General features: G+C 57.5%; 1 protein-coding gene and 2 pseudogenes across 1 annotated transcript; all 3 read left to right on the forward strand.

Moving 5' to 3' along the window:
* Window positions 1-12,483: 12,483 nt before the first annotated feature.
* LOC127485875 (serine/threonine-protein kinase MARK2) lies at window positions 12,484-18,270 on the forward strand. The gene is made up of 2 exons (XM_089321964.1): window positions 12,484-13,329; window positions 18,215-18,270. The coding sequence occupies exons 1-2, from the start codon at window positions 12,498-12,500 to the stop codon at window positions 18,268-18,270; spliced, it is 888 nt and encodes a 295-aa protein (XP_089178090.1). The 5' UTR covers window positions 12,484-12,497.
* Window positions 18,271-32,355: 14,085 nt separating this feature from the next.
* Window positions 32,356-38,128, forward strand: LOC149120347 (serine/threonine-protein kinase MARK2 pseudogene; annotated as a pseudogene).
* Window positions 38,129-52,213: 14,085 nt separating this feature from the next.
* LOC149120348 (MAP/microtubule affinity-regulating kinase 4 pseudogene) lies at window positions 52,214-57,985 on the forward strand (annotated as a pseudogene).
* The last annotated feature ends 10,903 nt before the right edge of the window (window positions 57,986-68,888 follow it).

Here is a 68,888-nt window from a genome sequence, read left to right on the forward strand (position 1 = left end):
ACAGGACAAAGGCTGCAGGGTAAAGGCCACAGGCTACAGGATATAGACCACAGGACAGTGGCCATAGATTACAGGACACAGGCTACACAACATAGGACAAATGTCACAGGATACAGGCTACAGGACCTAGGCCCCAGAGCTCAGAGAACAGGCTACAGGACACAGGACACAGACTACGGGACATTGTCCACAGGCTACAAGAAACGGGCTTCAGGACACAGGACACAGAGTACAGCAAAGAGGACACCACACTAGGACAAAAACTACAGGCCACAGGCTCAGGACACAGGCTAGGGGACATAGGACACCAGCTAGAGGACAGAGGCCACAAGATTCAGGTTGTGTACATAGGCCAAAGGGTACAAGACACAGGACACAGGCTACACAACACAGGACACAGGACAGAGGCTAAAGCACAGGACACAGCGACATCACACAGGATACAGGACATAAGCTATAGTAAAAAGGACAAAGGAAATAGACTATCAGACACAATACACTGGCTACAGGACCCCGAACACAGGACAGAAGACATAGGCTACAGGACTCAAGACACAGGACATAGACCACAGGACACAGGCTGCAGCACCGAGGCCACAGGCTACAGGACACAGGACATAGCCCAGATGATATGGGACACAGGATATAGGACACAGAATACCAAACACAGGACACAGGCTATGGGACACAGGTTACAGGCTACAGACAAGGACACAGGCTACAGGACACAGGGACAGGCTACAGGACTCAGGACACAGGCTATAAACATAGGACACAGGTCACAGGACAGAGGCTCCAGGACAGAGGCTATGGGACACAGGACAGAGCTACAGAACAAAGGATACAGGCCCTAAGCTACAGGACACTGACACAGGCTACACAACACAGGCTGAAGGAAAGAGGGAACAAGACACCGGACACTGGCTGTAGGATAGAGTGTCCTGTAGCCTGTGTCCTGTAGCCACTGTCCTGTGGCCTGTGTCCTAGATTGTGTAGCCTATGCTCTGTCTCCTGTAGCCTCTGTCCTGTGTCCTGTAGCTTGTGGGCTTTGTCCTGTGTCCTGCAATCTGTGTCCCGTAGGCTGTGTCCTCTAGGCTGTGTCCTGGGTTCCATATTCTGTGTCCTATATCCTGTGTCCTGTGTCGTCTGGGCTATGTCCTGTGTCCTGTAGCCTGTAGCCTGTGTCCTCTGTCCTGTAGCCTGTGGCCTCTGTCCTGTGACTTCTGTCACAGACTACCGGACACAATACACAGGCTACAGGTTCCAGAAACAAGACCTAAGACAGAGTTAATAGGACTTAAGACACAGGATATAGGCCACAGGACACAGGCTACAGCAGAAGGGCCACACGCTACAGGACACAGGACATAGCCCAGACGACACAGGACACAGGATATAGGACACAGAATACAGAACCAAAAACACAGGGTAGTACACAGGCTACGGGACGTAGGTTACACGCTACAGGCCACAGGATACAGAACACAGGATTCAAGACATAGGACACAGGACACAGGATGCAGGACAGAGGCTACAGGACACAGGACACAGGATACTCAATGCATACATAGGCCGCAGATTACAACACAGAGGATGCAGACTACATGACACAGGTTGCAGGACACAGGAAAGATGACACAGGACAGAGGCTATAGGACAGAGGCCACAGGACACAGGACACAGGACGCAGGACAGATGCTACAGGACACAAGACGTAGTACATAGGCGAAAGGACATAGTCTATAGGACAAAGGACAAAGGCCAGTGCGTGCTCTCCTCCTCACCCACCACTGGTTGAATTGACACTTTCTTGTTGAGAAAAATAAAGCAGAGGAAAAGAGATAATATTGCGGGGAACCGAACCTTTTATTCTGTAACAGGGTTAGTTTTAGAAAGGTCTCTGGACCGTGGACCTACAGGACACAAGACATAGGACATACGCGAAAGGACACAGTCTATAGGACAAAGGACAAAGGCCACTTCATGCTCACAGCCTCACTGTTGAGACCTCACCAAGCCATGAGAAATGTTTCCAAATCAAAGCAGAGATTGTCCAAGGTCCAGAGACCTTTCTGGATCTAACCCTGTTACAGAATAAAAGGTTCGGTTCCCTGCAATATTGTCTGTTTTCCTCTGCTTTATTTTCTCAACAAGAAAGTGTCAGGTCAACCCTGGAGTGTGAGGAGGAGAGCAGGCACTGGCGTTGGAGGGCAAGGAGGGGAATGGGGCCAAGGCCCTGGAGGGTGAGGAGGGGTGTGGGGTCCGGCCCTGGATGGCGTTGAGGGGAGTGGGGCTGGACCATGGATGGCAGTGTGGGGAGTGGAATCCAATCCCTGGAGGTCTAGGAGTGGAGCAGGATCCAGCCCTGGAGGGCCTTGAGGGCAGTGGGGTCCAGCCCCGGAAGGCCAGGAGGGGAAGCAGTGTCTAGCCCTGGAGGGCAGCGAGCAGAGCATGCCCAGGCCCTGGAGGGCAAGGAGGGGGGCAGTGTCTGGCCCTCGGGGGCCTTGAGGATAGTGGGGCCCAGCCCTGGAGAGCCATGTTGGGGGCAGGGCCCAGGCCCTGAATGGTCATGAGGGGAGCGGGGTCTGACCTTGGATTGCATTTCAGGAGCAGGACCGAGCCCTGGATAGAGAGAATTGGAGTGGGGCCCAGCCCTGGAGGGAGAGGATTGGAGTGGGGCCCATGTCCTGGAGGGTGAGGAGGGAGTGGGGCCTAGGCCCTGAAGAGTGAGTATTGGAGTGGGGCCCAGGCCCTGTAGGTCTAGGAGGGGAGCAGGGTCTGGCCCAATAGGGTGTTGAGGGCAGTAGGGCCCGAAAATGGGGGTTGCAATGGGAGGGGCCCCAGGACATGAAGGGTGAGGAGAGAGTGGGGCCCAGGCCCTGGAGGGTGAGGAGGGGAGCAGGGTTCATCCCTGGAGGGCTTTGGGAGTATTGGGCCCAGCCCTGGAGGGCAGTGTGGGGTGTGAGGTATGGCCCTGGTGTGCAGCGTGGGGAGTTGAGCCCAGGCCCTGGAGGACGAGGATTGGAGTCGGGTACAGGCCCTGGAGAGTGAGGATTGGAGTGGGGACCAGGCCCTGGAGGGGTGCAGGTTGAGCAGAGCCCAGTCCCTGGAGGTCTAGGAGGGGAGCAGGGTCTGGCCCTATAGGGTGCTGAGGGCAGTGGGGCCTGGCCCTGGAGGGCAGTGTGGGGTGTGAGGTATGGCCCTGGAGGGCAAGGAGGGAGTTGGGCCCAGGCCCTGGAGTGCTAGGAGGGAGTTGGGCCCAGGCCCTGGAGGACGAGGAGGGTGTGGGATACAGGCCCTGGAGAGTGAGGATTGGAGCAGAGCCCAGGTCCTGGAGGTCTAGGAGGGGAGCAGGGTCTGGCCCTATAGGGTGTTGAGGGCAGTGGGGCCCGGCCCTGGAGGGATATGATGGGAGGGGGCCCGGCCCTGGAGGGATGTGATGGGAGGGGGCCCAGGCCCTGGAGGGCGAGGAGGCCGTGGGGCTCAGACCCTGGAGGGTGAGGAGGAGATTGGCGTCCAGCTCTGGAGGGCTTTGAGAAGAGCAGGGCCTGGCCCTGGAGGGCAAAATGGGGAGCAGGGCTAGGCCCAGGAGGATGAGGAGTGGTACAGGGTCCGGCCCTATACAGATGGCACTGAGGGTAGTGGGGCCCAGCCCTGGAGGGCTGGGATGGGAGGGGGGCCCATGCCCTGGAAGGGGAGGAGGGGAGTGTGGCCTAGGCTCCCAGATGAGGGCCAGGATGCCCGGGTCCCGGTGAGCCCGCTGTGTCACAACCCCGTCCTGGTGAGAAGTGGCAGAGGCAGACGTGGTGGTGGGTGAGCCCATGAACGGGAACTGCAGACGCTACCCTGGGAAGAGTCGGGGTGGGGGAATGGCCAGGTTCCTGAGAGCGAGCCCAGCAGGTGCCACGTGGAACCCTGATGCCACACGGAGTGTCCTGTCTGTGTGTGATCGCAGGGGGTTGGTTTCGTTTTTTTAGCTTTCTTTTTATTTATTGGAAAGAGTGAAAGAGATAGCTCCGTTCACTGGCTCACTCCCGAACACCCACAACAGCTGGGAGCCGGGAGCTGCACCTGGTCTGGGGTGGGAGGCAGGGACATGAGGACTTGAGCCCCCGCCTCGGGCCCTGCTGTGACTCAGCAAACATCGCCTTCCACCCCGCTCTGAGCTGGCTGCCTGGGAGGTGCGTGTGGATCTGCCTTCGGTTGGTTGTCTGCCCAGGCCTTAAGGAAGGCCCCGTGGTCCCTGTCTGGGCTTCTCTTAGGGCTAGTCGGGTTCCCAGAGGTGTTCTACCCCCTGCCTGGGGGGCTGGTCCCTGGGAGCTCAGTGCAGAGCTGGCAGTGATCTCAGCGGCCGTGGTGAGCTGTCCCCTGCACTGCGCTCTGAGGACACCACGGACCCGAGCTCACCACTGCCCCCTGCACTGTGCTCCACCACAGCCCCCAGCTCACCACGGCCTCCAGGTCACCACCGCCTGCTGCTCTGTGCTCCACCATGTCCCACAGCTCACTACTGCCCCCGCACTGTGCTCCACCACGGCCCCCAGCTCACCACTGCCCCCGCACTGTGCTCCACCACGGCCCCCAGCTCACCACTGCCCCCACACTGTGCTCCTCACAGCCACCAGCTCACCACTGCCCACACACTGTGCTCCACACAGCCCCCAGCTCACCATGGCCCCCAGCACTGTGCTCCATTACAGCCTCCAGCTCATCACGGTCCTGCACTGTGCTCCACCACGGCCCCCTGCACTGTGCTCCACCACAGCCCCCTGCACTGTGCTCAACACAGCCCCTAGCTCACCACGGCCCCCAGCACTGTATTACACCATGTCCCCCAGCTCACCATGGCCCCAGCACTGTGCTCCACCACGGCCCCCAGCTCACCACGGTCCCCAGCGCTGTGCTCCACCATGGCCCCCAGCTCACCACGGCTCCAGCTCACCACGGCCCTCAGCACTGTGCTCTCACGACACCACGGCCCCCGAGCCCCAAGCTCACCACTGCCCCCTGCACTCGTCTGTTACGCCCTTTCTGCTGCCTGCAGGAAGTCTTCTGGCACTGGAGAGACGCCTGGTCTGTTTCCTTTTTCTTTTAAGATTTATCGTGGGCTGGCGCCGTGGCTCACTAGGCTAATCCTCCACCTGTGGCGCCGGCACCCTAGGTTCTAGTCCCTGTTGGGGTTCCGGATTCTGTCCTGGTTGTCCCTCTTCCAGGCCAGCTCTCTGCTGTGTGCCAGGAGTGCAGTGGAGGATGGCCCAGGTGCTTGGGCCCTGCACCCACATGGGAGACCAGGAGAGGCACCTGACTCCTGGCTTCGGATCGGCACAAGGAGCCTTTGGTAGCAGCCATTTGGGGGGTGAACCAATAGAAAAGGAAGACCTTTCTCTCTGTCTCTCTCTCTGTCTCTGCCTAACTCTGTCTGAAAAAAAAAAGATTTATTTTGTTATTTGGAAGCGTTTCAGAGAGGGAGAGACAAACAGAGAGAGCTTCCATCCACTGGTTCACTCCCCAGATGGCCCCAGCAGCTGGGGCTGGGCCAGGCCAAAGCCAGGAGTTTCATTCAGCTCTCCATGTGGGTGCAGGGGCCCCAGCTCTTGGGCAGCTTCCGGTGCTTTCCCGGGCCATCAGCAGGGAGCTGGAGCAGAGGTGGAGCATCCAGGACCTGAACCAGTATCCCACAGGATTAAGGACGCACAGGTGACAGCCTCACTGCTGCGCCCAACATGGCCCGTGGAGCTATTTATTTATCTATTTATTTATTTATTTTTAGTTGGAAGAGTTAAAGAGAGAGAGAGAGAAGTCTTCATCCGCTGGTTCACTCCCTGGTTGGCCACAATAGCTGGAGCTGGGCTGATCTGAGGCCAGGGGCCGGGGGCTTCCTCCAGGTCTCCCGTGTGGGTGCAGGGGCCCAAGGACTTGGGCCATCTTCCGCTGCTTTCCCGAGCTGTAGCCAGGAGCCGGATCATAGGTGGTGTGGCCGGGACTCAAGCTCGTGCCCAGAGGGGATGCTGGGACTGTAGGCGGCGGATTGGCCCACTATGCCACCTGGTGCTGGCCCCAGGAGCGGTTACTTAGACTTGAGACCTGTTGGGGCAACTCCTCTGCCTGGAGCTTCCACAGTGACCTCCATTGCCTTCCTGCCCCTCACAGCCTGACCTTGACCTGCCGTGGGTGGACACTGGGATGCTGTGTCCCCCAGCTCAGGTGTGGGTGGTGCCATGGGCTGGACACTGGGATGCTGTGTCCCTCAGCTCAGGTGTGGGTGGTGCCGTGGGTGGACACTGGGATGCTGTGTACCCCAGCTCAGGTGTGGGTGGTGCTGTGGGTGGACACTGGGATGCTGTGTCCCCCAGCCTGGATTTGGGTGATACTGTGGGTGTACACTGGGACGCTCTGTTCTCCAGCTCAGGTGTGGGCGGTGGTTTGGGTGGATGTTGGGATGTCCTCTGTCCAGCTCAGGTGTGGGTGGTGGTGTGGGTAGACACTGGGATGCTGTGTCCCCCAGCCTAGGTGTGGGTGATACTGTGGGTGGACGCTGGGATGCTGTGTCCCCCAGCTCAGGTGTGGGTGTTGGCGTGGGCTGGACACTGGGATGCTCTGTTCTCCAGCTCAGGTGTGGGTGGTGCTGTGGGGTGGACGCTGGCATGTTCTCTGTGTGTTGGAGACTCGTGCTGGGTGCTCTGTGAGGAAGTCACAGTTTGCACCAGAGGTCCTGGAGTTTGCAGAGGGGCCCGGCGCTGTGGTGCAGTGGGTGAAGCCGCCTGTGGCCCCGGCATCCCGCGTGGGTGCTGGATCGAGGACGGCTGCTCCACTTCTGATCCCGCTGCCTGCTGGTGGCCTGGGGGAAGCCCTGGAAGACGGCCCAGTGTGTTCTGTCCCTGCACCCATGTGGGGGGCCCAGAGGGAGCTCCTGGCTCCTGCTCCTGCCCAGCCCTTTGCAGCCATTTTGGGACTGAAGCAGCGGACACGAGCCGTCTCTCCGCCTCCCTCTAATCTGGCTTTCAAGTAAAGGAAATAAACATAAATCTTTTTGATAAAGAAGTAGTTCACATACCTGCTTATTTTTGCCAGGGGAAACTCAGGATGGTGGGAACTCATGGGATTGCTCACGTGGTGGTGTGGACAGGCAGGAGTGAAGTCATGGGGGGGAACCATGGCTCTGCCATGCCTTCCTGTGCTTCGCTTACCTGAGCCGGACTGGGGGCGTGTACAGGCTCGGCTGGCTCCGGCGTGAGCACCGGAACCGCATCCGAGGGCAGAGGGGATGGGCGGGAGGTTTTTCTAGAGTGAGCCGCCCGGTGTGCAGGGTTCACAGTCGCCACAGGGACGACTCAGCTGCTGGGTGCTTTCCGGCTCCTGGACCTCCACTCCCACCAGGAGGAGCCCTGAGCCCACTGGGACCCCAGCCCCTCAGTCCTGGCCGCACCGCTCTGCCTCCTGCCCCGGATGTTTCGTGGGAGAGGAGCCTGCTGCCTTCTGTGCCCGGCTTCCTTCACTGATCCTGTCGTGTCTGTCCATGTGGCCACGCGTGTCTGTCCATGGTGGGGTCGTGTAGCACTATGTGGAGGCACAGCCTGGGGGCCGTCGCTGCCTTTCAGTTCCTGTGGGTGGGGCTGTAGGAGGCAGGGCCTGGGCTGGGAGATGCAAGGTGGGGGGTTGGGGAGGGAGGGTTGGGGCTGGGGGAGGCAGGGTGGGGGCTGTAGGAGGCAGGGCTGGGGGGGTGGGAGATGCAGGGTGGGGGGCTGCGAGAGGCTGGGTGCGGAGCTGGAGAAGGCAGGGCCAGAGGCTGGGGGAGGCAGGGTAGGGGGCTGGGAGAGGCTGGGTGCAGGGCTGGGGGAGCCTGGGCCGGGGACTGCCACCCCACAAAGGAGCTCCCAGCTAGGACCCAAGGTCTTGAAGTGCAGAGCCTGGGTGGTGCAGCAGGGTCAGGGGCGCAGTGGATGAGTGACCCCAGGAGGCAGAGGCCGCAGTGATGTCCATGGGAGGATACCATTCCTGGGATGGGGGTAGGAGGGCCACCCGCAGGGCATGGCTCATCTGGCATAACTGACACAGTCAGGAGCTGTCGCACAGAGGCTGCCCTTGGCCAACACTGGAGAAAGTCCCGGGCCCTGGGGAGCTTGCCACTGAGCTGGCTTTGGGCCGTGCCCATCCACTGCGATGGAGCCTGGGGCTCTTGGGAACGGATCCTGCGTGCCTCAGCAAGCCCAGAAACAACACCCCTGGCGCAGTGGGTGTGCACGCGGGAGCAGGTGGCCCCCAGGCTGACTGTGGCTGGCTGGTAGGCAGGGCCTGGCCATGTGTGCCTGGCACTGGTCAACCATGGCCATCCCCCAGGAGGAAGGGCCCAGGCCATGTCAGGCAGCACAGACAGCAGCAGGTCCTCTGCCCTCTGGGGTTTTCCTTATGCAGCCGGGACCACCTGGCCACCCAATCCGGCCACCCACTCTGTAGAAGCCTTCGTACACCAGGACTGGGTCGGGGCCCTGCCCCATCCCTGCACCATCGACCCATTAGCTGCTAGTGTGACAGAGGGTTCGGAGGTCAGCACATGTGTGGGGAGGCCACCGCAGGTGGGCAGCAGTCCCAGCCACCCCGGTCTCTGGGCCGCCATGAGAGGCCCTGCTCCTTGTCCGGCCTCAGCCCGGTGGCCCTCCTTGCTCCCTCAGAGGCTCTGGGGTGTAGCTGTGAGTGCCAGTGCTGGCCCGTGTCGAGTTGGAACCCTGAGTCCTGGGGTAGGACAACTGGGCTGTCCCCGCACGAGAGAACTGGAGCCGGGTGTTCCCTGGGAGGCCAGCAGTTCCCTTTTTCCTGCCCAGGGCCTGTGCTCACTCCTGCCCGCACCACGCCGAAAGGGACAGTGTCTCAGAGGACATCCCAGTGACCCCGTGTTGACCTCACACTAGTCAGGATTGTTACGAGACTGACAGTGTGTGAGGTCTCTCCACCCCTGCCTGGAGTCAGCTACAGGAGGGAGGGTTCCAGGCATCCCATGGCCTGGGCCAAGCCACGCCCCCTGCTGCAGAGTGTGACATGCAATGGCAGGAGGCTCAGTGAGCGGTGGCTGGAGGTGCCGTGGTGGCCCATGAAGCTGCCACATGGGGGAGGTGTGAGCCACGGCTCTGCCACGTGGTGGGTGTGCTGTCCTCTGCTATCCTCTGGCCTGCAGGGGTGCAGTGTGTGAGCCACAGCTCTGCCACATGGTGGGTGTGCTGTCCTCTGCTATCCTCTGGCCTGCAGGGGTGCAGTGTGTGAGCCACAGCTCTGCCACATGGTGGGCGTGCTGTCCTCTGCTATCCTCTGGCCTGCAGGGGCGCAGTGTGAGCCACAGCTCTGCCACGTGGTGGGCGTGCTGTCCTCGCTATCCTCTGGCCTGCAAGGGTGCAGTGTGAGCCACAGCTCTGCCACGTGGTGGGCGTGCTGTCCTCGCTATCCTCTGGCCTGCAGGGGTGCAGTGTGTGAGCCACAGCTCTGCCACCTGGTGGGCGTGCTGTCCTCTACTATCCTCTGGCCTGCAGGGGCGCAGTGTGAGCCACAGCTCTGCCACGTGGTGGGCGTGCTGTCCTCGCTATCCTCTGGCCTGCAAGGGTGCAGCGTGTGAGCGGCGTCTCTGCCACGTGGTGGGTGTGCTGTCCTCTGCTATCCCCTGCCCTGTAAGGGTGCAGTGTGTGAGCCACAGCTCTTCCACATGGTGGGCGTGCTGTCCTCTGCTATCCTCTGGCCTGCAGGGGTGCAGCGTGTGTTGCGGCGGCTCTGTCCCAGGAGCTCCTCATCTAGAACGGGTTTCCCTTTTCTTCTCAGCTGCACCAGCAGGTCCTGCGAGTGGCTCGGATGTGAGTTCAGAGACTGCGGTGGCCTGGTCTACACCCTGGGGGGGGCACGGGTCTACAGGTCTAGACCTTGGGAGGCCTGGTCTGCACCCAGGAGGGCTAGTCTACAAGTCAACACCCGGGACACCTGGCCTACACCCGGGAGGCCTGGTCTACATCTGGGAGGGCTTCATCTGCACACTGGGAGGCCTGGTCTACAGGTCTACACCCTGGGAGGCTTGGTCTAGACTCCAGGAGGGCTGGTCTACATCCCAGAGGGCTTGGTCTACACCCGGGAGTCATGGTCTACATCCGGGAGGCCTGGTCTACATCTGGGAGGTCTGGTCTACATCCCAGAGGGCTTGTTCTACACCTGGGAGACCTGGTCTACACCTGGGAGTCCTGGTCTTCCCCGGGGAGGCCTGGACTACACCTGGGAGGCCTGGTCTACACCCAGGAGGGATGTTCTACATCCCAGAGGGCTTGGTCTACACCAGGGAGGCCTGGTCTGCAGGCTGTTTTTGATCCTATAGGGCAACTTGAGGAAGTCTCTGCTGCCCCTGAACCCTGTGTGGTGCTGGGCCCTCCACTGCTCTGGGGGGCTCCCTGTTGCCCTTCTTCGTGCTCCCCGCTCTGTTGGCCCCGTAGCACCTCCCTGCTCCACCAGCCCGCTGACACTGCAGCAAAGAAGGAGAGCAATTGACCTTCCATCCGCTGGTGCCCTCCCCGGATGTGTGCGGGGCTGGGCCAGGCAGGAGCCAGGGCCTTGTCTGAGTCTCCTGCATGACCATGCCAGGGAGCACCCCAGGTGCATTAGCAGGAAGCTGCCTCGGAGCCGAGCAGCCGGGACTCAGGCCGGGCACGTGGGTGAGGGCGTCCAAAAGCACCCATGGGGGGACCGGGAGGGAGCTCCTGGCTCCTGATCAGCGCGGCTCTGGCCATTGCAGCCATCTGGGGGGTGAACCAGTGGATGGAAGGCCTCTCTGTCTGTCTTTCCCTCTCACTGTCTGTAACGCTACCTCTCAAATAAATAAAATCTTTAAAAATAAATAAATAATTAAATATTAACAAAAGCTTAAAAAAGTAATTAATCTATTTGAAAGACATACTTTCCGCGGGGAGAAACGGAGGGAAGGGGTGAGAAGGGGATGGAGAGAGCAAGAGTGAGAACAACACCACTTTCATTGTGAAGATCTCATAAACACGTTTCACAGTCTGCATTGCAAGAACTCAGGAGCCTGGAGGAGCGACAATAGGTCCCTTACCTTCCCCAGGAATCCTCCCTCAGGAGGAAGACAGGGGCTGAGTGAGGCTGAGGCTGTAACCTGCTGTTCTATGGGGAAGGAAGCCTGGCTTGTTTGTGCAGCGTCTCCAGTAACATTGTTTCTATTCTCTCCGAGTGCTCTGAGTGTTTCACCTTCAGAAGACAAACAGAGCAGCAGGCTGATGGTGGGCAGCACCACCAGAACTCAGTTTGCAAATGCTCAATTCCTCTAAAGGGACACCTTTATGCCTCTGTTTTTGTTTTTGAACATACAAGTACATATGTGTGTGAGTGAACGTACACATGAGTGAGGGAGCCACCATCTGTTCAAGTCATGGCAAGCTTGGAAATCTTTTGGGACAGTGAGCTGAGCCTGCCTGGGTTAAGATGAGCAGGTGACTCCTCTTACTGGACGTCTTTAATGGACAGGAACCAAGAGGAAATGAAAAAGGGGGTGGGATTGGGGGTGGAAATAGAGACTGGGAGGATCAGTGCTTCTATACGTGTATGGAAACAACAGAAAAAGCCTGAAGAGGACTGTGCTAATTTATCAAATCCTAAATACCGATCTCCACCACCAACTTAAGCCAAAAGCTTTTGGGGTCCTTTCTCTTTAACCAAGTAGAAAGTTTCTTGAGAAAACCAGCCTGGTGTGTCCCCAGCTGTGATTGGTCTAGAGCCTCCTCTGCCCTCAGGGGGGCCATTGTGATGTCATTCCAACTGCCTTAGCAGTTCCCTGCTTGGGCTCGGTTCTGGTCTGTTGGCCCAGGAAGCTCTGTGGAGACTGCCTGAAGGATTGGACGACATCACTGGTTTCCCCTTGTCCTGTCATTTGTGTAGTTGTTTTGTCTCGTCTATTAGTTCTCCTTACCGTAGTGGTTCTTTTAGTTTTTCTTCTTCTTCTTCTTTTTTTTTTTTTGCTGTTTTTTCAATTTCTCTCCCCTTCCCATTTTTACATTGTGTGATTGTGTGTTTATTTTCTTTAAATATTTATTTATTTATTTATTGTTTTTTCTTTCACAGGCTAAATGTACTTGATGCTGTGTTCATTGTGATTCCTCGTTTTCTGACTGTTTTCTCATTTTTTGATTCTTTGATTTAGATAAGACTGTTATAAGACTTATTGATTAGCATTGTTACCATAGTTACCATAGTTGGTGTCGCTTTACATCACCATTTTTAGTATTCTCTGTGTTTTATAACTTTTAATTCTTAATTTTCATACAGTGTTAGTGATTAGTATACCATAGTTCATAGAGTTAGCATTATCTAGTAGAAATATTAGCATATTGAGTTGTTAATTTTGGTTTCCACTTTGCTTGTTTGATTTCTATTTGTTTCCCAGTTTTTGTTATTACTTTAGGTGACTAGTAAGTGTTCCCAGTGTCAGAGTGCAGGGTGGGGGGTGGGGTGGGGATCCCACCATGGAAGGCCTCACCGCCTTCAGCAGTGAGGAGGAGGTCCTGGATGGGTACCAGGTCCTCAGGGTCCTCGGCCAGGGCGGTTTTGGGCTGGTGATGCTGGCCTATCATTGGGAAAGCAGGACCCAGGTGGCTGTGAAGGTTGTGGAGAATGGTGGCCAGCACTCCTGCAGCTTCCAGCAGTTGTGCACAGAAGCAGAAATAATGAAGGGGCTGCATCACCCTCACATCATTCAACTACTGCAGGCCAGGCACACCACAGACAGGGGCTACCTTTTCATGGAATACGCAGTCAGGGGGGACCTTAGATGTTACATGGTAGAACGAGGGTACCTGCTGGATGGAGAGATTCGTCAGCTATTGAAACAAATTCTATCCGCTGTGCATTACTGCCATTCGCAGCACGTGGTGCACAGGGATTTAAAGTTAGAAAACCTGCTTCTCGACGCCCACCTAAACATTAAGTTGAGCGATTTTGGTCTCAGCTGCAAACTGGCTGGTGGAGAGCGCCTGAAGAGTCTGTGCGGGACCTTTGCCTACTGTGCGCCCGAGGAATTCTTAGGTGAGGAGTTCTGCGGGTACAAGGCTGATGCCTGGAGTGTGGGCGTGATCCTGTACGCCATGGTGGCAGGCTCACTGCCTTTTGTTGGAGAGGATTGTGTGGAGCTGCGGGCAGCCATCCTGTCTGGATACTACAGAATCCCCCACTATGGAAGCCCAGAGCTGTGTAACCTGGTGGACAGCTTACTGACCCGGGACCCTGAGGCCAGGCCCACAGTGGCAGACATCATGGGCCACCCCTGGCTCCATGCAGGACATGGAGCACCTGGAACCAGTGACGAGTTTCTGTTTCTTCCCCAGGAGCAGGAAGTCTGGGAATTCCCATGGGGCCTCTGCCCTCCACTGTGGCTTCATGAATGGGATGACTCCTTGCCCCCTTTGCCACGCTGGGGGATCTCCCAACAGCAGGGCTTCAGCATCCCAGAAATACATAGACAGAGCCAAGTGGAGCCTGCAGCACCTCCTCAGGGTCCTGAAGCCCTAAGCTCCCTGGAGGACCTGGGATTCCAGCTGGGCCATCAAGCAGGCTCCCTGCCACCCAGGCTCCCAGCCAGTGCCTTGTGCCCAGGACTTCAGTGGGATCACAGCAAAGGGAAGCCCACGCCTCAGGCCATCCCCGGTGCTCAGAGCTGTCCCGCTCTCCAGTGCCTCCAGGGACACTCAGGCTGCAACAGCAGAGCCCGTGAGTGTGTCGCTCTCAGCTCCCAACCACTGGTGCTTGCAGGAGACCAGTCGGGGCAGACTCCTTGCCGTGGGACTCCCAGTGTGAGCATCAGTGAGTCCTGCAGGACAGACAGTCCCCAACGGGCCGTGTGGACAAGGAGCCCCGCTGTCTGTGCAGTCCTCAGCCAGGATGCTCTGACCTCTCTCTCCACCACACTGAGCACCAACAGCAGTGGGGCTGATGGAGAAGTCAGGAGCTGCTGCCCGGGTGCCTCAGAGGAGCAGAGCATCCCAGGAATGCAGCAGCAGGAGGAGGAGCAGGAGGCAGGGACCACAGACAGGCAGGCCAGAAAGGGCAAGGGGCGCCTGGGGATTGGCAGGAGGATCATCCAATGCTTCAGCTGGATGTGTTGTGTCCTGCCAGCCCCAGAGGAAAGCCCTTGAGCGCAGAGAGGAAAGTGCCCTCTCAGTAGCCTCTTGGGAAATGCCCCCGAGGAGGGGCCCTTCCCTGAGGAGTGTAGCAATGAAGGGTAGTCAGGGACTCCTGTCTGGGAGGAGGGCAGGTGAGGAGGCAGTAAGAGAAACTGCAGGCAGAGAGGGAATATATAGTGTTACATTTTTCAGATGGCCATCAGGAAACATGTTTCCATGGTTAGGGGTCATGACCTTTTCCTAAGATAGAGGAACATGGTGTTGGATTTTGTTTAGAATTGATCCATGAATATCACTCCCTAGTTAAACTTCCTGTACCCAGACCTTATTGGGCCCCTCCCTTAGTCCCCCTTCTGGCTTGCAAGAGTATGATTTTCTCATGAAAACCTATTTTGCTTTTTCTCCCTCACCCTCATGATCCGTGTTGGGATTATGTGAGAGAAAGAATGGACTTGAACTTCCTGCAGCATCGTTGGTGCCGTGACGTGGAGGGACTCAGCTCCATGGGAAAGGTGAGTAAGGCAGACTGCTCCTCTGGTGTTTGGAAAACCCCTGATCTTCTACATGGTCATTTATCTTTTAGATTCCCCAGGTCTCCGAGCCAGTTCAAAGCGATTGGTGTGGGATGCTGGTTGTAAGATACAGGGCCCACGTTGGATGACACTCTTTGTCCTCCTCCCACTTTATTCTGTCTTTGATTATTGCCTGCACTCTGTGCTCAGGTGGCTCTCTGCCCTGGGATGTCTTCTCACCCTGATTTCCTTCTCCAAGCCCAAGTTCCCAGGTCCCTGGATGAGAAACTCCTGCGACAACTTAGAGCTCCTAGATCTGCACTGAGGAGCCTGCATTGCAGACCGAGGTGGCCTCTCCCATTGAGCTGCCTTCTTGTGTGCCCCAAAGAACTCAGGACCCACATGTCTGGGAAGAAGTCACCTGACACCTTAACTCGTGCCCATGCTTTCCGTTTTCCTGCCCAGGTTTTTCTTTGCCAAAGAACATGTTGGAAGTCATTCCTGCCCAGAGCCATGCTCTTAAAATGACTCCCAGGGAAAATTTCTATCCTCAGGCCACACCCACGTTCCCCCTCTGCACATTCAACAGTTCTGCACTTGCCCACCCTCAAACTTTGGCCACAAGAGAGTTAGTTGAGACCCCCTTTGTAGAGCCTCATTTCCAAGTTCAGACATGATGCAGGGACAGCAGGAGTGCCAGAGGACAGAGGCAATGACTGCTAGGGGCAGCGCGAACCTCAAAGACTCAGTGACTCCTGGGAGAATGGGGGGTCCTAAAACTCAGCTGCTGTGGGGGGGGGCGAGGAAGGAGGAGGCAGCTTCTGGGGTCCACGTGGTGACCTAGTGATTCAGTGGCAGTGGGAGTGCCCAGGGAAGGAGCTGGTGGGGCCTGGGGGCCGTGTGGTGGGGCCTGGGAGTTACAAGAGGGCCCAGATAACCACAGGGGAGCCCAAGAAGAAGTAGGAAGAATCCTCGGGCAATCATAGGGAGGCTGCTGGGGACCGTGCTGGGGGCCCCATGACGGGTGGCTCCTGGTGGCTGCACTGGGGCATAAAGATGTGGCCTCACTCGATGTGCCTGAGGAAGCAGAAGGAGGCAGCCAAGGCAGGCCATGAAGTGGCAGGTGCTGGGGAACCGTGCGGGCTGCCCAATGCTGCAGTGACAGCAGGGGCGCACAAAGATGGAGGCAGTGGCTGCTAGGGACCACCGAGTGACACCAGTGACTTATTGGCAGCAATGGGAGCCGGGCCCAGCCGCTTAAGGTAAGAAGTGAGCAGGGTAAGGCCCTGGAGGGTGAGGAGGGCAGCTGGGCCAGGTCGTGGAGGACAAGGAGGGGAGCAGGGTCTGGCCCTGATGGTGTGAGGTTAGTGGGGCCTGGCCCAAGAGAGCAGCGTGCTGAGAGGGGCCCAGCCCTGGAGGGGGAAGAGGAGAGCGGTGCCCAGCCCTGGAGGGCGAGGAGGAGAGTAGGGTCTGGCCCTGGAGGGTGAGGAGGGGAACAGGGTCCAGCCTTGGAGGGCAGTGAGTGGAGCTGGGCCCAGGCTCTGGTTTCAAGGTGGGGAGCAGGGTCCAGCCCTGGAAGGTGGCGAGCAGAGTGGGCCCAGGCCTTGGAGGGCGAGGAGGCAAGCAGGGCCCGGCCATGGAAGGTGTTGAGGGTAGTGTGGCCTGTCCCTGTAGGGAAGCCCTGAAGTGGGGCCCAGGCTCTGGAGTGTGAATGTTGGAGTGGGTGCCAGGTTCTGCAGGGCAAGGAGAGGTGTGTGACCCAGGCCCTGGAAGGCCAGGAGCGGAGCAGGGGCTGGCCCTGAAGGTGAGGAGGGGAGCAGGGTCTGGCTCTGGAGGGAGGACATGGATGGGCCTGTGGGGAGAAGGGCCTGGCTGTGGATGGGGAGGAGGGGAGCAGAGCCAGACCAAGAGTGCGAGGAGGAGATTGGTGCCTGTGGGGAGCAACTCGGACTATACTGTTACTGGAATTAATACTTATTCTATACATCTGCTCTCCACAATATGGTGCTGGGAGAGGAGCAAACAGCTTCTACCCAGCTGCCTCTCACCAACTTGATTGACTGAGCTGCAGGAGCTGATCTTGCTCCTGATTGGAGGAGAGCAGCGTACTCGGCATGTGGGTAGCAGAGTTGGGATTGGTGGAAGAGGACTATAAAGGAGGAGAGAGACAACATGCACCAGGAACATCTAAGGGGAACATCTATCTGAAGGAACACCTGTGCAGCCCCCGAGAGAGCCGGCCGGCGGTGTGCCGCTCCCCCGCGGAAGTGGGGAATGTGGCAGGGGGAACCGCCCTTCCACGGAGGTGGAAGGGACGGTAGCCACCCCGGGAAGAACCAGCAGCAAACCCAGGGAGGGCCGAGCAGACAAAAGAACAGCGCAGGGTCCTGTGTCGTTCCTCCATGAAGACGGGGAGCGACAGTGCCAGCCCTGGAGCATGAGGAGGGGAACACTGGCCCTGGAGGTGAGGAGGGGAGCAGAGTTTGGCCCTGGAGGGAGGCCAGGGCCGGGCCTGAGGGGAGAAGGGCCCGACCCTGCAGGCTGAGGAGGGGATTGGGGCCCAGCTCTGGAATGTGGTGAGGGGAGCAGGGCCTGGCCCTGAAGGACAGCAATGGGAGCTGGGCCCAGGCCCTGGTGGGCAACTAGGGGAGTGGGGCCCAGGCCCTGGAGGACAAGGAGAGTGGGGCAGCCCTGCTGGGTGTCTAGTGCCACAACTGAAGGGAGCAGGGCCTGGCTCTGTAGGGCATGGAGAGGAGAAGGAGCCCAGCCCCAGAGGGTTGCCAGGGCCCTGCCTGAGGGGATCATGGCCCTGGAGGGCAAGGAGGAGTGAGGGGCATGTCACTGGAACGTGGCCAGGGCCCTGCCTGTGCTCTGGAGCCTATGTCCTGTGGCCTGTGACCTGTGTCCTGAAGTCTGTGCTGTGTCCTGTAGCCTGAGTCCTTTCGCCTGTGTTCTATGTTGTATAGCCTGTATCTTGTAGCCTGTGTGTTGTGTTGTAGGCGTGTGTCCTGTGGCCTCTGCCCTGCGTCCTGTATCCTGTGTCCTATGTTCTGCAGCCTGTGTCCTGTGTCCTGTTTTGTGGCTGGTGTGTGTGTCCTGTGGCATCTGTCTTTTTTCTTATAGCCTGTGACCTATAGTTTGTCCTATAGAGTGTAGCCTGTATGCTGTAGCCTGTGTCCTCTATCCTGTGTCCTGTGTCCATTAGCCTTTTCATGTGGCCTGTGTCCTTGTCCTGTAGCCAGTGTCCCATTGCCTGTGTCCTATAGCATGTATCGTATAGCCTGTGTCCTTTGTCCTGTAGCCTGTGTCCTGTGTCCTCTGGCCTGTTTCTTTTTGCATGTGTCCTGTGGCCTATGTCCTGTGTCCAGTGTAGTGTTGCCTCTGTCCTATAGCTGGTGTCCTGTGTCTTGTTCCCTCTGTCCTTTAGCCTGTGTCCTGTAGCCTGTGTCTTGTGTCCTATACTTGTTTCCTGTGGCCTATGTCCTGTGTCTTGTGTCCTGTAGCCTGTGTCTTATGTCTGATAATCTGTTTCCTTTGTCCTTTGTCCTATAGGCTATGTCCTATCCTCTGTGTCCTATCTCTTATATCCTGTGTTCTGTGTCCTGTAGCTGTGTCATGTGTTCCATATTCTGCATCCTGTAGCCTCGGGCCTGTGTCCCGTGTCCTATGTTGTGTAGCCTGTGTCCAGTGTCTTGTAGCCTGTGGCCTATGTATGCAACCCATGTCCTGTGGTCTCTGTCCTCTAGCTGATGTCCTATGCCCCCTAGCCTGTGTCCTGTGTATTGAGCCTGTGTCCTGTGTCCTGAGCCTGTGCCGAGTGTCCTGTAGTCTGTGTCCTGTGTCCTGAGCCTGTGTCGTGTGTCCTATAGCCTGTGGCCTGTAGTCTTTGTCCTAGAGCTGGTGTCTCTTTGTAGTAGCCAGTGTCCTGTGTACTGAAGCCAGTTTCTTGTAGCCTGTGACAATGTCCTGTATTCTGTGTCCTGTAGCCTGTAGCCTGTGCCCTGTGCTCTGGATCCTAGCTCCTGTGGCCTGTGGCCTCTGTCTTGTGTTGTGTAGCCTGTGTCCTGTAGTCCGTGGCCTATGTCCTGCAGCTGTGGCCTTTGTCCTGTGTCCACTGTGCTGTATGCTGTTGTGCAGGATATTGGATGTAGGCTACAGAACACAGGTTACAGGACACAAGACAGAGGCCCAAAGCAAAGGCCACAGTCTACAGGATTCAGGGCATAGGGCAGTGGACACAGGACACAGGATAGAGGACACAGAATACAGAACCCATGACACAGGCTAGAACACAGGCTATGTGACATAGGTTGCACGCTACAGAACACAGGATCCAGGAGAAAGGACACAGGCTACAGAACACAGGCTACAGGACATAGGACACAGGCTACAGGGCACAGAAGAGAGGCTACAAGACACAGACTATGGGACACAGGACACAGGCTATGGGACACAGGACACAGGACATAAGATACAGGCTATGAGACACAAGACACAGGACAAGGCCACAGGACACAGAACACAGGACATAAGACACAGGCTATGGGACACAGGACACAGGCTACAGGACACAGAGCACAGGACATTAGACACAGGCTATGGGACACAGGACACAGGCTACAGGACACAGAACACAGGATATAAGATACAGGCTATGGGACACAAGACACAGGACATAGGCCACAGGCCACAGGACACAGGACATAGGACACAGGACACATACTACAGGACATTGTCCACAGGTACAAGACACCGGCTTCAGTATACAGTACACAGGCTACAGCAGAGAGGAAGTCAGCCCTAGGACAAAGAATACAGGCCACAGCTCAGGACACAGGACACTGGCTCAGGACACAGGACACCAGCTAGACGACAGAGGCCACAGAACACAGGTTGGATACATAGGCCTGAGGCTACAAGACATAGGACACAGGCTACACAACATAGAACACAGGATACAGGATACAGGATATAGACAAAAGGACATAGGCCACAGACTACAAGACAAAGATAAACGACACAGCACAGAGGCCACAGACTACACGACACAGGACACAGGCTAGACCACACAGTGTGAGGGAACCACTCAGGACACAGGCTAGAACACAGGCTACGGAACAAGGTTATAGCCTATAGATCACAGGATATAGAACACAGGATACAAGACATAGGACACAGGACACATACACAGGACAGAGGCTAAAGCACAGGACACAGCGACATCACACAGGATACAGGACATAGGCTATAGTAAAAAGGACAAAGGAAATAGACTATCAGACACAATACACTGGCTACAGGACCCCGAACACAGGACAGAAGACATAGGCTACAGGACTCAAGACACAGGACATAGACCACAGGACACAGGCTGCAGCACAGAGGCCACAGGCTACAGGACACAGGACATAGCCCAGATGATATGGGACACAGGATATAGGACACAGAATACCAAACACAGGACACAGGCTATGGGACACAGGTTACAGGCTACAGACAAGGACACAGGCTATGGGACACAGGGACAGGCTACAGGACTCAGGACACAGGCTATACAACATAGGACACAGGTCATAGGACAGAGGCTCCAGGACAGAGGCTATGGGACACAGGACAGAGCTACAGAACAAAGGATACAGGCCGTAAGCTACAGGACACTGACACATGCTACACAACACAGGCTGAAGGAAAGAGGGAACAAGACACCGGACACTGGCTGTAGGATAGAGTGTCCTGTGGCCTGTGGCCTAGATTGAGGAGCCTGTGTCCTGTGTCCTGTAGCCTCTGTCCTGTGTCCTGTAGCTTGTCGCCTATGTCCTGTGTCCTGCAATCTGTGTCCCGTAGGCTGTGTCCTCTAGGCTGTGTCCTGGGTTCCATATCCTGTGTCCTATATCCTGTGTCCTGTGTCGTCTGGGCTATGTCCTGTGTCCTGTAGCCTGTGTCCTCTGTCGTGTAGACTGTGGACTCTGTCCTGTAGCCTGTGTCCAGTATCCTCTGTCCTGTAGCCTGTGACCTGTGTCCTGTAGCCTGTGTTCTGTGACTTATCACAGACTACTGGACACAATACATAGGATACAGGACCCAGAACACAGGACATAAGACACAGGCTAAGGACTCAAGACACAGGACATAGGCCACAGGACACAGGCTACAGCACAGAGACCACAGGCTACAGGACACAGGACATAGCCCAGACAACACAGAATACAGGACATAGGACACAAAATATGGAACACAGGACACAGGCTACGGGACACAGGTTACAGGCTACAGGATATAGTCCAAGGCTACAGGATACAGGTTACAGGCTACAGGAGACAGGACAAAGGCTAAACAATATAGGACACAGGACACAGGATAAAAGACACAGGGACAGGCTACAGGACTCATGACACAGGACACAGGACACAGGCTACAGGACACATGATAAAGGCTAAATGACGAGGACACTGGCTACAGGACAAAGCACAGAGGCCAAAATGTACAGCACACTGGCCACAGGACAATGGCCACAGCTACAGGATATCAGACACAGACTACAGAACACAGGACACAGGGTTGAGGACATGAACACACCTGCAGCACACAGGCTACAGGACACAGGCTATACAAGATAGAACACAAGCTACAGCATTCAGGGCATAGGCCAGAGGATAGAGGACACAGGATACAGGACACAGAACACAGGACACAGGACACAGGCTAGAACACAGGCTACGGGACATAGGATACACGCTAGAGGCCACAGGATTTAGAACACAGGATACAAGACATAGGACACAGGATGCAGGACAGAGGCTACAGGACACAGGACACAGGATACTCAATGCATACATAGGCCGCAGGCTACAAGACAGAGGATGCAGGCTACATGACACAGGCTGCAGGACACAGGAAACAAGACACAGGACATAGACAGAGGCCACAGGCCACAGGACACAGGACAAAGGCTGCATGGCATAGTCCACAGGCTACAGGAGACAGGCTACGGGACACAGGATACACAACATAGGACACAGGCCACAGGTTACAGGACACTGGTTAAAGGATAGTGACTACAGGCTGCAGGACACAGGTTACAAGACACAGCATACTCAACACAGGACACAAGCTACACGACACAGGCTGAAGGAAAGAGGGAACAAGACACAGGACACCAGCTATAGGACAGAGGCCACAGGACAAAGGTTACAGCATAAAGGCCACAGGCTACAGGATATAGGCCACAGGACATAGGCCATAGATTACAGGACACAGGCTACACGACATAGGATCTAGGCCCCTGAGCTCTAGAACAGGCTACAGGACACAGGACACAGAACTACAGGACATTGTCCACAGGCTACAAGAAACGGGCTTCAGGACACAGGACACAGACTACAGCAAAGAGGACACCAGCACGAGGAGAAAAACTACAGGCCACAGGCTCAGGACACAGGACACAGGCTAGGTGACCCAGGACACCAGCTAGAGGACGGAAGCCACAGGACTCAGTATGTGTACATAGGCCACAGGGTACAAGACACAGGACACAGACTACACAACATAGGACAAAGGACACAGGACAAAGGACAGAGTCTCAGGACAGAGGCTATGGGACACAGGACAGAGCTACAGAACAAAGGATACAGGCCGCAGGCTACACGACACAGGACACAGGCTACACGACACAGGCTGAAGGAAAGAGGGAACAAGACACCGGACACTGGGTATAGGATAGAGTTTCCTGTAGCCTGTGTCCTGTAGCCACTGTCCTGTGGCCTGGGCCCTGTATCCTGTAGCCTCTGTCCTGTGTCCTGTAGCTTGTTGGCTTTGTCCTGTGTCCTACAACCTGTGTCCTGTAGCCTGTGTTCTCTAGGCTGTGTCCTGGGTTCCATATTCTGTGTCCTATATCCTGTGTCCTGTGTTGTCTGGGCTATGTCCTGTCTCCTGTAGCCTGTGTCCTGTCGCCTGTAGCCTGTGTCCTGTGTCCTGTGTCCTGTAGCCTCTGTCCTCTGACTTATGTCATAGACTACTGGACACAAAACACAGGCTACAGGACCCAGAACAGAAGACATAAGACACAGTCTATAGGACACAAGACATAGGCCACAGGACATAGGCTACAGGACACAGGACATAGCCCAGATGACACAGGACAGAGGAAACAGGACACAGAATATGGAACCCAAGACACAGGCTAGAACACAGGCTACGGGACATAGGTTACACGCTACAGGCCACAGGATATAGAACACAGGATTCAAGACATAGGACACAGGACACAGGATGCAGGACAGAGGCTACAGGACACAGGATACTCAATGCATACATAGGCCGCAGGCTACAACACAGAGGACGCAGACAACATGACACAGGCTGCAGGACACAGGAAAGATGACACAGGACACAGGCTATAGGACAGAGGCCACAGGACACAGGACACAGGACGCAGGACAGAGGCTACAGGACACAAGACATAGGACATAGGTGAAAGGACATAGTCTGTAGGATAAAGGATAAAGGCCAGTGCATGCTCTTCTCCTCACCCGCCACATGTTGAGCTGACACTTTCTTGTTGAGAAAAATAAAGCAGAGGAAAAGAGATAATATTGCGGGGAACCGAACCTTTTATTCTGTAACAGGGTTAGCTGCAGAAAGGTCTCTGGACCTTGGACCTACAGGACACAAGACATAGGACATACGCGAAAGGACACAGTCTGTAGGACAAAGGACAAAGGCCACTTCATGCTCACAGCCTCACTCTTGAGACCTCACCAAGCCATGAGAAATGTTTCCAAATAAAAGCAGAGCTTGTCCACGGTCCAGAGACCTTTCTGGATCTAACCCTGTTACAGAATAAAAGGTTCGGTTCCCTGCAATATTGTCTGTTTTCCTCTGCTTTATTTTTCTCAACAAGAAAGTGTCAGGTCAACCCTGGAGGGTGAGGAGGAGAGCAGGCACTGGCCTTGGAGGGCAAGGAGGGGAATGGGGCCAAGGCCCTGGAGGGTGAGGAGGGGTGTGGGGTCCGGCCCTGGAGGGCGTTGAGGGGAGTAGGGCTGGGCCATGGATGGCAGCGTGGGGAATGGAGTCCAATCCCTGGAGGTCTAGGAGTGGAGCAGGATCCAGCCCTGGAGGGGTTGAGGGCAGTGGTGTCAGGCCCTGGAAGGCAAGGAGGGGAAGCAGTGTCTAGCCCTGGAGGGCAGTGAGTATAGCGTGCCCAGGCCCTGGAGGGCGAGGAGGGGAGCAGTGTCTGGCCCTGGGGGACCTTGAGGGTAGTGGGGCCCGGCCTTGGAGAGCTGTTGGGGGTCAGGGCCCAGTCTCTGAAGGGAGAGAATTGGAGTGGGACCCATGTCCTGGAGGGTGAGGAGGGAGTGGGGCCCAGGCCCTGGAGGGTGAGGATTGGAGTGGAGCCCAGGCCCTGGAGGTCTAGGAGGGGAGTAGGGTCTTTCCCCATAAGGTGTTGAGGGCAGTGGAGCCCGGCCATGGGGGTTGTAATGGGAGTGGCCCCAGGTCCTGGTGGGTGAGGAGGGAGTTGGGCCCAGGGCCTGGAGGTCGAGGAGCGGAGCAGGGACCATCCTTAGAGGGCTTTGGGAGTATTGGGCCCAGCCCTGCAGGGCAGTGCGGGGTGTGAGGTATGGCCCTGGAGGGCAGCGTGTGGAGTGGGGCCCAGGCCCGGGAGGACGAGGATTGGAGTGGAGTACAGGCCCTGGAGAGTGAGGATTGGACAGAGCCCAGGTCCTGGAGGTCTAGGAGTGGAGCAGGGTCTGGCGCTATAGGGTGTTGAGGGCAGTGGGGCCCGGCCCTGGAGGGATGCCATGGGAGGGGGCCCGGCCTTGGAGGGATGCGATGGGAGGGGGCCCGGCCCTGGAAGGATGCGATGGGAGGGGGCCCAGGCCCTGGAGGGTTTGGAGGGAGTGGTGCCCAGGCCCTGGAGGGTGAGGAGGAGATCAGCGTCCAGCTCTGGAGGGCTTTGAGAAGAACAGGGCCCGGCCATGGAGGGCTGTGATGCGAGGGGGGCCCATGCCCTGGAAGGGGAGGAGGGCAGTGTGGCCCAGGCTCCTGGATGAGGGCCAGGATGCCCGGGTCCCAGTGAGCCCGCTGTGTCACAACCCCGTCCCGGTGAGAAGGGGCAGAGGCAGACGTGGTGGTGGGTGAGCCCAGGAACGGGGACTGCAGACGCCACCCTGGGAAGAGTTGGGAGCAGGTGCAGGGCTGCACCCCTGGTTCCCTGGGGAGGGGGGGACGGCCGGTTTCCTGAGAGCGACCCAGCAGATGCAACGTGGAACCCTGATGCCACACGGAGTGTCCTGTGTGTGTGTGATCGCAGGGGGTTGGTTTTGTTTTTTTAGCTTTCTTTTTATTTATTGGAAAGAGTGAAAGAGATAGCTCCGTTCACTGGCTCACTCCCGAACACCCACAACAGCTGGGAGCCGGGAGCTGCACCTGGTCTGTGGTGGGAGGCAGGGACATGAGGACTTGAGCCCCCACCTCGGGCCCTGCTGTGACTCAGCAAACATTGCCTTCCACCCCGCTCTGAGCTGGCTGCCTGGGAGGTGCATGTGGATCTGCCTTCGGTTGGTTGTCTGCCCAGGCCTTAAGGAAGGCCCCGTGGTCCCTGTCTGGGCTTCTCTTAGGGCTAGTCGGGTTCCCAGAGGTGTTCTACCCCCTGCCTGGGGGTCTGGCCCCCGGGAGCTCAGTGCAGGGGTGGCAGTGATCTCAGTGGCCGCGGTGAGCTGTCCCCTGCACTGCGCTCTGAGGACACCACAGCCCCGAGCTCACCACTGCCCCCGCACTGTGCTCCACCACAGCCCCCAGCTCACCATGGCCTCGAGGTCACCACCGCCCGCTGCTCTGTGCTCCACCATGTCCCCCAGCTCACCACTGCCCCCGCACTGTGCTCCACCATGTCCCCCAGCTCACCATTGCCCCCGCACTGTGCTCCACCACGGCCCCCAGCTCATCAGGGTCCTGCAGTGGGATCCACCACGGCCCCCTGCACTGCACTCCAACACGACCGCAGCACTGTGCTGCACTATAGCCCCCTGCTCACCACGGCCCCCTGCACTGTGCTCCACCACGGCCCCCTGCTCACCACGGCCCCCTGCACTGTGCTCCATCACGGCCCCAGCACTGTGCTGTGGGGTGCACACTGTCATGTTCTCTGTGTGTTGGAGACTCATGCTGGGTGCTCTGTGAGGAAGTCACAGTTTGCACCAGAGGTTCAGGAGTTTACAGAGGGGCCCGGCGCTGTGGTGCAGTGGGTGAAGCCGCCCTTGGGCCCAGCATCCCGCGTGGGTGCTGGATTGAGGACAGCTGCCCCACTTCTGATCCCGCTGCCTGCTGGTGGCCTGGGGGAAGCCCTGGAAGATGGCCCAGGGGGTTCATCCCTGCACCCACGTGGGGGGCCCAGAGGGAGCTCCTGGCTCCTGCTCCTGCCCAGCCCGTTGCGGCCATCTTGGGACTGAAGCAGCGGACACGAGCCGTCTCTCCGCCTCCCTCTAATCTGGCTTTCAAGTAAAGGAAATAAACATAAATCTTTTTGATATAGAAGCAGTTCATATACCTGCTTATTTTTGCCAGGGGAAACTCAGGATGGTGGGAACTCATGGGATTGCTCACGTGGTGGTGTGGACGGGCAGGAGTGAAGTCATGGGGGGAACCACGGCTCTGCCATGCCTTCCTGTGCTTCGCTTACCTGAGCCGGACTGGGCTCGTGTACAGGCTCTGCTGGTCCGGCGTGAGCACCGGAACCGCATCCGAGGGCAGAAGGGATGGTCGGGAGGTTTTTCTAGAGTGAGCCGCCCGGTGTGCGGGGTTCACAGTCGCCACAGGGACGACTCAGCTGCTGGGTGCCTTCCGGCTCCTGGACCTCTACTCCCACCAGGAGGAGCCCTGAGCCCACTGGGACCCCAGCCCCTCAGTCCTGGCCGCACCGCTCTGCCTCCTGCCGCGGACGTTTCGCGGGAGAGGAGCCTGCTGCCTTCTGTGCCAGGCTTCCTTCACTGATCCTGTCGTGTCTGTCCATGTGGCCACGCGTGTCTGTCCACGGTGGGGTCGTGTAGCACTGTGTGGAGGCACAGCCTGGGGGCCGTTGCTGCCTTTCAGTTCCTGTGGGTGGGGCTGTAGGAGGCAGGGCCGGGGGTGGGAGATGCAAGGTGGGGGCCTGGGGGAGGCAGGGTTGGGGCTTGGGGAGGCAGGGTGGTGGCTGGAGGAGGCAGGGTCGGGGGGCTGGGAGATGCAGGGCGGGGGGCTGGGAGAGGCTGGATGTGGAGCTGGAGAAGGCAGGGCCAGAGGCTGGGGGAGGTAGGGTAGGGGTCTCGGGGAGGCTGGGCTGCGGGCTGGGAGAGGCAGGGCCGGGGACTGTCACCCCACAAAGGAGCTCCCAGCTAGGACCCAAGGTCTTGGAAGCGCAGAGCCTGGGTGGTGCAGCAGGGTCAGGGGCGCAGTGGATGAGTGACCCCAGCAGGCAGAGGCCGCAGTGACGTCCATGGGAGGATACCGTTCCCGGGATGGGAGTGGGAGGGCCACCCGCAGGGCATGGCTCATCTGGCATAACCGACACAGTCAGGAGCTGTCGCACAGAGGCCGCCCTTGGCCAACACTGGAGAAAGTCCCGGGCCCTGGGGAGCTTGCCACTGAGCTGGCCTTGGGCTGCGCCCATCCACTGCGATGGAGCCTGGGGCTCTTGGGGACGGATCCTGCGTGCCTCAGCGAGCCCAGAAACAAGACCCCTGATGCAGCAGGTGTGCACACAGGAGCAGGTGGCCCCCAGGCTTACTGTGGCTGGCTGGTAGGCGGGGCCTGGCCATGTGTGCCTGGCACTGGTCAACCATGGCCATCCCCCAGGAGGAAGGGCCCAGGCCACGTCAGGCAGCACAGACAGCAGCAGGTCCTCTGCCCTCTGGGGTTTCCTGCAGCCGGGACTACCCAGCCACCCAATCCGGCCCCCAACTCTGTAGAAGCCTTCGTACACCAGGACTGGGTCGGGGCCCTGCCCCATCCCTGCACCACCAACCCATCAGTTGCCAGTGTGACAGAGGGTTCGGAGGTCAGCACACGTGTGGGGAGGCCATGGCAGGTGGGCAGCAGTTCCAGTCCCCCAGTTCTCTGTGCCGCCATGGGAGGTGCTGCTCCTGTGTCTGGCCTCAGCCCGGCAGCCCTCCTTGCTCCCTCAGAGGCTCTGTGGTGCAACTGTGAGTGCCAGTGCCGGCACGTGTCGAGTGGGAGCCCTGAGTCCTGGGGTAGGACAACTGGGCTGTCCCCGCACGAGAGAACTGGAGCTAGGTGCTCTTGGGAGGCCAGCAGTTCCCATGTCCTGCCCAGGGCCTGTGCTCACTCCTGCCCACACCACGCTGGAAGGGACAGTGTCTCAGAGGACATCCCAGTGACCCCGTGTTGAGCTCACACTAGTCAGGCCTGCTATGAGACTGACGGGGTGTGAGGTCTCCCCACCCCTGCCAGGAGTCAGCTACAGGAGGGAGGGTTCCAGGCATCCCATGGCCTGGGCCAAGCCACGCCCCCTGCTGCGGAGTGTGCCATGCAATGGCAGGAGGCTCAGTGAGCGGTGGCTGGAGGTGCCGTGGTGGCCCATGAAGCTGCCACATGGGGCAGGTGTGAGCCACAGCTCTGCCACGAGGCGGGCATTCTGTCCTCTGCAATCCTCTGGCCTGCAGGGGTGCAGTGTGTGAGCCACAGCTCTGCCACGTGCTGGGCATGCTGTCCTCAACTACCCCCTGGCCTGCAGGGGTGCAGTGTGTGAGCCACAGCTCTGCCACGTGGTGGGCGTGCTGTCCTCTGCTATCCTCTGGCCTGCAGGGGTGCAGTGTGTGAGCCACAGCTCTGCCACGTGGTGGGTGTGCTGTCCTCTGCTATCCTCTGGCCTGCAGGGGTGCAGTGTGTGAGCCACAGCTCTGCCACGTGCTGGGCATGCTGTCCTCTCCTAACCCCTGGCCTGCAGGGGCGCAGTGTGTGAGCCACAGCTCTGCCACGTGGTGGGCGTGCTGTCCTCTGCTATCCTCTGGCTTGCAGGGGTGCAGTGTGTGAGCCACAGCTCTGCCACGTGGTGGGCGTGCTGTCCTCTGCTATCCTCTGGCCTGCAGGGGTGCAGTGTGTGAGCCACAGCTCTGCCACGTGGTGGGCGTGCTGTCCTCTGCTATCCTCTGGCCTGCAGGGGTGCAGTGTGTGAGCCACAGCTCTACCGTATGGTGGGTGTGCTGTCCTCTGCTACCCCCCGGCCTGCAGTGGTGCAGTGTGTGAGTGGTGGCTCTGTCCCAGGAGCTTCTCATCTAGAACGGGTTTCCCTTTTCTTCTCAGCTGCACCAGCAGGTCCTGCGAGTGGCTCGGATGTGAGTTCAGAGACTGCAGTGGCCTGGTCTAGACCCTGGGGGGTGGGGGGTGATCTACAGGTCTAGTCCTTGGGAGGTTGGTCTACACCCAGGAGGGCTGGTCTACAAGTCAACACCCGGGATGCCTGGACTACACCCGGGAGGCCTGGTCTACATCTGGGAGGGCTTCATCTACAACCCGGGAGGCCTTGTCTACAGGTCTACACCCTGGGAGGCATGGTCTAGACCCCGGGAGGGCTGGTCTACATCCCGGAGGGCTGGTCTACACCCGGAGGCCTGGTCTACACCCGGAAGGCCTGGTCTACATCTGGCAGGCCTGGTCTACATTCGGGAGGGCTGGTCTCCACCTGGGAGGCCTGGACTACATCCGGGAGGGCTGGTCTACACGCGGGAGGCCTGGTATACATCCGGGAGGGCTGCTCTACACCTGGGAGTCCTTTTCTACATCCGGGAGGGCTTCATCTACACCCCGGGAGGCCTGGTCTACAGGTCTACCCCCTGGGATGCATGGGCTAGACCCCGGGAGGCCTGGTCTACACCCGGAAGGCCTGCTCTATATCTGGGAGGCCTGGTCTACATTCGGGAGGCCTGGTCTACATCCCAGAGGGCTTGGACTACACCCGTGAGGCCTGGTCTCCTTCCCGGAGGCCTGGTCTACATCCGGGAGGGCTGGTCTACATCCGGGAGGCCTCGTCTATACCCGGGAGGGCTGGCCTACATCCAGGAGGGCTTCATCTACACCCCGGGAGGCCTGGTCTACAGGTCTACAACCTGGGAGGCATGGGCTAGACTTCGGGATGGCAAGTCTACATCCCGGAGGGTTTGGTCTACACCCGGGAGGCCTGGTCTACAACCAGGAGGCCCGGTCTACACCCGGGAGGGCTGTTCTACATCCCAGAGGGCTTGGTCTACACCTGGCAGGCCTGGTCTGCAGGCTGTGTTTGATCCTACAGGCAGCCTTGAGGAAGTCTCTGCTGCCCCTGAACCCTGTGTGGTGCTGGGCCCTGCACTGCTCTGGGGGGCTCCCTGCACCCTGCCAGCTCCCCTCGGGCTCCCTGTGCCCTCCTCTTGCTCTGGGAGGCTCCCTGCCGGCCCCCCTCGGGCTCCCTGCAGCCTTCCCTGCTCTGAGGGTCTCCCTGCACCCTGCCGGCCTCCCCAGGCTCCCTGCACCCTGCACTGCTCTGGGGGGCTCCCTGTTACCCCTCTCGGGCTCTCAGCTCTGTTCGCCCTGTAGCACCTCCCTGCTCCACCAGCCCACTGATGACGCGGCACAGAAGCCCAGCAATGGGCCTTCTGTCCACTGGTGCCCTCCGCGGATGTGTGCGGGGCTGGACCAGGCAGGAGCCAGGGCCTCGTCTGAGACTCCTGCGTGACCATGCCTGGGAGCATCCCAGGTGCATTAGCTGGAAGCTGCCTCGGAGCCGAGCAGCCGGGACTCAGGCCAGGCATGTGGGTGAGGGCATCCGATTGGCAGCCTCACCTGCTGTGCCGTGGTGCCTGCCCGGTTCCCTTGTGGATGCCAGTTCGAGTTCTGGCTGCTCCACTTCCGATCCGGCTCTCTGCTGTGGCCTGGGAGGGCAGTGGAAGCAACCACGTGGGGCACCGGGAGGGAGCTCCTGGCTCCTGATAGCGCGGCTCTGGCCATTGCAGCCATCTGGGGGGTGAACCAGTGGATGGAAGGCCTCTCTGTCTGTCTTTCCTCTCACTATCTGTAACGCTACCTCTCAAATAAATAAAATCTTTAAAAATAAATAAACAAATATTAACAAAAGCTAAAAAATGTAATTAATCTATTTGAAAGACATACTTTCAGTGGGAGAAACGGAGGGAAGGGGAGAGAAGGGGATGGAGAGAGCAAGAGTGAGAACAACACCACTTTCATTGTGAAGATCTCATAAACACGTTTCACAGTCTGCATTGCAAGAACTCAGGAGCCTGGAGGAGCGACAATAGGTCCCTTACCTTCCCCAGGAATCCTCCCTCAGGAGGAAGACAGGGGCTGAGTGAGGCTGAGGCTGTAACCTGCTGTTCTATGGGGAAGGAAGCCTGGCTTGTTTGTGCAGCGTCTCCAGCAACATTGTTTCTATTCTCTCCGAGTGCTCTGAGTGTTTCACCTTCAGAAGACAGAGCAGCAGGCTGATGGTGGGCAGCACCACCAGAACTCAGTTTGCAAATGCTCAATTCCTCTAAAGGGACACCTTTATGCCTCTGTTTTTGTTTTTGAACATACAAGTACATATGTGTGTGAGTGGACGTATACATGAGTGAGGGAGCCACCATCTGTTCAAGCCATGGCAGAGCTTGGAAATCTTTTGGGACAATGAGCTGAGCCTGCCTGGGCTAAGATGAGCAGTTGACTCCTCTTACTGGACGTCTTTAATGGACAGGAACCAAGAGGAAATGAAAAAGGGGGTGGGAATAGAGACTGGAAGGATCAGTGCGTCTATACGTGTGTTGAAAGAATAGAAAAAGCCTGAAGAGGACTGTGCTAATTTATCAAATCCTAAATACCGATCTCCACCACCAACTTAAGCCAAAAGCTTTTGGGGTCCTTTCTCTTTAACCAAGTAGAAAGTTTCTTGAGAAAACCAGCCTGGTGTGTCCCCAGCTGTGATTGGTCTAGAGCCTCCTCTGCCCTCAAGGGGGGCCATTGTGATGTCATTCCAACTGCCTCAACAGTTCCCTGCTTGGGCTCGGTTCTGGTCAGTTGGCCCAGGAAGCTCTGTGGAGACTGCCTGAAGGATTGGACGACATCACTGGTTTTCCCTTGTCCTGTCATTTGTGGTGTTGTTTTGTCTCGTCTATTAGTTCTCTTTACCGTAGTGGTTCTTTTAGTTTTTCTTCTATTTTTTTTTTTTGCTATTTTTTCAATTTCTCTCCCCCTCCCATTTTTACATTGTGTGCTTGTGTATTTTCTGTAAATATTTATTTATTTTTTGTTTTTTCTTTCACAGGCTAAATGTACTTGATGCTGTGTTGATTTTGTCCTCCTGTGTTTCCTCCGCTTTCTGACTGTTTTCTCATTTTTTGATCCTTTGATTTAGATAAGACTGTTATAAGACTTATTGATTAGCATTGTTACCATAGTTACCATAGTTGGTGTCGCTTTACATCACCATTTTTAGTATTCTGTGTGTTTTAAAACTTTTAATTCTTAATTTTGATACAGTGTTAGTGATTAGTATACCATAGTTCATAGAGTTAGCATTATCTATTAGAAATATTAGCATATTGAGTTGTTAATTTTGGTTTCCATTTAGCTTGTTTGATTTCTATTTGTTTCCCAGTTTTTGTTGTTACTTTAGGGGACTAGTAAGTGTTCCCAGTGTCAGAGTGCAGGGTGGGGGGTGGGGTGGGGATCCCACCATGGAAGGCCTCACCGCCTTCAGCAGTGAGGAGGAGGTCCTGGATGGGTACCAGGTCCTCAGGGTCCTCGGCCAGGGCGGTTTTGGGCTGGTGGTCCTGGCCTATCATTGGGAAAGCAGGACCCAGGTGGCTGTGAAGGTTGTGGAGAATGGTGGCCAGCACTCCTGCAGCTTCCAGCAGTTGTGCACAGAAGCAGAAATAATGAAGGGGCTGCATCACCCTCACATCATTCAACTACTGCAGGCCAGGCACACCACAGAGAGGGGCTACCTTTTCATGGAATACGCAGTCAGGGGGGACCTTAGATGTTACATGGTAGAACGAGGGTACCTGCTGGATGGAGAGATTCGTCAGCTATTGAAACAAATTCTATCCGCTGTGCATTACTGCCATTCGCAGCACGTGGTGCACAGGGATTTAAAGTTAGAAAACCTGCTTCTCGACGCCCACCTAAACATTAAGTTGAGCGATTTTGGTCTCAGCTGCAAACTGGCTGGTGGAGAGCGCCTGAAGAGTCTGTGCGGGACCTTTGCCTACTGTGCGCCCGAGGAATTCTTAGGTGAGGAGTTCTGCGGGTACAAGGCTGACGCCTGGAGTGTGGGCGTGATCCTGTACGCCATGGTGGCAGGCTCACTGCCTTTCGTTGGAGAGGATTTTGTGGAGCTGCGGGCAGCCATCCTGTCTGGATACTACAGAATCCCCCACTATGGAAACCCAGAGCTGTGTAACCTGGTGGACAGCTTACTGACCCGGGACCCTGAGGCCAGGCCCACAGTGGCAGACATCATGGGCCACCCCTGGCTCCATGCAGGACATGGAGCACCTGGAACCAGTGACGAGTTTCTGTTTCTTCCACAGGAGCAGGAAGTCTGGGAAATCCCATGGGGCCTCTGCCCTCCACTGTGGCTTCATGAATGGGATGACCCCTGGCCCCCTGTGCCACGCTGGGGGATCTCCCAACAGCAGGGCTTCAGCATCCCAGAAATACATAGACAGAGCCAAGTGGAGCCTGCAGCACCTCCTCAGGGTCCTGAAGCCCTAAGCTCCCTGGAGGACCTGGGATTCCAGCTGGGCCATCAAGCAGGCTCCCTGCCACCCAGGCTCCCAGCCAGTGCCTTGTGCCCAGGACTTCAGTGGGATCACAGCAAAGGGAAGCCCACGCCTCAGGCCATCCCCGGTGCTCAGAGCTGTCCCGCTCTCCAGTGCCTCCAGGGACACTCAGGCTGCAACAGCAGAGCCCGTGAGTGTGTCGCTCTCAGCTCCCAACCACTGGTGCTTGCAGGAGACCAGTCGGGGCAGACTCCTTGCCGTGGGACTCCCAGTGTGAGCATCAGTGAGTCCTGCAGGACAGACAGTCCCCAACGGGCCGTGTGGACAAGGAGCCCCGCTGTCTGTGCAGTCCTCAGCCAGGATGCTCTGACCTCTCTCTCCACCACACTGAGCACCAACAGCAGTGGGGCTGATGGAGAAGTCAGGAGCTGCTGCCCGGGTGCCTCAGAGGAGCAGAGCATCCCAGGAATGCAGCAGCAGGAGGAGGAGCAGGAGGCAGGGACCACAGACAGGCAGGCCAGAAAGGGCAAGGGGCGCCTGGGGATTGGCAGGAGGATCATCCAATGCTTCAGCTGGATGTGTTGTGTCCTGCCAGCCCCAGAGGAAAGCCCTTGAGCGCAGAGAGGAAAGTGCCCTCTCAGTAGCCTCTTGGGAAATGCCCCCGAGGAGGGGCCCTTCCCTGAGGAGTGTAGCAATGAAGGGTAGTCAGGGACTCCTGTCTGGGAGGAGGGCAGGTGAGGAGGCAGTAAGAGAAACTGCAGGCAGAGAGGGAATATATAGTGTTACATTTTTCAGATGGCCATCAGGAAACATGTTTCCATGGTTAGGGGTCATGACCTTTTCCTAAGATAGAGGAACATGGTGTTGGATTTTGTTTAGAATTGATCCATGAATATCACTCCCTAGTTAAACTTCCTGTACCCAGACCTTATTGGGCCCCTCCCTTAGTCCCCCTTCTGGCTTGCAAGAGTATGATTTTCTCACGAAAACCTATTTTGCTTTTTCTCCCTCACCCTCATGATCCGTGTTGGGATTATGTGAGAGAAAGAATGGACTTGAACTTCCTGCAGCATCGTTGGTGCCGTGACGTGGAGGGACTCAGCTCCATGGGAAAGGTGAGTAAGGCAGACTGCTCCTCTGGTGTTTGGAAAACCCCTGATCTTCTACATGGTCATTTATCTTTTAGATTCCCCAGGTCTCCGAGCCAGTTCAAAGCGATTGGTGTGGGATGCTGGTTGTAAGATACAGGGCCCACGTTGGATGACACTCTTTGTCCTCCTCCCACTTTATTCTGTCTTTGATTATTGCCTGCACTCTGTGCTCAGGTGGCTCTCTGCCCTGGGATGTCTTCTCACCCTGATTTCCTTCTCCAAGCCCAAGTTCCCAGGTCCCTGGATGAGAAACTCCTGCGACAACTTAGAGCTCCTAGATCTGCACTGAGGAGCCTGCATTGCAGACCGAGGTGGCCTCTCCCATTGAGCTGCCTTCTTGTGTGCCCCAAAGAACTCAGGACCCACATGTCTGGGAAGAAGTCACCTGACACCTTAACTCGTGCCCATGCTTTCCGTTTTCCTGCCCAGGTTTTTCTTTGCCAAAGAACATGTTGGAAGTCATTCCTGCCCAGAGCCATGCTCTTAAAATGACTCCCAGGGAAAATTTCTATCCTCAGGCCACACCCACGTTCCCCCTCTGCACATTCAACAGTTCTGCACTTGCCCACCCTCAAACTTTGGCCACAAGAGAGTTAGTTGAGACCCCCTTTGTAGAGCCTCATTTCCAAGTTCAGACATGATGCAGGGACAGCAGGAGTGCCAGAGGACAGAGGCAATGACTGCTAGGGGCAGCGCGAACCTCAAAGACTCAGTGACTCCTGGGAGAATGGGGGGTCCTAAAACTCAGCTGCTGTGGGGGGGGGCGAGGAAGGAGGAGGCAGCTTCTGGGGTCCACGTGGTGACCTAGTGATTCAGTGGCAGTGGGAGTGCCCAGGGAAGGAGCTGGTGGGGCCTGGGGGCCGTGTGGTGGGGCCTGGGAGTTACAAGAGGGCCCAGATAACCACAGGGGAGCCCAAGAAGAAGTAGGAAGAATCCTCGGGCAATCATAGGGAGGCTGCTGGGGACCGTGCTGGGGGCCCCATGACGGGTGGCTCCTGGTGGCTGCACTGGGGCATAAAGATGTGGCCTCACTCGATGTGCCTGAGGAAGCAGAAGGAGGCAGCCAAGGCAGGCCATGAAGTGGCAGGTGCTGGGGAACCGTGCGGGCTGCCCAATGCTGCAGTGACAGCAGGGGCGCACAAAGATGGAGGCAGTGGCTGCTAGGGACCACCGAGTGACACCAGTGACTTATTGGCAGCAATGGGAGCCGGGCCCAGCCGCTTAAGGTAAGAAGTGAGCAGGGTAAGGCCCTGGAGGGTGAGGAGGGCAGCTGGGCCAGGTCGTGGAGGACAAGGAGGGGAGCAGGGTCTGGCCCTGATGGTGTGAGGTTAGTGGGGCCTGGCCCAAGAGAGCAGCGTGCTGAGAGGGGCCCAGCCCTGGAGGGGGAAGAGGAGAGCGGTGCCCAGCCCTGGAGGGCGAGGAGGAGAGTAGGGTCTGGCCCTGGAGGGTGAGGAGGGGAACAGGGTCCAGCCTTGGAGGGCAGTGAGTGGAGCTGGGCCCAGGCTCTGGTTTCAAGGTGGGGAGCAGGGTCCAGCCCTGGAAGGTGGCGAGCAGAGTGGGCCCAGGCCTTGGAGGGCGAGGAGGCAAGCAGGGCCCGGCCATGGAAGGTGTTGAGGGTAGTGTGGCCTGTCCCTGTAGGGAAGCCCTGAAGTGGGGCCCAGGCTCTGGAGTGTGAATGTTGGAGTGGGTGCCAGGTTCTGCAGGGCAAGGAGAGGTGTGTGACCCAGGCCCTGGAAGGCCAGGAGCGGAGCAGGGGCTGGCCCTGAATGTGAGGAGGGGAGCAGGGTCTGGCTCTGGAGGGAGGACATGGATGGGCCTGTGGGGAGAAGGGCCTGGCTGTGGATGGGGAGGAGGGGAGCAGAGCCAGACCAAGAGTGCGAGGAGGAGATTGGTGCCTGTGGGGAGCAACTCGGACTATACTGTTACTGGAATTAATACTTATTCTATACATCTGCTCTCCACAATATGGTGCTGGGAGAGGAGCAAACAGCTTCTACCCAGCTGCCTCTCACCAACTTGATTGACTGAGCTGCAGGAGCTGATCTTGCTCCTGATTGGAGGAGAGCAGCGTACTCGGCATGTGGGTAGCAGAGTTGGGATTGGTGGAAGAGGACTATAAAGGAGGAGAGAGACAACATGCACCAGGAACATCTAAGGGGAACATCTATCTGAAGGAACACCTGTGCAGCCCCCGAGAGAGCCGGCCGGCGGTGTGCCGCTCCCCCGCGGAAGTGGGGAATGTGGCAGGGGGAACCGCCCTTCCACGGAGGTGGAAGGGACGGTAGCCACCCCGGGAAGAACCAGCAGCAAACCCAGGGAGGGCCGAGCAGACAAAAGAACAGCGCAGGGTCCTGTGTCGTTCCTCCATGAAGACGGGGAGCGACAGTGCCAGCCCTGGAGCATGAGGAGGGGAACACTGGCCCTGGAGGTGAGGAGGGGAGCAGAGTTTGGCCCTGGAGGGAGGCCAGGGCCGGGCCTGAGGGGAGAAGGGCCCGACCCTGCAGGCTGAGGAGGGGATTGGGGCCCAGCTCTGGAATGTGGTGAGGGGAGCAGGGCCTGGCCCTGAAGGACAGCAATGGGAGCTGGGCCCAGGCCCTGGTGGGCAACTAGGGGAGTGGGGCCCAGGCCCTGGAGGACAAGGAGAGTGGGGCAGCCCTGCTGGGTGTCTAGTGCCACAACTGAAGGGAGCAGGGCCTGGCTCTGTAGGGCATGGAGAGGAGAAGGAGCCCAGCCCCAGAGGGTTGCCAGGGCCCTGCCTGAGGGGATCATGGCCCTGGAGGGCAAGGAGGAGTGAGGGGCATGTCACTGGAACGTGGCCAGGGCCCTGCCTGTGCTCTGGAGCCTATGTCCTGTGGCCTGTGACCTGTGTCCTGAAGTCTGTGCTGTGTCCTGTAGCCTGAGTCCTTTCGCCTGTGTTCTATGTTGTATAGCCTGTATCTTGTAGCCTGTGTGTTGTGTTGTAGGCGTGTGTCCTGTGGCCTCTGCCCTGCGTCCTGTATCCTGTGTCCTATGTTCTGCAGCCTGTGTCCTGTGTCCTGTTTTGTGGCTGGTGTGTGTGTCCTGTGGCATCTGTCTTTTTTCTTATAGCCTGTGACCTATAGTTTGTCCTATAGAGTGTAGCCTGTATGCTGTAGCCTGTGTCCTCTATCCTGTGTCCTGTGTCCATTAGCCTTTTCATGTGGCCTGTGTCCTTGTCCTGTAGCCAGTGTCCCATTGCCTGTGTCCTATAGCATGTATCGTATAGCCTGTGTCCTTTGTCCTGTAGCCTGTGTCCTGTGTCCTCTGGCCTGTTTCTTTTTGCATGTGTCCTGTGGCCTATGTCCTGTGTCCAGTGTAGTGTTGCCTCTGTCCTATAGCTGGTGTCCTGTGTCTTGTTCCCTCTGTCCTTTAGCCTGTGTCCTGTAGCCTGTGTCTTGTGTCCTATACTTGTTTCCTGTGGCCTATGTCCTGTGTCTTGTGTCCTGTAGCCTGTGTCTTATGTCTGATAATCTGTTTCCTTTGTCCTTTGTCCTATAGGCTATGTCCTATCCTCTGTGTCCTATCTCTTATATCCTGTGTTCTGTGTCCTGTAGCTGTGTCATGTGTTCCATATTCTGCATCCTGTAGCCTCGGGCCTGTGTCCCGTGTCCTATGTTGTGTAGCCTGTGTCCAGTGTCTTGTAGCCTGTGGCCTATGTATGCAACCCATGTCCTGTGGTCTCTGTCCTCTAGCTGATGTCCTATGCCCCCTAGCCTGTGTCCTGTGTATTGAGCCTGTGTCCTGTGTCCTGAGCCTGTGCCGAGTGTCCTGTAGTCTGTGTCCTGTGTCCTGAGCCTGTGTCGTGTGTCCTATAGCCTGTGGCCTGTAGTCTTTGTCCTAGAGCTGGTGTCTCTTTGTAGTAGCCAGTGTCCTGTGTACTGAAGCCAGTTTCTTGTAGCCTGTGACAATGTCCTGTATTCTGTGTCCTGTAGCCTGTAGCCTGTGCCCTGTGCTCTGGATCCTAGCTCCTGTGGCCTGTGGCCTCTGTCTTGTGTTGTGTAGCCTGTGTCCTGTAGTCCGTGGCCTATGTCCTGCAGCTGTGGCCTTTGTCCTGTGTCCACTGTGCTGTATGCTGTTGTGCAGGATATTGGATGTAGGCTACAGAACACAGGTTACAGGACACAAGACAGAGGCCCAAAGCAAAGGCCACAGTCTACAGGATTCAGGGCATAGGGCAGTGGACACAGGACACAGGATAGAGGACACAGAATACAGAACCCATGACACAGGCTAGAACACAGGCTATGTGACATAGGTTGCACGCTACAGAACACAGGATCCAGGAGAAAGGACACAGGCTACAGAACACAGGCTACAGGACATAGGACACAGGCTACAGGGCACAGAAGAGAGGCTACAAGACACAGACTATGGGACACAGGACACAGGCTATGGGACACAGGACACAGGACATAAGATACAGGCTATGAGACACAAGACACAGGACAAGGCCACAGGACACAGAACACAGGACATAAGACACAGGCTATGGGACACAGGACACAGGCTACAGGACACAGAGCACAGGACATTAGACACAGGCTATGGGACACAGGACACAGGCTACAGGACACAGAACACAGGATATAAGATACAGGCTATGGGACACAAGACACAGGACATAGGCCACAGGCCACAGGACACAGGACATAGGACACAGGACACATACTACAGGACATTGTCCACAGGTACAAGACACCGGCTTCAGTATACAGTACACAGGCTACAGCAGAGAGGAAGTCAGCCCTAGGACAAAGAATACAGGCCACAGCTCAGGACACAGGACACTGGCTCAGGACACAGGACACCAGCTAGACGACAGAGGCCACAGAACACAGGTTGGATACATAGGCCTGAGGCTACAAGACATAGGACACAGGCTACACAACATAGAACACAGGATACAGGATACAGGATATAGACAAAAGGACATAGGCCACAGACTACAAGACAAAGATAAACGACACAGCACAGAGGCCACAGACTACACGACACAGGACACAGGCTAGACCACACAGTGTGAGGGAACCACTCAGGACACAGGCTAGAACACAGGCTACGGAACAAGGTTATAGCCTATAGATCACAGGATATAGAACACAGGATACAAGACATAGGACACAGGACACATACACAGGACAGAGGCTAAAGCACAGGACACAGCGACATCACACAGGATACAGGACATAGGCTATAGTAAAAAGGACAAAGGAAATAGACTATCAGACACAATACACTGGCTACAGGACCCCGAACACAGGACAGAAGACATAGGCTACAGGACTCAAGACACAGGACATAGACCACAGGACACAGGCTGCAGCACAGAGGCCACAGGCTACAGGACACAGGACATAGCCCAGATGATATGGGACACAGGATATAGGACACAGAATACCAAACACAGGACACAGGCTATGGGACACAGGTTACAGGCTACAGACAAGGACACAGGCTATGGGACACAGGGACAGGCTACAGGACTCAGGACACAGGCTATACAACATAGGACACAGGTCATAGGACAGAGGCTCCAGGACAGAGGCTATGGGACACAGGACAGAGCTACAGAACAAAGGATACAGGCCGTAAGCTACAGGACACTGACACATGCTACACAACACAGGCTGAAGGAAAGAGGGAACAAGACACCGGACACTGGCTGTAGGATAGAGTGTCCTGTGGCCTGTGGCCTAGATTGAGGAGCCTGTGTCCTGTGTCCTGTAGCCTCTGTCCTGTGTCCTGTAGCTTGTCGCCTATGTCCTGTGTCCTGCAATCTGTGTCCCGTAGGCTGTGTCCTCTAGGCTGTGTCCTGGGTTCCATATCCTGTGTCCTATATCCTGTGTCCTGTGTCGTCTGGGCTATGTCCTGTGTCCTGTAGCCTGTGTCCTCTGTCGTGTAGACTGTGGACTCTGTCCTGTAGCCTGTGTCCAGTATCCTCTGTCCTGTAGCCTGTGACCTGTGTCCTGTAGCCTGTGTTCTGTGACTTATCACAGACTACTGGACACAATACATAGGATACAGGACCCAGAACACAGGACATAAGACACAGGCTAAGGACTCAAGACACAGGACATAGGCCACAGGACACAGGCTACAGCACAGAGACCACAGGCTACAGGACACAGGACATAGCCCAGACAACACAGAATACAGGACATAGGACACAAAATATGGAACACAGGACACAGGCTACGGGACACAGGTTACAGGCTACAGGATATAGTCCAAGGCTACAGGATACAGGTTACAGGCTACAGGAGACAGGACAAAGGCTAAACAATATAGGACACAGGACACAGGATAAAAGACACAGGGACAGGCTACAGGACTCATGACACAGGACACAGGACACAGGCTACAGGACACATGATAAAGGCTAAATGACGAGGACACTGGCTACAGGACAAAGCACAGAGGCCAAAATGTACAGCACACTGGCCACAGGACAATGGCCACAGCTACAGGATATCAGACACAGACTACAGAACACAGGACACAGGGTTGAGGACATGAACACACCTGCAGCACACAGGCTACAGGACACAGGCTATACAAGATAGAACACAAGCTACAGCATTCAGGGCATAGGCCAGAGGATAGAGGACACAGGATACAGGACACAGAACACAGGACACAGGACACAGGCTAGAACACAGGCTACGGGACATAGGATACACGCTAGAGGCCACAGGATTTAGAACACAGGATACAAGACATAGGACACAGGATGCAGGACAGAGGCTACAGGACACAGGACACAGGATACTCAATGCATACATAGGCCGCAGGCTACAAGACAGAGGATGCAGGCTACATGACACAGGCTGCAGGACACAGGAAACAAGACACAGGACATAGACAGAGGCCACAGGCCACAGGACACAGGACAAAGGCTGCATGGCATAGTCCACAGGCTACAGGAGACAGGCTACGGGACACAGGATACACAACATAGGACACAGGCCACAGGTTACAGGACACTGGTTAAAGGATAGTGACTACAGGCTGCAGGACACAGGTTACAAGACACAGCATACTCAACACAGGACACAAGCTACACGACACAGGCTGAAGGAAAGAGGGAACAAGACACAGGACACCAGCTATAGGACAGAGGCCACAGGACAAAGGTTACAGCATAAAGGCCACAGGCTACAGGATATAGGCCACAGGACATAGGCCATAGATTACAGGACACAGGCTACACGACATAGGATCTAGGCCCCTGAGCTCTAGAACAGGCTACAGGACACAGGACACAGAACTACAGGACATTGTCCACAGGCTACAAGAAACGGGCTTCAGGACACAGGACACAGACTACAGCAAAGAGGACACCAGCACGAGGAGAAAAACTACAGGCCACAGGCTCAGGACACAGGACACAGGCTAGGTGACCCAGGACACCAGCTAGAGGACGGAAGCCACAGGACTCAGTATGTGTACATAGGCCACAGGGTACAAGACACAGGACACAGACTACACAACATAGGACAAAGGACACAGGACAAAGGACAGAGTCTCAGGACAGAGGCTATGGGACACAGGACAGAGCTACAGAACAAAGGATACAGGCCGCAGGCTACACGACACAGGACACAGGCTACACGACACAGGCTGAAGGAAAGAGGGAACAAGACACCGGACACTGGGTATAGGATAGAGTTTCCTGTAGCCTGTGTCCTGTAGCCACTGTCCTGTGGCCTGGGCCCTGTATCCTGTAGCCTCTGTCCTGTGTCCTGTAGCTTGTTGGCTTTGTCCTGTGTCCTACAACCTGTGTCCTGTAGCCTGTGTTCTCTAGGCTGTGTCCTGGGTTCCATATTCTGTGTCCTATATCCTGTGTCCTGTGTTGTCTGGGCTATGTCCTGTCTCCTGTAGCCTGTGTCCTGTCGCCTGTAGCCTGTGTCCTGTGTCCTGTGTCCTGTAGCCTCTGTCCTCTGACTTATGTCATAGACTACTGGACACAAAACACAGGCTACAGGACCCAGAACAGAAGACATAAGACACAGTCTATAGGACACAAGACATAGGCCACAGGACATAGGCTACAGGACACAGGACATAGCCCAGATGACACAGGACAGAGGAAACAGGACACAGAATATGGAACCCAAGACACAGGCTAGAACACAGGCTACGGGACATAGGTTACACGCTACAGGCCACAGGATATAGAACACAGGATTCAAGACATAGGACACAGGACACAGGATGCAGGACAGAGGCTACAGGACACAGGATACTCAATGCATACATAGGCCGCAGGCTACAACACAGAGGACGCAGACAACATGACACAGGCTGCAGGACACAGGAAAGATGACACAGGACACAGGCTATAGGACAGAGGCCACAGGACACAGGACACAGGACGCAGGACAGAGGCTACAGGACACAAGACATAGGACATAGGTGAAAGGACATAGTCTGTAGGATAAAGGATAAAGGCCAGTGCATGCTCTTCTCCTCACCCGCCACATGTTGAGCTGACACTTTCTTGTTGAGAAAAATAAAGCAGAGGAAAAGAGATAATATTGCGGGGAACCGAACCTTTTATTCTGTAACAGGGTTAGCTGCAGAAAGGTCTCTGGACCTTGGACCTACAGGACACAAGACATAGGACATACGCGAAAGGACACAGTCTGTAGGACAAAGGACAAAGGCCACTTCATGCTCACAGCCTCACTCTTGAGACCTCACCAAGCCATGAGAAATGTTTCCAAATAAAAGCAGAGCTTGTCCACGGTCCAGAGACCTTTCTGGATCTAACCCTGTTACAGAATAAAAGGTTCGGTTCCCTGCAATATTGTCTGTTTTCCTCTGCTTTATTTTTCTCAACAAGAAAGTGTCAGGTCAACCCTGGAGGGTGAGGAGGAGAGCAGGCACTGGCCTTGGAGGGCAAGGAGGGGAATGGGGCCAAGGCCCTGGAGGGTGAGGAGGGGTGTGGGGTCCGGCCCTGGAGGGCGTTGAGGGGAGTAGGGCTGGGCCATGGATGGCAGCGTGGGGAATGGAGTCCAATCCCTGGAGGTCTAGGAGTGGAGCAGGATCCAGCCCTGGAGGGGTTGAGGGCAGTGGTGTCAGGCCCTGGAAGGCAAGGAGGGGAAGCAGTGTCTAGCCCTGGAGGGCAGTGAGTATAGCGTGCCCAGGCCCTGGAGGGCGAGGAGGGGAGCAGTGTCTGGCCCTGGGGGACCTTGAGGGTAGTGGGGCCCGGCCTTGGAGAGCTGTTGGGGGTCAGGGCCCAGTCTCTGAAGGGAGAGAATTGGAGTGGGACCCATGTCCTGGAGGGTGAGGAGGGAGTGGGGCCCAGGCCCTGGAGGGTGAGGATTGGAGTGGAGCCCAGGCCCTGGAGGTCTAGGAGGGGAGTAGGGTCTTTCCCCATAAGGTGTTGAGGGCAGTGGAGCCCGGCCATGGGGGTTGTAATGGGAGTGGCCCCAGGTCCTGGTGGGTGAGGAGGGAGTTGGGCCCAGGGCCTGGAGGTCGAGGAGCGGAGCAGGGACCATCCTTAGAGGGCTTTGGGAGTATTGGGCCCAGCCCTGCAGGGCAGTGCGGGGTGTGAGGTATGGCCCTGGAGGGCAGCGTGTGGAGTGGGGCCCAGGCCCGGGAGGACGAGGATTGGAGTGGAGTACAGGCCCTGGAGAGTGAGGATTGGACAGAGCCCAGGTCCTGGAGGTCTAGGAGTGGAGCAGGGTCTGGCGCTATAGGGTGTTGAGGGCAGTGGGGCCCGGCCCTGGAGGGATGCCATGGGAGGGGGCCCGGCCTTGGAGGGATGCGATGGGAGGGGGCCCGGCCCTGGAAGGATGCGATGGGAGGGGGCCCAGGCCCTGGAGGGTTTGGAGGGAGTGGTGCCCAGGCCCTGGAGGGTGAGGAGGAGATCAGCGTCCAGCTCTGGAGGGCTTTGAGAAGAACAGGGCCCGGCCATGGAGGGCTGTGATGCGAGGGGGGCCCATGCCCTGGAAGGGGAGGAGGGCAGTGTGGCCCAGGCTCCTGGATGAGGGCCAGGATGCCCGGGTCCCAGTGAGCCCGCTGTGTCACAACCCCGTCCCGGTGAGAAGGGGCAGAGGCAGACGTGGTGGTGGGTGAGCCCAGGAACGGGGACTGCAGACGCCACCCTGGGAAGAGTTGGGAGCAGGTGCAGGGCTGCACCCCTGGTTCCCTGGGGAGGGGGGGACGGCCGGTTTCCTGAGAGCGACCCAGCAGATGCAACGTGGAACCCTGATGCCACACGGAGTGTCCTGTGTGTGTGTGATCGCAGGGGGTTGGTTTTGTTTTTTTAGCTTTCTTTTTATTTATTGGAAAGAGTGAAAGAGATAGCTCCGTTCACTGGCTCACTCCCGAACACCCACAACAGCTGGGAGCCGGGAGCTGCACCTGGTCTGTGGTGGGAGGCAGGGACATGAGGACTTGAGCCCCCACCTCGGGCCCTGCTGTGACTCAGCAAACATTGCCTTCCACCCCGCTCTGAGCTGGCTGCCTGGGAGGTGCATGTGGATCTGCCTTCGGTTGGTTGTCTGCCCAGGCCTTAAGGAAGGCCCCGTGGTCCCTGTCTGGGCTTCTCTTAGGGCTAGTCGGGTTCCCAGAGGTGTTCTACCCCCTGCCTGGGGGTCTGGCCCCCGGGAGCTCAGTGCAGGGGTGGCAGTGATCTCAGTGGCCGCGGTGAGCTGTCCCCTGCACTGCGCTCTGAGGACACCACAGCCCCGAGCTCACCACTGCCCCCGCACTGTGCTCCACCACAGCCCCCAGCTCACCATGGCCTCGAGGTCACCACCGCCCGCTGCTCTGTGCTCCACCATGTCCCCCAGCTCACCACTGCCCCCGCACTGTGCTCCACCATGTCCCCCAGCTCACCATTGCCCCCGCACTGTGCTCCACCACGGCCCCCAGCTCATCAGGGTCCTGCAGTGGGATCCACCACGGCCCCCTGCACTGCACTCCAACACGACCGCAGCACTGTGCTGCACTATAGCCCCCTGCTCACCACGGCCCCCTGCACTGTGCTCCACCACGGCCCCCTGCTCACCACGGCCCCCTGCACTGTGCTCCATCACGGCCCCAGCACTGTGCTGTGGGGTGCACACTGTCATGTTCTCTGTGTGTTGGAGACTCATGCTGGGTGCTCTGTGAGGAAGTCACAGTTTGCACCAGAGGTTCAGGAGTTTACAGAGGGGCCCGGCGCTGTGGTGCAGTGGGTGAAGCCGCCCTTGGGCCCAGCATCCCGCGTGGGTGCTGGATTGAGGACAGCTGCCCCACTTCTGATCCCGCTGCCTGCTGGTGGCCTGGGGGAAGCCCTGGAAGATGGCCCAGGGGGTTCATCCCTGCACCCACGTGGGGGGCCCAGAGGGAGCTCCTGGCTCCTGCTCCTGCCCAGCCCGTTGCGGCCATCTTGGGACTGAAGCAGCGGACACGAGCCGTCTCTCCGCCTCCCTCTAATCTGGCTTTCAAGTAAAGGAAATAAACATAAATCTTTTTGATATAGAAGCAGTTCATATACCTGCTTATTTTTGCCAGGGGAAACTCAGGATGGTGGGAACTCATGGGATTGCTCACGTGGTGGTGTGGACGGGCAGGAGTGAAGTCATGGGGGGAACCACGGCTCTGCCATGCCTTCCTGTGCTTCGCTTACCTGAGCCGGACTGGGCTCGTGTACAGGCTCTGCTGGTCCGGCGTGAGCACCGGAACCGCATCCGAGGGCAGAAGGGATGGTCGGGAGGTTTTTCTAGAGTGAGCCGCCCGGTGTGCGGGGTTCACAGTCGCCACAGGGACGACTCAGCTGCTGGGTGCCTTCCGGCTCCTGGACCTCTACTCCCACCAGGAGGAGCCCTGAGCCCACTGGGACCCCAGCCCCTCAGTCCTGGCCGCACCGCTCTGCCTCCTGCCGCGGACGTTTCGCGGGAGAGGAGCCTGCTGCCTTCTGTGCCAGGCTTCCTTCACTGATCCTGTCGTGTCTGTCCATGTGGCCACGCGTGTCTGTCCACGGTGGGGTCGTGTAGCACTGTGTGGAGGCACAGCCTGGGGGCCGTTGCTGCCTTTCAGTTCCTGTGGGTGGGGCTGTAGGAGGCAGGGCCGGGGGTGGGAGATGCAAGGTGGGGGCCTGGGGGAGGCAGGGTTGGGGCTTGGGGAGGCAGGGTGGTGGCTGGAGGAGGCAGGGTCGGGGGGCTGGGAGATGCAGGGCGGGGGGCTGGGAGAGGCTGGATGTGGAGCTGGAGAAGGCAGGGCCAGAGGCTGGGGGAGGTAGGGTAGGGGTCTCGGGGAGGCTGGGCTGCGGGCTGGGAGAGGCAGGGCCGGGGACTGTCACCCCACAAAGGAGCTCCCAGCTAGGACCCAAGGTCTTGGAAGCGCAGAGCCTGGGTGGTGCAGCAGGGTCAGGGGCGCAGTGGATGAGTGACCCCAGCAGGCAGAGGCCGCAGTGACGTCCATGGGAGGATACCGTTCCCGGGATGGGAGTGGGAGGGCCACCCGCAGGGCATGGCTCATCTGGCATAACCGACACAGTCAGGAGCTGTCGCACAGAGGCCGCCCTTGGCCAACACTGGAGAAAGTCCCGGGCCCTGGGGAGCTTGCCACTGAGCTGGCCTTGGGCTGCGCCCATCCACTGCGATGGAGCCTGGGGCTCTTGGGGACGGATCCTGCGTGCCTCAGCGAGCCCAGAAACAAGACCCCTGATGCAGCAGGTGTGCACACAGGAGCAGGTGGCCCCCAGGCTTACTGTGGCTGGCTGGTAGGCGGGGCCTGGCCATGTGTGCCTGGCACTGGTCAACCATGGCCATCCCCCAGGAGGAAGGGCCCAGGCCACGTCAGGCAGCACAGACAGCAGCAGGTCCTCTGCCCTCTGGGGTTTCCTGCAGCCGGGACTACCCAGCCACCCAATCCGGCCCCCAACTCTGTAGAAGCCTTCGTACACCAGGACTGGGTCGGGGCCCTGCCCCATCCCTGCACCACCAACCCATCAGTTGCCAGTGTGACAGAGGGTTCGGAGGTCAGCACACGTGTGGGGAGGCCATGGCAGGTGGGCAGCAGTTCCAGTCCCCCAGTTCTCTGTGCCGCCATGGGAGGTGCTGCTCCTGTGTCTGGCCTCAGCCCGGCAGCCCTCCTTGCTCCCTCAGAGGCTCTGTGGTGCAACTGTGAGTGCCAGTGCCGGCACGTGTCGAGTGGGAGCCCTGAGTCCTGGGGTAGGACAACTGGGCTGTCCCCGCACGAGAGAACTGGAGCTAGGTGCTCTTGGGAGGCCAGCAGTTCCCATGTCCTGCCCAGGGCCTGTGCTCACTCCTGCCCACACCACGCTGGAAGGGACAGTGTCTCAGAGGACATCCCAGTGACCCCGTGTTGAGCTCACACTAGTCAGGCCTGCTATGAGACTGACGGGGTGTGAGGTCTCCCCACCCCTGCCAGGAGTCAGCTACAGGAGGGAGGGTTCCAGGCATCCCATGGCCTGGGCCAAGCCACGCCCCCTGCTGCGGAGTGTGCCATGCAATGGCAGGAGGCTCAGTGAGCGGTGGCTGGAGGTGCCGTGGTGGCCCATGAAGCTGCCACATGGGGCAGGTGTGAGCCACAGCTCTGCCACGAGGCGGGCATTCTGTCCTCTGCAATCCTCTGGCCTGCAGGGGTGCAGTGTGTGAGCCACAGCTCTGCCACGTGCTGGGCATGCTGTCCTCAACTACCCCCTGGCCTGCAGGGGTGCAGTGTGTGAGCCACAGCTCTGCCACGTGGTGGGCGTGCTGTCCTCTGCTATCCTCTGGCCTGCAGGGGTGCAGTGTGTGAGCCACAGCTCTGCCACGTGGTGGGTGTGCTGTCCTCTGCTATCCTCTGGCCTGCAGGGGTGCAGTGTGTGAGCCACAGCTCTGCCACGTGCTGGGCATGCTGTCCTCTCCTAACCCCTGGCCTGCAGGGGCGCAGTGTGTGAGCCACAGCTCTGCCACGTGGTGGGCGTGCTGTCCTCTGCTATCCTCTGGCCTGCAGGGGTGCAGTGTGTGAGCCACAGCTCTGCCACGTGGTGGGTGTGCTGTCCTCTGCTATCCTCTGGCTTGCAGGGGTGCAGTGTGTGAGCCACAGCTCTGCCACGTGGTGGGCGTGCTGTCCTCTGCTATCCTCTGGCCTGCAGGGGTGCAGTGTGTGAGCCACAGCTCTACCGTATGGTGGGTGTGCTGTCCTCTGCTACCCCCCGGCCTGCAGTGGTGCAGTGTGTGAGTGGTGGCTCTGTCCCAGGAGCTTCTCATCTAGAACGGGTTTCCCTTTTCTTCTCAGCTGCACCAGCAGGTCCTGCGAGTGGCTCGGATGTGAGTTCAGAGACTGCAGTGGCCTGGTCTAGACCCTGGGGGGTGGGGGGTGATCTACAGGTCTAGTCCTTGGGAGGTTGGTCTACACCCAGGAGGGCTGGTCTACAAGTCAACACCCGGGATGCCTGGACTACACCCGGGAGGCCTGGTCTACATCTGGGAGGGCTTCATCTACAACCCGGGAGGCCTTGTCTACAGGTCTACACCCTGGGAGGCATGGTCTAGACCCCGGGAGGGCTGGTCTACATCCCGGAGGGCTGGTCTACACCCGGAGGCCTGGTCTACACCCGGAAGGCCTGGTCTACATCTGGCAGGCCTGGTCTACATTCGGGAGGGCTGGTCTCCACCTGGGAGGCCTGGACTACATCCGGGAGGGCTGGTCTACACGCGGGAGGCCTGGTATACATCCGGGAGGGCTGCTCTACACCTGGGAGTCCTTTTCTACATCCGGGAGGGCTTCATCTACACCCCGGGAGGCCTGGTCTACAGGTCTACCCCCTGGGATGCATGGGCTAGACCCCGGGAGGCCTGGTCTACACCCGGAAGGCCTGCTCTATATCTGGGAGGCCTGGTCTACATTCGGGAGGCCTGGTCTACATCCCAGAGGGCTTGGACTACACCCGTGAGGCCTGGTCTCCTTCCCGGAGGCCTGGTCTACATCCGGGAGGGCTGGTCTACATCCGGGAGGCCTCGTCTATACCCGGGAGGGCTGGCCTACATCCAGGAGGGCTTCATCTACACCCCGGGAGGCCTGGTCTACAGGTCTACAACCTGGGAGGCATGGGCTAGACTTCGGGATGGCAAGTCTACATCCCGGAGGGTTTGGTCTACACCCGGGAGGCCTGGTCTACAACCAGGAGGCCCGGTCTACACCCGGGAGGGCTGTTCTACATCCCAGAGGGCTTGGTCTACACCTGGCAGGCCTGGTCTGCAGGCTGTGTTTGATCCTACAGGCAGCCTTGAGGAAGTCTCTGCTGCCCCTGAACCCTGTGTGGTGCTGGGCCCTGCACTGCTCTGGGGGGCTCCCTGCACCCTGCCAGCTCCCCTCGGGCTCCCTGTGCCCTCCTCTTGCTCTGGGAGGCTCCCTGCCGGCCCCCCTCGGGCTCCCTGCAGCCTTCCCTGCTCTGAGGGTCTCCCTGCACCCTGCCGGCCTCCCCAGGCTCCCTGCACCCTGCACTGCTCTGGGGGGCTCCCTGTTACCCCTCTCGGGCTCTCAGCTCTGTTCGCCCTGTAGCACCTCCCTGCTCCACCAGCCCACTGATGACGCGGCACAGAAGCCCAGCAATGGGCCTTCTGTCCACTGGTGCCCTCCGCGGATGTGTGCGGGGCTGGACCAGGCAGGAGCCAGGGCCTCGTCTGAGACTCCTGCGTGACCATGCCTGGGAGCATCCCAGGTGCATTAGCTGGAAGCTGCCTCGGAGCCGAGCAGCCGGGACTCAGGCCAGGCATGTGGGTGAGGGCATCCGATTGGCAGCCTCACCTGCTGTGCCGTGGTGCCTGCCCGGTTCCCTTGTGGATGCCAGTTCGAGTTCTGGCTGCTCCACTTCCGATCCGGCTCTCTGCTGTGGCCCGGGAGGGCAGTGGAAGCAACCACGTGGGGCACCGGGAGGGAGCTCCTGGCTCCTGATAGCGCGGCTCTGGCCATTGCAGCCATCTGGGGGGTGAACCAGTGGATGGAAGGCCTCTCTGTCTGTCTTTCCTCTCACTATCTGTAACGCTACCTCTCAAATAAATAAAATCTTTAAAAATAAATAAACAAATATTAACAAAAGCTAAAAAATGTAATTAATCTATTTGAAAGACATACTTTCAGTGGGAGAAACGGAGGGAAGGGGAGAGAAGGGGATGGAGAGAGCAAGAGTGAGAACAACACCACTTTCATTGTGAAGATCTCATAAACACGTTTCACAGTCTGCATTGCAAGAACTCAGGAGCCTGGAGGAGCGACAATAGGTCCCTTACCTTCCCCAGGAATCCTCCCTCAGGAGGAAGACAGGGGCTGAGTGAGGCTGAGGCTGTAACCTGCTGTTCTATGGGGAAGGAAGCCTGGCTTGTTTGTGCAGCGTCTCCAGCAACATTGTTTCTATTCTCTCCGAGTGCTCTGAGTGTTTCACCTTCAGAAGACAGAGCAGCAGGCTGATGGTGGGCAGCACCACCAGAACTCAGTTTGCAAATGCTCAATTCCTCTAAAGGGACACCTTTATGCCTCTGTTTTTGTTTTTGAACATACAAGTACATATGTGTGTGAGTGGACGTATACATGAGTGAGGGAGCCACCATCTGTTCAAGCCATGGCAGAGCTTGGAAATCTTTTGGGACAATGAGCTGAGCCTGCCTGGGCTAAGATGAGCAGTTGACTCCTCTTACTGGACGTCTTTAATGGACAGGAACCAAGAGGAAATGAAAAAGGGGGTGGGAATAGAGACTGGAAGGATCAGTGCGTCTATACGTGTGTTGAAAGAATAGAAAAAGCCTGAAGAGGACTGTGCTAATTTATCAAATCCTAAATACCGATCTCCACCACCAACTTAAGCCAAAAGCTTTTGGGGTCCTTTCTCTTTAACCAAGTAGAAAGTTTCTTGAGAAAACCAGCCTGGTGTGTCCCCAGCTGTGATTGGTCTAGAGCCTCCTCTGCCCTCAAGGGGGGCCATTGTGATGTCATTCCAACTGCCTCAACAGTTCCCTGCTTGGGCTCGGTTCTGGTCAGTTGGCCCAGGAAGCTCTGTGGAGACTGCCTGAAGGATTGGACGACATCACTGGTTTTCCCTTGTCCTGTCATTTGTGGTGTTGTTTTGTCTCGTCTATTAGTTCTCTTTACCGTAGTGGTTCTTTAAGTTTTTCTTCTATTTTTTTTTTTTGCTATTTTTTCAATTTCTCTCCCCCTCCCATTTTTACATTGTGTGCTTGTGTATTTTCTGTAAATATTTATTTATTTTTTGTTTTTTCTTTCACAGGCTAAATGTACTTGATGCTGTGTTGATTTTGTCCTCCTGTGTTTCCTCCGCTTTCTGACTGTTTTCTCATTTTTTGATCCTTTGATTTAGATAAGACTGTTATAAGACTTATTGATTAGCATTGTTACCATAGTTACCATAGTTGGTGTCGCTTTACATCACCATTTTTAGTATTCTGTGTGTTTTAAAACTTTTAATTCTTAATTTTGATACAGTGTTAGTGATTAGTATACCATAGTTCATAGAGTTAGCATTATCTATTAGAAATATTAGCATATTGAGTTGTTAATTTTGGTTTCCATTTAGCTTGTTTGATTTCTATTTGTTTCCCAGTTTTTGTTGTTACTTTAGGGGACTAGTAAGTGTTCCCAGTGTCAGAGTGCAGGGTGGGGGGTGGGGTGGGGATCCCACCATGGAAGGCCTCACCGCCTTCAGCAGTGAGGAGGAGGTCCTGGATGGGTACCAGGTCCTCAGGGTCCTCGGCCAGGGCGGTTTTGGGCTGGTGGTCCTGGCCTATCATTGGGAAAGCAGGACCCAGGTGGCTGTGAAGGTTGTGGAGAATGGTGGCCAGCACTCCTGCAGCTTCCAGCAGTTGTGCACAGAAGCAGAAATAATGAAGGGGCTGCATCACCCTCACATCATTCAACTACTGCAGGCCAGGCACACCACAGAGAGGGGCTACCTTTTCATGGAATACGCAGTCAGGGGGGACCTTAGATGTTACATGGTAGAACGAGGGTACCTGCTGGATGGAGAGATTCGTCAGCTATTGAAACAAATTCTATCCGCTGTGCATTACTGCCATTCGCAGCACGTGGTGCACAGGGATTTAAAGTTAGAAAACCTGCTTCTCGACGCCCACCTAAACATTAAGTTGAGCGATTTTGGTCTCAGCTGCAAACTGGCTGGTGGAGAGCGCCTGAAGAGTCTGTGCGGGACCTTTGCCTACTGTGCGCCCGAGGAATTCTTAGGTGAGGAGTTCTGCGGGTACAAGGCTGACGCCTGGAGTGTGGGCGTGATCCTGTACGCCATGGTGGCAGGCTCACTGCCTTTCGTTGGAGAGGATTTTGTGGAGCTGCGGGCAGCCATCCTGTCTGGATACTACAGAATCCCCCACTATGGAAACCCAGAGCTGTGTAACCTGGTGGACAGCTTACTGACCCGGGACCCTGAGGCCAGGCCCACAGTGGCAGACATCATGGGCCACCCCTGGCTCCATGCAGGACATGGAGCACCTGGAACCAGTGACGAGTTTCTGTTTCTTCCACAGGAGCAGGAAGTCTGGGAAATCCCATGGGGCCTCTGCCCTCCACTGTGGCTTCATGAATGGGATGACCCCTGGCCCCCTGTGCCACGCTGGGGGATCTCCCAACAGCAGGGCTTCAGCATCCCAGAAATACATGGGCGGAGCCAAGTGGAGCCTGCAGTACCTCCTCAGGGTCCTGAAGCTCTAAGCTCCCTTGAGGACCTGGGATTCCAGCTGGGCCATCAAGCAGGCTCCCTGCCACCCAGGCTCCCAGCCAGTGCCTTGTGCCCAGGACTTCAGCAGGATCACAGCAAAGGGAAGCCCACGCCTCAGGCCATCCCCGGTGCTCAGAGCTGTCCCGCTCTCCAGTGCCTCCAGGGACACTCAGGCTGCAACAGCAGAGCCCGTGAGTGTGCCGCTCTCAGCTCCCAACCACTGGTGCTTGCAGGAGACCAGTCGGGGCAGACTCCTTGCCGCCATGGGACTCCCAGTGTGAGCAGCAGTGAGTCTTGCCGCACAGACAGTCCCCAACGGGCCGTGTGGACAAGGAGCCCCGCTGCCTGTGCAGTCCTCAGCCAGGATGCTCTGACCTCTCTCTCCACCACACTGAGCACCAACAGCAGTGGGGCTGATGGAGAAGTCAGGAGCTGCTCCCCGGGTGCCTCAGAGGAGCAGAGCATCCCAGGAATGCAGCAGCAGGAGGAGGAGCAGGAGGCAGGGACCACAGACAGGCAGGCCAGAAAGGGCAAGGGGCGCCTGGGGATTGGCAGGAGGATCATCCAATGCTTCAGCTGGATGTGTTGTGTCCTGCCAGCCCCAGAGGAAAGCCCTTGAGTGCAGAGAGGAAAGTGGCCTCTCAGTAGCCTCTTGGGAAATGCCCCCGAGGAGGGGCCCTTCCCTGAGGAGTGTAGCAATGAAGGGTAGTCAGGGACTCGTGTCTGGCAGGAGGGCAGGTGAGGAGGCAGTAAGAGAAACTGCAGGCAGAGAGGGAATATATAGTGTTACATTTTTCAGATGGCCATCAGGAAACATGTTTTCATGGTTAGGGGTCATGACCTTTTTCTAACACAGAACATGGTGCTGGATTTTGTTTAGAATATTAATCCATGAACATCACTCCCTAGTTAAACTTCCTATACCCAGGCCTTATTGGGCCCCTCCCTTAGTCTCCCTTCTGGCTTGCAAGAGTATGATTTTCTCACGAAAACCTATTTTGCTTTTTCTCCCTCACCCTCATGATCCGTGTTGGGATTATGTGAGAGAAAGAATGGACTTGAACTTCCTGCAGCATCGTTGGTGCCGTGACGTGGAGGGACTCAGCTCCATGGGAAAGGTGAGTAAGGCAGACTGCTCCTCTGGTGTTTGGAAAACCCCTGATCTTCTACATGGTCATTTATCTTTTAGATTCCCCAGGTCTCCGAGCCAGTTCAAAGCGATTGGTGTGGGATGCTGGTTGTAAGATACAGGGCCCACGTTGGATGACACTCTTGTCCTCCTCCCACTTTATTCTGTCTTTGATTATTGCCTGCACTCTCTGCTCAGGTGGCTCTCTGCCCTGGGATGTCTTCTCACCCTGATTTCCTTCTCCAAGCCCAAGTTCCCAGGTCCCTGGATGAGAAACTCCTGCGACAACTTAGAGCTCCTAGATCTGCACTGAGGAGCCTGCATTGCAGACCGAGGTGGCCTCTCCCATTGAGCTGCCTTCTTGTGTGCCCCAAAGAACTCAGGACCCACATGTCTGGGAAGAAGTCACCTGACACCTTAACTCGTGCCCATGCTTTCCGTTTTCCTGCCCAGGTTTTTCTTTGCCAAAGAACATGTTGGAAGTCATTCCTGCCCAGAGCCATGCTCTTAAAATGACTCCCAGGGAAAATTTCTATCCTCAGGCCACACCCACGTTCCCCCTCTGCACATTCAACAGTTCTGCACTTGCCCACCCTCAAACTTTGGCCACAAGAGAGTTAGTTGAGACCCCCTTTGTAGAGCCTCATTTCCAAGTTCAGACATGATGCAGGGACAGCAGGAGTGCCAGAGGACAGAGGCAATGACTGCTAGGGGCAGCGCGAACCTCAAAGACTCAGCGACTCCTGGGAGAATGGGGGGTCCTAAAACTCAGCTGCTGTGGGGGGGCGAGGAAGGAGGAGGCAGCTTCTGGGGTCCACGTGGTGACCTAGTGATTCAGTGGCAGTGGGAGTGCCCAGGGAAGGAGCTGGTGGGGCCTGGGGGCCGTGTGGTGGGGCCTGGGAGTTACAAGAGGGCCCAGATAACCACAGGGGAGCCCAAGAAGAAGTAGGAAGAATCCTCGGGCAATCATAGGGAGGCTGCTGGGGACCGTGCTGGGGGCCCCATGACGGGTGGCTCCTGGTGGCTGCACTGGGGCATAAAGATGTGGCCTCACTCGATGTGCCTGAGGAAGCAGAAGGAGGCAGCCAAGGCAGGCCATGAAGTGGCAGGTGCTGGGGAACCGTGCGGGCTGCCCAAGGCTGCAGTGACAGCAGGGGCGCACAAAGATGGAGGCAGTGGCTGCTAGGGACCACCGAGTGACACCAGTGACTTATTGGCAGCAATGGGAGCCGGGCCCAGCCGCTTAAGGTAAGAAGTGAGCAGGGTAAGGCCCTGGAGGGTGAGGAGGGCAGCTGGGCCAGGTCGTGGAGGACAAGGAGGGGAGCAGGGTCTGGCCCTGATGGTGTGAGGTTAGTGGGGCCTGGCCCAAGAGAGCAGCGTGCTGAGAGGGGCCCAGCCCTGGAGGGGGAAGAGGAGAGCGGTGCCCAGCCCTGGAGGGCGAGGAGGAGAGTAGGGTCTGGCCCTGGAGGGTGAGGAGGGGAACAGGGTCCAGCCTTGGAGGGCAGTGAGTGGAGCTGGGCCCAGGCTCTGGTTTCAAGGTGGGGAGCAGGGTCCAGCCCTGGAAGGTGGCGAGCAGAGTGGGCCCAGGCCTTGGAGGGCGAGGAGGCAAGCAGGGCCCGGCCATGGAAGGTGTTGAGGGTAGTGTGGCCTGTCCCTGTAGGGAAGCCCTGAAGTGGGGCCCAGGCTCTGGAGTGTGAATGTTGGAGTGGGTGCCAGGTTCTGCAGGGCAAGGAGAGGTGTGTGACCCAGGCCCTGGAAGGCCAGGAGCGGAGCAGGGGCTGGCCCTGAAGGTGAGGAGGGGAGCAGGGTCTGGCTCTGGAGGGAGGACATGGATGGGCCTGTGGGGAGAAGGGCCTGGCTGTGGATGGGGAGGAGGGGAGCAGAGCCAGACCAAGAGTGCGAGGAGGAGATTGGTGCCTGTGGGGAGCAACTCGGACTATACTGTTACTGGAATTAAGAGTTATTCTATACATCTGCTCTCCACAATATGGTGCTGGGAGAGGAGCAAACAGCTTCTACCCAGCTGCCTCTCACCAACTTGATTGACTGAGCTGCAGGAGCTGATCTTGCTCCTGATTGGAGGAGAGCAGCGTACTCGGCATGTGGGTAGCAGAGTTGGGATTGGTGGAAGAGGACTATAAAGGAGGAGAGAGACAACATGCACCAGGAACATCTAAGGGGAACATCTATCTGAAGGAACACCTGTGCAGCCCCCGAGAGAGCCGGCCGGCGGTGTGCCGCTCCCCCGCGGAAGTGGGGAATGTGGCAGGGGGAACCGCCCTTCCACGGAGGTGGAAGGGACGGTAGCCACCCCGGGAAGAACCAGCAGCAAACCCAGGGAGGGCCGAGCAGACAAAAGAACAGCGCAGGGTCCTGTGTCGTTCCTCCATGAAGACGGGGAGCGACAGTGCCAGCCCTGGAGCATGAGGAGGGGAACACTGGCCCTGGAGGTGAGGAGGGGAGCAGAGTTTGGCCCTGGAGGGAGGCCAGGGCCAGGCCTGAGGGGAGAAGGGCCCGACCCTGCAGGCTGAGGAGGGGATTGGGGCCCAGCTCTGGAATGTGGTGAGGGGAGCAGGGCCTGGCCCTGAAGGACAGCAATGGGAGCTGGGCCCAGGCCCTGGTGGGCAACTAGGGGAGTGGGGCCCAGGCCCTGGAGGACAAGGAGAGTGGGGCAGCCCTGCTGGGTGTCTAGTGCCACAACTGAAGGGAGCAGGGCCTGGCTCTGTAGGGCATGGAGAGGAGAAGGAGCCCAGCCCCAGAGGGTTGCCAGGGCCCTGCCTGAGGGGATCATGGCCCTGGAGGGCAAGGAGGAGTGAGGGGCATGTCACTGGAACGTGGCCAGGGCCCTGCCTGTGCTCTGGAGCCTATGTCCTGTGGCCTGTGACCTGTGTCCTGAAGTCTGTGCTGTGTCCTGTAGCCTGAGTCCTTTCGCCTGTGTTCTATGTTGTATAGCCTGTATCTTGTAGCCTGTGTGTTGTGTTGTAGGCGTGTGTCCTGTGGCCTCTGCCCTGCGTCCTGTATCCTGTGTCCTATGTTCTGCAGCCTGTGTCCTGTGTCCTGTTTTGTGGCTGGTGTGTGTGTCCTGTGGCATCTGTCTTTTTTCTTATAGCCTGTGACCTATAGTTTGTCCTATAGAGTGTAGCCTGTGTGCTGTAGCCTGTGTCCTCTATCCTGTGTCCTGTGTCCATTAGCCTTTTCATGTGGCCTGTGTCCTTGTCCTGTAGCCAGTGTCCCATTGCCTGTGTCCTATAGCATGTATCGTATAGCCTGTGTCCTTTGTCCTGTAGCCTGTGTCCTGTGTCCTCTGGCCTGTTTCTTTTTGCATGTGTCCTGTGGCCTATGTCCTGTGTCCAGTGTAGTGTTGCCTCTGTCCTATAGCTGGTGTCCTGTGTCTTGTTCCCTCTGTCCTTTAGCCTGTGTCCTGTAGCCTGTGTCTTGTGTCCTATACTTGTTTCCTGTGGCCTATGTCCTGTGTCTTGTGTCCTGTAGCCTGTGTCTTATGTCTGATAATCTGTTTCCTTTGTCCTTTGTCCTATAGGCTATGTCCTATCCTCTGTGTCCTATCTCTTATATCCTGTGTTCTGTGTCCTGTAGCTGTGTCATGTGTTCCATATTCTGCATCCTGTAGCCTCGGGCCTGTGTCCCGTGTCCTATGTTGTGTAGCCTGTGTCCAGTGTCTTGTAGCCTGTGGCCTATGTATGCAACCCATGTCCTGTGGTCTCTGTCCTCTAGCTGATGTCCTATGCCCCCTAGCCTGTGTCCTGTGTATTGAGCCTGTGTCCTGTGTCCTGAGCCTGTGCCGAGTGTCCTGTAGTCTGTGTCCTGTGTCCTGAGCCTGTGTCGTGTGTCCTATAGCCTGTGGCCTGTAGTCTTTGTCCTAGAGCTGGTGTCTCTTTGTAGTAGCCAGTGTCCTGTGTACTGAAGCCGGTTTCTTGTAGCCTGTGACAATGTCCTGTATTCTGTGTCCTGTAGCCTGTAGCCTGTGCCCTGTGCTCTGGATCCTAGCTCCTGTGGCCTGTGGCCTCTGTCTTGTGTTGTGTAGCCTGTGTCCTGTAGTCCGTGGCCTATGTCCTGCAGCTGTGGCCTTTGTCCTGTGTCCACTGTGCTGTATGCTGTTGTGCAGGATATTGGATGTAGGCTACAGAACACAGGTTACAGGACACAAGACAGAGGCCCAAAGCAAAGGCCACAGTCTACAGGATTCAGGGCATAGGGCAGTGGACACAGGACACAGGATAGAGGACACAGAATACAGAACCCATGACACAGGCTAGAACACAGGCTATGTGACATAGGTTGCACGCTACAGAACACAGGATCCAGGAGAAAGGACACAGGCTACAGAACACAGGCTACAGGACATAGGACACAGGCTACAGGGCACAGAAGAGAGGCTACAAGACACAGACTATGGGACACAGGACACAGGCTATGGGACACAGGACACAGGACATAAGATACAGGCTATGAGACACAAGACACAGGACAAGGCCACAGGACACAGAACACAGGACATAAGACACAGGCTATAGGACACAGGACACAGGCTACAGGACACAGAGCACAGGACATTAGACACAGGCTATGGGACACAGGACACAGGCTACAGGACACAGAACACAGGATATAAGATACAGGCTATGGGACACAAGACACAGGACATAGGCCACAGGACACAGGACACAGGACATAGGACACAGGACACATACTACAGGACATTTTCCACAGGTACAAGACACCGGCTTCAGTATACAGTACACAGGCTACAGCAGAGAGGAAGTCAGCCCTAGGACAAAGAATACAGGCCACAGCTCAGGACACAGGACACTGGCTCAGGACACAGGACACCAGCTAGAGGACAGAGGCCACAGAACACAGGTTGGATACATAGGCCTGAGGCTACAAGACATAGGACACAGGCTACACAACATAGAACACAGGATACAGGATACAGGATATAGACAAAAGGACATAGGCCACAGACTACAAGACAAAGATAAACGACACAGCACAGAGGCCACAGACTACACGACACAGGACACAGGCTAGACCACACAGTGTGAGGGAACCACTCAGGACACAGGCTAGAACACAGGCTACGGAACAAGGTTATAGCCTATAGATCACAGGATATAGAACACAGGATACAAGACATAGGACACAGGACACATACACAGGACAGAGGCTAAAGCACAGGACACAGCGACATCACACAGGATACAGGACATAGGCTATAGTAAAAAGGACAAAGGAAATAGACTATCAGACACAATACACTGGCTACAGGACCCCGAACACAGGACAGAAGACATAGGCTACAGGACTCAAGACACAGGACATAGACCACAGGACACAGGCTGCAGCACAGAGGCCACAGGCTACAGGACACAGGACATAGCCCAGATGATATGGGACACAGGATATAGGACACAGAATACCAAACACAGGACACAGGCTATGGGACACAGGTTACAGGCTACAGACAAGGACACAGGCTATGGGACACAGGGACAGGCTACAGGACTCAGGACACAGGCTATAAACATAGGACACAGGACAGAATCTCCAGGACAGAGGCTATGGGACACAGGACAGAGCTACAGAACAAAGGATACAGGCCGTAAGCTACAGGACACTGACACATGCTACACAACACAGGCTGAAGGAAAGAGGGAACAAGACACCGGACACTGGCTGTAGGATAGAGTGTCCTGTGGCCTGTGGCCTAGATTGAGGAGCCTGTGTCCTGTGTCCTGTAGCCTCTGTCCTGTGTCCTGTAGCTTGTCGCCTATGTCCTGTGTCCTGCAATCTGTGTCCCGTGGGCTGTGTCCTCTAGGCTGTGTCCTGGGTTCCATATCCTGTGTCCTATATCCTGTGTCCTGTGTCGTCTGGGCTATGTCCTGTGTCCTGTAGCCTGTGTCCTCTGTCGTGTAGACTGTGGCCTCTGTCCTGTAGCCTGTGACCTGTGTCCTGTAGCCTGTGTCCTGTGACTTATCACAGACTACTGGACACAATACATAGGATACAGGACCCAGAACACAGGACATAAGACACAGGCTACAGGACTCAAGACACAGGACATAGGCCACAGGACACAGGCTACAGCACAGAGACCACAGGCTACAGGACACAGGACATAGCCCAGACAACACAGAACACAGGACATAGGACACAAAATATGGAACACAGGACACAGGCTACGGGACACAGGTTACAGGCTACAGGATATAGTCCAAGGCTACAGGATACAGGTTACAGGCTACAGGAGACAGGACAAAGGCTAAACAATATAGGACACAGGACACAGGATAAAAGACACAGGGACAGGCTACAGGACTCAGGACACAGGACACAGGACACAGGCTACAGGAGACATGATAAAGGCTAAATGACGAGGACACTGGCTACAGGACAAAGCACAGAGGCCAAAATGTACAGCACACTGGCCACAGGACAACGGCCACAGCTACAGGATATCAGACACAGACTACAGAACACAGGACACAGGGTTGAGGACATGAACACACCTGCAGCACACAGGCTACAGGACACAGGCTATACAAGATAGAACACAAGCTACAGCATTCAGGGCATAGGCCAGAGGATAGAGGACACAGGATACAGGACACAGAACACAGGACACAGGACACAGGCTAGAACACAGGCTACGGGACATAGGATACACGCTAGAGGCCACAGGATTTAGAACACAGGATACAAGACATAGGACACAGGACACAGGATGCAGGACAGAGGCTACAGGACACAGGACACAGGATACTCAATGCATACATAGGCCGCAGGCTACAAGACAGAGGATGCAGGCTACATGACACAGGCTGCAGGACACAGGAAACAAGACACAGGACATAGACAGAGGCCACAGGCCACAGGACACAGGACAAAGGCTGCATGGCATAGTCCACAGGCTACAGGAGACAGGCTACGGGACACAGGATACACAACATAGGACACAGGCCACAGGTTACAGGACACTGGTTAAAGGATAGTGACTACAGGCTGCAGGACACAGGTTACAAGACACAGCATACTCAACACAGGACACAAGCTACACGACACAGGCTGAAGGAAAGAGGGAACAAGACACAGGACACCAGCTATAGGACAGAGGCCACAGGACAAAGGTTACAGCATAAAGGCCACAGGCTACAGGATATAGGCCACAGGACATAGGCCATAGATTACAGGACACAGGCTACACGACATAGGATCTAGGCCCCTGAGCTCTAGAACAGGCTACAGGACACAGGACACAGAACTACAGGACATTGTCCACAGGCTACAAGAAACGGGCTTCAGGACACAGGACACAGACTACAGCAAAGAGGACACCAGCACGAGGAGAAAAACTACAGGCCACAGGCTCAGGACACAGGACACAGGCTAGGTGACCCAGGACACCAGCTAGAGGACGGAAGCCACAGGACTCAGTATGTGTACATAGGCCACAGGGTACAAGACACAGGACACAGACTACACAACATAGGACAAAGGACACAGGACAAAGGACAGAGTCTCCAGGACAGAGGCTATGGGACACAGGACAGAGCTACAGAACAAAGGATACAGGCCGCAGGCTACACGACACAGGACACAGGCTACACGACACAGGCTGAAGGAAAGAGGGAACAAGACACTGGACACTGGGTATAGGATAGAGTTTCCTGTAGCCTGTGTCCTGTAGCCATGTCCTGTGGCCTGGGCCCTGTATCCTGTAGCCTCTGTCCTGTGTCCTGTAGCTTGTTGGCTTTGTCCTGTGTCCTACAACCTGTGTCCTGTAGCCTGTGTTCTCTAGGCTGTGTCCTGGGTTCCATATTCTGTGTCCTATATCCTGTGTCCTGTGTTGTCTGGGCTATGTCCTGTCTCCTGTAGCCTGTGTCCTGTCTCCTGTAGCCTGTGTCCTGTGTCCTGTAGCCTCTGTCCTCTGACTTATGTCATAGACTACTGGACACAAAACACAGGCTACAGGACCCAGAACAGAAGACATAAGACACAGTCTATAGGACACAAGACATAGGCCACAGGACACAGGCTACAGGACACAGGACATAGCCCAGATGACACAGGACAGAGGATACAGGACACAGAATATGAAACCCAAGACACAGGCTAGAACACAGGCTACGGGACATAGGTTACACGCTACAGGCCACAGGATATAGAACACAGGATTCAAGACATAGGACACAGGACACAGGATGCAGGACAGAGGCTACAGGACACAGGACACAGGATACTCAATGCATACATAGGCCGCAGGCTACAACACAGAGGACGCAGACAACATGACACAGGCTGCAGGACACAGGAAAGATGACACAGGACACAGGCTATAGGACAGAGGCCACAGGACACAGGACACAGGACGCAGGACAGAGGCTACAGGACACAAGACATAGGACATAGGTGAAAGGACATAGTCTGTAGGATAAAGGATAAAGGCCAGTGCATGCTCTTCTCCTCACCCGCCACATGTTGAGCTGACACTTTCTTGTTGAGAAAAATAAAGCAGAGGAAAAGAGATAATATTGCGGGGAACCGAACCTTTTATTCTGTAACAGGGTTAGCTGCAGAAAGGTCTCTGGACCTTGGACCTACAGGACACAAGACATAGGACATACGCGAAAGGACACAGTCTGTAGGACAAAGGACAAAGGCCACTTCATGCTCACAGCCTCACTGTTGAGACCTCACCGAGCCATGAGCAATGTTTCCAAATAAAAGCAGAGCTTGTCCACGGTCCAGAGACCTTTCTGGATCTAACCCTGTTACAGAATAAAAGGTTCGGTTCCCTGCAATATTGTCTGTTTTCCTCTGCTTTATTTTTCTCAACAAGAAAGTGTCAGGTCAACCCTGGAGGGTGAGGAGGAGAGCAGGCACTGGCCTTGGAGGGCAAGGAGGGGAATGGGGCCAAGGCCCTGGAGGGTGAGGAGGGGTGTGGGGTCCGGCCCTGGAGGGCGTTGAGGGGAGTAGGGCTGGGCCATGGATGGCAGCGTGGGGAATGGAGTCCAATCCCTGGAGGTCTAGGAGTGGAGCAGGATCCAGCCCTGGAGGGGTTGAGGGCAGTGGTGTCAGGCCCTGGAAGGCAAGGAGGGGAAGCAGGGTCCAGCCCTGGAGGGCAGTGAGTATAGCGTGCCCAGGCCCTGGAGGGCGAGGAGGGTGGCAGTGTCTGGCCCTGGGGGACCTTGAGGGTAGTGGGGCCCGGCCTTGGAGAGCTGTTGGGGGTCAGGGCCCAGTCTCTGAAGGGAGAGAATTGGAGTGGGACCCATGTCCTGGAGGGTGAGGAGGGAGTGGGGCCCAGGCCCTGGAGGGTGAGGATTGGAGTGGAGCCCAGGCCCTGGAGGTCTAGGAGGGGAGTAGGGTCTTTCCCCATAAGGTGTTGAGGGCAGTGGAGCCCGGCCATGGGGGTTGTAATGGGAGTGGCCCCAGGTCCTGGTGGGTGAGGAGGGAGTTGGGCCCAGGGCCTGGAGGTCGAGGAGCGGAGCAGGGACCATCCTTAGAGGGCTTTGGGAGTATTGGGCCCAGCCCTGCAGGGCAGTGCGGGGTGTGAGGTATGGCCCTGGAGGGCAGCGTGTGGAGTGGGGCCCAGGCCCGGGAGGACGAGGATTGGAGTGGAGTACAGGCCCTGGAGAGTGAGGATTGGACAGAGCCCAGGTCCTGGAGGTCTAGGAGTGGAGCAGGGTCTGGCGCTATAGGGTGTTGAGGGCAGTGGGGCCCGGCCCTGGAGGGATGCCATGGGAGGGGGCCCGGCCTTGGAGGGATGCGATGGGAGGGGGCCCGGCCCTGGAAGGATGCGATGGGAGGGGGCCCAGGCCCTGGAGGGTTTGGAGGGAGTGGTGCCCAGGCCCTGGAGGGTGAGGAGGAGATCAGCGTCCAGCTCTGCAGGGCTTTGAGAAGAACAGGGCCCGGCCATGGAGGGCTGTGATGCGAGGGGGGCCCATGCCCTGGAAGGGGAGGAGGGCAGTGTGGCCCAGGCTCCTGGATGAGGGCCAGGATGCCCGGGTCCCAGTGAGCCCGCTGTGTCACAACCCCATCCCGGTGAGAAGGGGCAGAGGCAGACGTGGTGGTGGGTGAGCCCAGGAACGGGGACTGCAGACGCCACCCTGGGAAGAGTTGGGAGCAGGTGCAGGGCTCCACCCCATGTACCTGGGGTGGGGGGATGGCCAGTTTCCTGAGAGCGAGCCCAGCAGGTGCCACGTGGAACCCTGATGCCACACGGAGTGTCCTGTGTGTGTGTGATCGCAGGGGGTTGGTTTTGTTTTTTTAGCTTTCTTTTTATTTATTGGAAAGAGTGAAAGAGATAGCTCCGTTCACTGGCTCACTCCCGAACACCCACAACAGCTGGGAGCCGGGAGCTGCACCTGGTCTGGGGTGGGAGGCAGGGACATGAGGACTTGAGCCCCCACCTCGGGCCCTGCTGTGACTCAGCAAACATTGCCTTCCACCCCGCTCTGAGCTGGCTGCCCGGGAGGTGCGTGTGGATCTGCCTTCGGTTGGTTGTCTGCCCAGGCCTTAAGGAAGGCCCCGTGGTCCCTGTCTGGGCTTCTCTTAGGGCTAGTCGGGTTCCTAGAGGTGTTCTACCCCCTGCCTGGGGGGCTGGCCCCCGGGAGCTCAGTGCAGGGGTGGCAGTGATCTCAGCGGCCGCGGTGAGCTGTCCCCTGCACTGCGCTCTGAGGACACCACAGCCCCGAGCTCACCACTGCCCCCGCACTGTGCTCCACCACAGCCGCCAGCTCACCATGGCCTCGAGGTCACCACCGCCCGCTGCTCTGTGCTCCACCATGTCCCCCAGCTCACCACTGCCCCCGCACTGTGCTCCACCATGTCCCCCAGCTCACCATTGCCCCCGCACTGTGCTCCACCACGGCCCCCAGCTCATCAGGGTCCTGCAGTGGGATCCACCACGGCCCCCTGCACTGCGCTCCAACACGACCGCAGCACTGTGCTGCACTACAGCCCCCTGCTCACTACGGCCCCCTGCACTGTGCTCCATCACGGCCCCAGCACTGTGCTGTGGGGTGCACACTGTCATGTTCTCTGTGTGTTGGAGACTCATGCTGGGTGCTCTGTGAGAAAGTCACAGTTTGCACCAGAGGTCCAGGAGTTTGCAGAGGGGCCCAGCGCTGTGGTGCAGTGGGTGAAGCCGCCCTTGGGCCCAGCATCCCGCGTGGGTGCTGGATTGAGGACAGCTGCCCCACTTCTGATCCCGCTGCCTGCTGGTGGCCTGGGGGAAGCCCTGGAAGATGGCCCAGGGGGTTCATCCCTGCACCCACGTGGGGGGCCCAGAGGGAGCTCCTGGCTCCTGCTCCTGCCCAGCCCGTTGCGGCCATCTTGGGACTGAAGCAGCGGACACGAGCCGTCTCTCCACCTCCCTCTAATCTGGCTTTCAAGTAAAGGAAATAAACATAAATCTTTTTGATAAAGAAGCAGTTCACATACCTGCTTATTTTTGCCAGGGGAAACTCAGGATGGTGGGAACTCATGGGATTGCTCACGTGGTGTTGTGGACAGGCAGGAGTGAAGTCATGGGGGGAACCACGGCTCTGCCATGCCTTCCTGTGCTTCGGTTACCTGAGCCGGACTGGGCTCGTGTACAGGCTCTGCTGGTACGGCGTGAGCACCGGAACCGCATCCGAGGGCAGAAGGGATGGGCGGGAGGTTTTTCTAGAGTGAGCCGCCCGGTGTGCGGGGTTCACAGTCGCCACAGGGACGACTCAGCTGCTGGGTGCCTTCCGGCTCCTGGACCTCTACTCCCACCAGGAGGAGCCCTGAGCCCACTGGGACCCCAGCCCCTCAGTCCTGGCCGCACCGCTCTGCCTCCTGCCGCGGACGTTTCGCGGGAGAGGAGCCTGCTGCCTTCTGTGCCAGGCTTCCTTCACTGATCCTGTCGTGTCTGTCCATGTGGCCACGCGTGTCTGTCCACGGTGGGGTCGTGTAGCACTGTGTGGAGGCACAGCCTGGGGGCCGTTGCTGCCTTTCAGTTCCTGTGGGTGGGGCTGTAGGAGGCAGGGCCGGGGGTGGGAGATGCAAGGTGGGGGCCTGGGGGAGGCAGGGTTGGGGCTTGGGGAGGCAGGGTGGTGGCTGGAGGAGGCAGGTCCGGGGGGGGTGGGAGATGCAGGGTGGGGGGCTGCGAGAGGCTGGGTGCGGAGCTGGAGAAGGCAGGGCCAGAGGCTGGGGGAGGCAGGGTAGGGGTTGGGAGAGGCTGGGTGCAGGGCTGGGGGAGGCTGGGCCGGGGGCTGCCACCCCACAAAGGAGCTCCCAGCTAGGACCCAAGGTCTTGAAGTGCAGAGCCTGGGTGGTGCAGCAGGGTCAGGGGCGCAGTGGATGAGTGACCCCAGCAGGCAGAGGCCGCAGTGACGTCCATGGGAGGATACCGTTCCCGGGATGGGGGTAGGAGGGCCACCCGCAGGGCATGGCTCGTCTGGCATAACCGACACAGTCAGGAGCTGTCGCACAGAGGCCGCCCTTGGCCAACACCGGAGAAAGTCCCGGGCCCTGGGGAGCTTGCCACTGAGCTGGCCTTGGGCTGCGCCCATCCACTGCAATGGAGCCTGGGGCTCTTGGGGACGGATCCTGTGTGCCTCAGCGAGCCCAGAAAGAACACCCCTGGCGCAGTGGGTGTGCACACAGGAGCAGGTGGCCCCCAGGCTTACTGTGGCTGGCTGGTAGGCGGGGCCTGGCCATGTGTGCCTGGCACTGGTCAACCATGGCCATCCCCCAGGAGGAAGGGTCCAGGCCACGTCAGGCAGCACAGACAGCAGCAGGTCCTCTGCCCTCTGGGGTTTCCTGCAGCCGGGACTACCCAGCCACCCAATCCGGCCCCCAACTCTGTAGAAGCCTTCGTACACCAGGACTGGGTCGGGGCCCTGCCCCATCCCTGCACCACCAACCCATCAGTTGCCAGTGTGACAGAGGGTTCGGAGGTCAGCACACGTGTGGGGAGGCCATGGCAGGTGGGCAGCAGTTCCAGTCCCCCAGTTCTCTGTGCCGCCATGGGAGGTGCTGCTCCTGTGTCTGGCCTCAGCCCGGCAGCCCTCCTTGCTCCCTCAGATGGTCTGGGGTGCAGCTGTGAGTGCCAGTGCCGGCACGTGTCGAGTGGGAGCCCTGAGTCCTGGAGTAGGACAACTGGGCTGTCCCCGCACGAGAGAACTGGAGCCGGGTGCTCCCTGGGAGGCCAGCAGTTCCCATGTCCTGCCCAGGGCCTTGCTCACTCCTGCCTGCACCGCGCTGGAAGGGACAGTGTCTCAGAGGACATCCCAGTGACCCCGTGTTGACCTCACACTAGTCAGGCCTGCTACGAGACTGACGGGGTGTGAGGTCTCCCCACCCCTGCCAGGAGTCAGCTACAGGAGGGAGGGTTCCAGGCATCCCATGGCCTGGGCCAAGCCACGCCCCCTGCTGCGGAGTGTGCCATGCAATGGCAGGAGGCTCAGTGAGCGGTGGCTGGAGGTGCCGTGGTGGCCCATGAAGCTGCCACATGGGGCAGGTGTGAGCCACAGCTCTGCCACAAGGCGGGCATTCTGTCCTCTGCAATCCTCTGGCCTGCAGGGGTGCAGTGTGTGAGCCACAGCTCTGCCACGTGCTGGGCATGCTGTCCTCAACTACCCCCTGGCCTGCAGGGGCGCAGTGTGTGAGCCACAGCTCTGGCACGTGGTGGGCATGCTGTCCTCTCCTAACCCCTGGCCTGCAGGGGCGCAGTGTGTGAGCCACAGCTCTGCCACGTGGTGGGCGTGCTGTCCTCTGCTATCCTCTGGCCTGCAGGGGTGCAGTGTGTGAGCCACAGCTCTGCCACGTGGTGGGTGTGCTGTCCTCTGCTATCCTCTGGCCTGCAGGGGTGCAGTGTGTGAGCCACAGCTCTGCCACGTGGTGGGCGTGCTGTCCTCTGCTATCCTCTGGCCTGCAGGGGTGCAGTGTGTGAGCCACAGCTCTACCGTATGGTGGGTGTGCTGTCCTCTGCTACCCCCCGGCCTGCAGGGGTGCAGTGTGTGAGTGGTGGCTCTGTCCCAGGAGCTTCTCATCTAGAACGGGTTTCCCTTTTCTTCTCAGCTGCACCAGCAGGTCCTGCGAGTGGCTCGGATGTGAGTTCAGAGACTGCAGTGGCCTGGTCTAGACCCTGGGGGGTGGGGGGTGATCTACAGGTCTAGACCTTGGGAGGTTGGTCTACACCCAGGAGGGCTGGTCTACAAGTCAACACCCGGGATGCCTGGACTACACCCGGGAGGCCTGGTCTACATCTGGGAGGGCTTCATCTACAACCCGGGAGGCCTTGTCTACAGGTCTACACCCTGGGAGGCATGGTCTAGACCCTGGGAGGGCTGGTCTACATCCCGGAGGGCTGGTCTACACCCGGAGGCCTGGTCTACACCCGGAAGGCCTGGTCTACATCTGGCAGGCCTGGTCTACATTCGGGAGGGCTGGTCTACACCTGGGAGGCCTGGACTACATCCGGGAGGGCTGGTCTACACGCAGGAGGCCT

Source organism: Oryctolagus cuniculus, chromosome 19 (assembly GCF_051225735.1).
Source record: "Oryctolagus cuniculus isolate XC-2025 breed Fujian yellow rabbit chromosome 19, ASM5122573v1, whole genome shotgun sequence".
Lineage (NCBI taxonomy): Eukaryota > Metazoa > Chordata > Mammalia > Lagomorpha > Leporidae > Oryctolagus > Oryctolagus cuniculus.

What these genes read in the sequence shown, in the direction of transcription:
- LOC127485875 (XM_089321964.1), top strand. Translation starts at nt 12,498, where the DNA reads ATGGAAGGCCTCACCGCCTTCAGCAGTGAGGAGGAGGTCCTGGATGGG. An exon ending in ACATGGAGCACCTGGAACCA is followed by an intron (nt 13,330 to 18,214) that starts GTGACGAGTTTC and finishes TTTGTCCTATAG; the next exon opens with GCTATGTCCTATCCTCTGTG.